Source organism: Xenopus laevis, chromosome 8S (genome assembly GCF_017654675.1).
Source record: "Xenopus laevis strain J_2021 chromosome 8S, Xenopus_laevis_v10.1, whole genome shotgun sequence".
Lineage (NCBI taxonomy): Eukaryota > Metazoa > Chordata > Amphibia > Anura > Pipidae > Xenopus > Xenopus laevis.
This window is the reverse complement of record NC_054386.1, coordinates 29371561-29433298: the sequence shown is the minus strand read 5'-3', so window position 1 is coordinate 29433298 and position 61738 is coordinate 29371561. Positions and strand designations below refer to the sequence as shown.

At 43.5% G+C, this 61738-nt stretch overlaps 2 protein-coding genes across 5 annotated transcripts; one reads left to right on the top strand and one right to left on the bottom strand.

Annotated features, from left to right (window-relative positions):
- Nucleotides 1-1123: 1123 nt before the first annotated feature.
- agpat2.S (1-acylglycerol-3-phosphate O-acyltransferase 2 S homeolog) lies at nt 1124-11314 on the top strand. The gene is made up of 6 exons (XM_018232583.2): nt 1124-2389; nt 5435-5568; nt 6017-6192; nt 7971-8066; nt 8675-8747; nt 9858-11314. Exons 1-6 carry the CDS (start codon nt 2202-2204, stop codon nt 10019-10021), a joined length of 831 nt encoding a protein of 276 aa, XP_018088072.1. The 5' UTR covers nt 1124-2201; the 3' UTR covers nt 10022-11314.
- Nucleotides 11315-14499: 3185 nt separating this feature from the next.
- Nucleotides 14500-32291, bottom strand: egfl7.S (EGF like domain multiple 7 S homeolog). 4 transcript variants are annotated; one of them, XM_041574089.1, is made up of 11 exons: nt 32088-32291; nt 28660-28726; nt 26524-26677; nt 24834-25020; nt 22078-22200; nt 21331-21443; nt 20670-20765; nt 19633-19809; nt 18684-18748; nt 17789-17948; nt 14500-15870 (listed from the first exon to the last, which is right to left on the bottom strand). In XM_041574089.1, exons 4-11 carry the CDS (start codon nt 24917-24919, stop codon nt 15848-15850), a joined length of 843 nt encoding a protein of 280 aa, XP_041430023.1. In that variant the 5' UTR covers nt 24920-25020; nt 26524-26677; nt 28660-28726; nt 32088-32291; the 3' UTR covers nt 14500-15847.
- Between the last annotated feature and the right edge of the window lie 29447 nt (nt 32292-61738).

The following is a 61738-nucleotide window of genomic DNA, read 5'->3' as shown; positions in this document are numbered from 1 at the left end:
TTTTCACCCAAGGACAGCGGGATGTAGATAAAGATTAGGCAAATAGTATGACAGCTTCAAATACACATGGAATGAATGGTTTGTGGTTGTGTGCCCCCACCATGCCCTCTGCCGCTGCCCCTCCTCCTGCCCTGCTGTGCTGCACTCACTCTTGCTTGGCCGGCTGGCTAGAGGGGGATTTGGCAGGTTATCCCAGTACAAGGTTAATATTTCCGCCTGTCGCACCAGCTGCTCATCTCTCCCTCCTTATCTGCCCAGTGGGGTTGGAATGATGAGAGGCGCTGCTCTTGTGCAAATGTTTGTGAGCTGGGAACCCAATGTCCAATCACAGTTCCATCCAGTGTGCAAATCTTGGTGCCCCTCACCTTCCCCTCTGTCTGAGCAGGGTCCATCTGTGGTTCCTTATTCTGTCAGAATTTGAAATTAATTTCTTTCTCCCAGTTAAGTGCTTCTGTATCAGGCAAAGCGGGCGGCTCAAATGTCCCACTGTTACTATAGGCACCATCTCTCCCTACTATCCCACTCCCTTCCCAGAGACTATTATCCCACTGTTACTATAGGCACCATCTCTCCCTACTATACCTGCTATCCCACAGTCACACTCCCTTCCCAGAAACTATTATCCCACTGTTACTATAGGCACCATCACTCCCTACTATACCTGCTATCCTACAGCCACACTCCCTTCCCAGAGACTATTATCCCACTGTTACTATAGGCACCATCTCTCCCTACTATACCTGCTATCCCACAGCCACACTCCCTTCTCTTCCTAGAGACTATTATCCACTGTTACTATAGACACCATCTCTCCCTACTATTCCTGCTATCCCACAGTCACACTCCCTTCCCAGAGACTATTATCCACTGTTACTATAGGCACCATCTCTCTCTACTATACCTGCTATCTCACAACCACACTCCCTTCCCAGAGACTATTATCCTACTGTTACTATAGGCCCCGGGGCCCCTGCAGGAGACGAAGAGGAGGAGGACGCGCATAAAGATATTATTGTTATTCCCATTGGTGCAACATGTGCCCCTCCCCGTGCCAGAGATTCCTTATTCTGTGACTGTACGAGAAGTTTCCAAGGTCCCACCCCTTGCCATTGCCCCAACCCTCCCCGTGTTCTTCCGCGATCTGTTGCTGGTGTTTGTCATTTTTGGCCCCTGCACCATAGGACGCTGCCCTGGAGCCCCAGCAGGTGTGAATTCTGCCACTTGGTACTACCACTGCCTCACTGTGCTGCTTGCCCTCTGAATTAACCCCTACTGCGCCCAGTACCTTGCCTCTATGTCCTCTCTATCTTAACCTTACTCTGCCCTGTCACTTGCCTCTCTGTCCCCTCCTGCTTAACCCTTACTCTGCCCTGTCACTTGCCTCTCTGTCGCCTCCAGCTTAACCCTTACTCTGCCCTGTAACTTCCATCTCTGTCCCCTCCAGTTTAACCCTTACTCTGCCCTGTCACTTGCCTCTCTGTCCCCTCCAGTTTAACCCTTAATCTGCCCTGTCACTTGCCTCTCTATCCCCTCCAGCTTAACCCTTACTCTGCCCTGTCACTTCCCTCTCTGTCCCCTCCAGTTTAACCCTTACTCTGCCTTGTCACTTGCCTCTCTGTCTTCTCCAGTTTAACCCTTAATCTGCCCTGTCACTTGCCTCTCTATCCCCTCCATCTTAACCCTTACTCTGCCCTGTCACTTGCCTCTCTATCCCCTCCAGCTTAACCCTTACTCTGCCCTGTCACTTGCCTCTCTGTCCACTCTGGTTTAGCTCTTACAGTGCCCTAAATCCTATTGAAGGAGTTTGATTACAAATAGTGCCGTCTGTTTACCGTTTTTGGTCCCCTCACTGATTAATCTCCTACTGGTGCCTCTTTTTATACCCTGCCTCTAGCCTATAAATTACCCTGCCCTGATGTGCCAGGCACTGGCCCATTTCAGTGCCCTCTCGTTGTGCCCAGGTTACCTTTCCTCTTTCTGCGGCTGTTGCTCATGCACATTGTCCCCACCCTGGTTTCCATGGTAACCCACACCTTTCATTTGTGCAACACCTGTGCACAAGAATCCTTACCCGCCCCTGCCTCCCCTTGTCTGTCTGTACTTTAGCCCCCTTGTCTGTGCCAACTGCCTGGCATCAGCCTTACTCCTCCCTCCCACTAGCTCTTTACCAGCCGCCAACTCCCTGCACCCTTGCACTCACTATGGACCTCGGATGGCTCTTGTGGACTTTCCTCCTGCTCCTGCTTCCTTTCATCATAATGGAGATCAGCAGCACCTTTAAATTCCATTTCAAAATTACCTCCTACTGTGCTCTCTGCCTCTTATTATCTGCCCTGGCAGCTCCCATGTGCCTCCTGAGAAACGGTGGGCGGACTGTGGAGAACATGAGGTGAGTGCCATCAGTGATATATATCAGCCGCCCATGCATTTCCCTGACATGCCTCCTAAATGTACATGAAACTGTCCGTTCTGACCTCAAAAACTGAATATACAGTAAGGCATTTCTGCTCTGTCCTTTTATAGTTCTACTGGGCTTTACTGGGCCCTCAGGTACTGCTAGCCCCAATACTTACTCCATGGTACTACAGTATGGGAGCAATCACCATATAAAGGCACAAGGCTGCAGGCCGAGTAATACAGGAAACTCTTAGTATCACTCATGTATTATAAGGGATAATGTACCCCCAACTGTAAATAAGGATATAAGTCACTGAGGGGTTCTGTGACCATATAAAGGCACAAGGCTGCAGGCTGAGTTATACAGGGAACTCTGAGTATCACTCATGGATTATAAGAGACATTTTGGTTAGTTAATGGCTAATCAATAAATAAATTCTTATTATAAAGGTTATTAACACATATTGTGCTATGTTAGCATTGTTGGACTAGTGTGGAATGCGTTGGGCTGAGCAGACCCTGTAAATACTGTAACCTGAACCAGTTGGGAAAGTGCAAGTCGGTTACAGGTTTGTCAGGTAGAAGTGGGAGAAGCTGATGACGGTAAGGGTAGTGGGTTGCAGTTCTGCTGTAACACTTACATTGCTCAGTTAGTAGGTGAATGTGAGAATCCTCTGCTTGAGGGGGTTCTGATTGGTTGAATTGGATCAGCGCTTTGTTTAGGGATCCAAATAGCGGTGTCAGGCTGTCAGCCCAAAACCACAGCAGGCAGCAGTTACAGGTGGGATACGATGGTGACAGGGGTCTGATCTAGACAACCCCAAGTCAGGGCTTTGCCTTTAATGGAAACCCAGATATCCTGAGTTTAAAGGGCTCCTGACATATATCTTTCAGCTAGCTGGGTAGGTAGCATGTAGAACAGGTTGGCTGACGATTGCCAACTAACCAGCTGGGATGGGCCAGGTGTCCCTCCTTTTTGTAACCCGTATTGGCGGTTCAGGTGGGGGTGGGTCGTCCAAGTGCTACTTTGAAACATAGGAGAAACAGGTTTATTGACTAGAGATAAGCGGCCAAGTGACCTTTCCTCTGTTCCGATTACACATGGGAGTCAGGAGAGCAGGAGCTGGTGGAACAGCAGAATGGGGGAAGCAGATGTCTCTGCACCTTCACTTCCTGATTCATAGTGTGTGGCCAGTGGCGTAACTAGATATTACTGGGCCCCACAGCAAATTATTTTTCAGGCCCCCAAAATGTTTAGAGGTTGACTTGTTTCTCCAATATTTATTGAAATTGTATATGAATTAGGGCCTCATGGGGCCCCTATACCTCCTATACCTCCTGGGGCCCCCTGCAGCCGCAGGGTCTGCTTCCTCTATAGTTACGCCCCTGTGTGTGGCCTGGAATGCTGGGAATTGTAGTCCACAATCGCTTGAAGGCTGGCTTTTTCCCAGATAGAGAGATACACGGGTGCCCACGTCTTGCCCCCGGCCTGTCTCATGACCTGGGCGCTTGCTCGCTATCTAGCAGCAGAGACGTGTAGTGACAGATTTATAAATGGTGCGTTCTGCGGGAATTTAGTAATGGCTTGGAATGATATAATTATATGCTATAGAAAAAATGAACAATGGAATAGTAGCCTCGCAGATAGTGATGGGGGCATTTTTTGCCAGGTTTCACTGCGAAAAAGATGGCCATAGCCTCTAATGGTTCAAAAAAATTGTTGAAGTGTCAAAAAAAATTGTTGCCCATAGGCTTTAACACATTTGGCAATTTTTTTGCCGTTACGAGAATTTTCTCAAAACAGGCCAGATTCGCCCATCACTACTCACAGAGCAATTGTTTTTTTTTGTCTGCTGGGGTCAGTGACCCCCATTTGAAGTCTGAAAAGAGTCAGAAGAGGAAGGTGAAGCATTTAATAACTACAAATAATGAAGACCAATTAAAAAGTTGCTAAAAATAGGCCATTCAATAACATAACTAAAACCTAACCTGAGGGTGAACCACCCCTTTAAGTAGGAAAGAAAATCTATGAACAGGCAAGTACAGGGAGTAATGGGGCAAACGCCCACAAGTGTCTTACTCCACTTAGATCCAATTATGATTTAAGGTAAGGCCAGACGAGTAGATTCGGGGAGATTTTGTCGCCTGGCGACTTATCGCCACGTCTTTTGCGCGACTATCTCCCCGAACTGCCTCAGCGTTTTTTCCCCATAGGCTAGAATGAAAAGTCGCCTGCGCTAATGCACACGCAGCGATGCGTTTTCAATAGTCGCCCAAAGTTGCCTCAGTGACAAAATCAGGCGACAAAATCTCCCCGAATCTCCTCGTCTGGCCTTACCCTTAAGGCCTAGTTTCCTAAACGTGTGCAAAGTGGACAGGGCTTCAAGAGGAGGAGACATCATTCCCATCACTCTCTGATCCAACGGAGCTAACACTCTAAGTCCCTATAAATAGGGAACAAGTCTTTATCTTCTGCTTTTAAGCTCAGAATCGGATCTTCCCACCTGATCCCCTGATCTCTGCCCACGCCGGACAGATGGAGCTTTTCTAACGAACAGCCAATCCCCTGCAAAGCTGTCGTTATACTTAATTACTGCTTAAACTCCCACTCAGTTTCCAAGTACTAATCATTCTGTCACCATATAAAGGCCATGAAACTCTGAGTATCACTCGTGTATTATAAGGCATCATGTACCCCTACTGTAAATTATAAGGATATAAGTCACTGAGCGGTTCTGTGACCATATAAAAGCACAAGGCTGCAGGCTGAGTTATACAGGGAACTCTGAGTATCACTTGTGTATTATAAGGGATAATGTACCCCCTTCTGTAAATGATAAGGATATTAGAAGTTACTGGGGGGTTCTGAGACCATATAAAGGCACACGGCTGCAGGCTGAGTTATAAAGGAACTCTATCACTTGTGTATAATAAGGGATAATGTACCCCCTACTGTAAATGATGCAGTTTTGTTTCCCTTAGGGTATAACTTACTGTGTGCCCAGAGTATTCCTTCTCTACCATTATTCTCCCATAGGATAATTAGCAGAGTTGTTCGCACCCTGAAGTATTTCTTCGGCATACGCTTTGAGGTGAGAGGTTTGGAGAATTTTCAGATTGACGGGCCGTGCGTCATTATATCCAATCATCAGAGTATCCTGGACATGATGGGTAAGAAGTTGGGCTCCTTGGTAAAGAGAACTGTATGAGACATTACTTTGTGAGACTAATACAAAGTACATAGGAGAGAGTTTAGTTTATTTCCAGCCTATTTAGAGATGTGCCTTTCTATCAGATCTTTCTATGGAGTTCTGTTTATAGCTGCCCCACTGAGTTCTGCCGGGAAACACTACAAATCACGGCTAAACAGATAGCTAGAATCCCAGCTGCCATAAAGCAGGGCAGGACTGCTGCTTCCAATGGGGATCTTATAGGATCTGTGCAGACACTGGGACAGAATGCTTTGTTATACAGATAGCTAGAATCTTAGCCATAAAGCAGGACAGGACTGCAGCTTACAGTGGAGATCAGTACATTGAACATTGAGATGCAGCAGCTAAAATGACCATTGCTGAGGACTGTGTAACTTAGTGGTTCCCGTTTCCTCTGTTCTGTCCAGGTCTGATGGAGATCCTGCCGGACCGATGCGTTCAGATAGCCAAGAAGGAACTCATGTATGCCGGCTCCGTCGGTCTGATCACTTATCTCGGGGGTGTCATTTACATTAACAGGAATCGCACCAGTGATGCCAAGAGCATAATGGCAGCCGTTGCTGAGGCGATGATAAGTGATAACGTAAGTCCTGCCAAGTGGAGGGTTTAATGGCACCGCGTGTCACTGGATTAATTTGATGGAACCCCAGACTGAGTGCCTTGGGGCGGAAGTAATGGCTCCGCTGGGAAAAACAAATTTATAGATCCTTTCTTATTTATTGGGCAGAGTGTTTTTGCATTGCAGCGGGAAAAGAGGAAATTTATATTTTAATTTATGGTTATTGCTGTGTGAGCGGGCACTGTGGGAAGCATTAGTCACTAGCAGATTTAGTGTGTGGCACATATTTCTTCTGCACTTTTAGCCGAGTGCATCTGGGGACACTTAGAGGACAATCTGGAAAGGCCTTGGCTAGGGGAGAAAATTGGAGTTTTTGCCCCTCTGGGGTTTGTGGGAGGTGCCACATTTATATACAGTATATAAACGGTATTTTTAGAGATATAAAAGTTTAAGGGAATGGGGCAGCCGTGAGAATTTTAGTATTTGCAGCAGCTATAAAGATTGTTAGATTCCAGGATTGTAGGGATAGTCCAGGGTCAGTGCCAACTACAGAAAGGTCCTGGGTTTATGTTGATATCTGGGAGAGCCTGGACTTGGTACTGATCTACAGGAAGGTCCTCGGTCAATGCCAATGTCTAAGACAGCCCAGACTTGGTCCCGATCTACAGAAAGGTCATGGGTCAGTGCTGATGTGTGGGATAGCCCAAATTTGGCCTGATCTACCGGAAAGGTCCTGGGTCAGTGCTGATTTCTGGAACAGCCCAGGCTTGGTACCAATCTGAAGGAAGGTCTTGGGTAAGTGCCGATATCTGGGATAGCCCAGGCTTGGTACCGATCTACAAGAAGATCCTGGGTCAGCGCCGATATGTGGGACAGGCCAGACTTGGTACGAATCTACAAGAAGATCCTGGGTCAGTGCCGATATGTGGGACAGCCCAGACTTGGTCCCGATCTAGAAGAAGGTTCTGGGTCAGTGCTGATATCTGGGACAGACCAGGCTTGGTACCAATCTACAGGAAGGTCTTGTGTTAGTGCCTATTTCTTGGACAGCCCAGGCTTGGTACTGATCTACAAGAAAATCCTGGGTCAGTGCCGATATGTGGGACAGTGGGACAGGCCAGACTTGGTACCAATCTACAAGAAGATCCTGGGTCAGTGCCGATATGTGGGACAGCCCAGACTTGGTCCTGATCTACAGGAAGGTTCTGGGTCAGTGCTGATATCTGGGACAGCCCAGGCTTGGTACCAATCTACAGGAAGTTCTTGGGTTAGTGCCTATATTTTGGATCTGATCTACAAGAAGATCCTGGGTCAGTGCCGATTTGTGGGACAGCCCAGGTTTGGTACTGATCTACAGGAAAGTCCTGGGTCAGTGCAAATACATTGGACAGCCCAGGTTTGGTACTGATCTACAGGAAAGTTCTGGGTCAGTGCTGATATCTGGGACATTCCAGGTTTGGTACAGATCTACAGGAAAGTCCTGGTCAGTGCTGATATTTGGGGCAGGCAATGTTCAGGACACTTCTGGGTCTGTCTGGGATAGACAAGGTAGAATCCCAACAAGCTACAGAACAGTCAGGGGTGAATGTGAATATCAGGGCTGATCTACAGGACATTCCTGGGTCAATATTGATATCTGGGACCACTGAGGTCCCATGGTGATCTACAGGATAACCCTGGGTCAGTGCTGATATGTGGTACAGCCCAGATTCAGTGCTGATCTACAGAACAGTCCTGGGTCAGTAAAAGCATAGACCCCACCGACGATTGCCAATAACATGCCTTCTCCACTCTCTGTCTAGTTAAAGGTCTGGGTTTATCCCGAAGGTACCAGGAACAACAGTGGTGACCTGCTGCCTTTCAAGAAGGGCGCTTTCCATCTGGCATTGCAGGCTCAGGTAATTAGCCTGTTTTTCTATAATGTACTGCTCATGCTAATTCCACTTTATAAGGACAGAAAACAGGACAAAAGCCAGGACCCATAAGGCATGTGGGTCAGAGAAGGCGTATAGTCTATCAAGTGCTTGTCGCCAGAGCATAATAGGGAATAACGGGGCATCATTAACCTAATGTAGCTGCAGAGACCTCGAAGCAAAATCAATCGTCAGCTTCGCTTTAGTTCCGACGGCTGAGCTTGTACCTTCACAAATCTCTCCTGCAGTCTTTGTTTGAAACGTGAGGGCAGTGGATTTTCCTCCAGCGCTCACTTCCTTCCACTACTTTTTAGCAGAGAAGGCAAATAGGAAGTGCCCAGAGCATGATATGAGCAAAGGAGAACTGCTTCCTGCTGCCCGCACCTAAACCACAACAATCCTTTTTATAATTCGGTATCATGGTTATGTACATGCTAGCAAAGGTTGTTTTAGTTAACAGTAATCTGGGGTTTATTAGGAGTATATTCCTTTATAAAATAATTAGGAAACACTTTTTAGAAATGACAGTGGATGTGTTTTGACCTGTAAATGAATGTAACATGAAGTAACAAGTCCATTTTTTTTGTATCCAGGTGCCCATAATTCCAGTGGTATATTCCTCCTTTACCAGCTTTTATAACCAAAAAAAGAACCTGTTCACAGGAGGTAGGTTAATAAAGGATATTTGTATGAGAGATGCTGTGCCGGTGGCCTGAGAGTCGCTTTAATAAGGAGGTGGCACCACCAATGAGATGCCGCTCTGTATATTGTTTCCTCTATCCTCTAGGGATTTTATAGACCGTGGCGTAACTAGACTGGGCCCCACAGCAAATTCATTTTAGGGCCTCCATATCCAGAGGTTGCCCTTTTAATATATTTGAAGTGCCGACACCTGTAGCCCAGTAAAGCTTTTCCAAGCTCTTCCCCCCATTGGGTCCTTCCAATGAGCCGCCATTGACCCGTTGCTCCTCAGTATAAAGGTTCTGGCAATGTTGTGATCTCTAAATTCATTTTCTACTGCTCTCAGCCTGAATACTATGTGCTGCTCGGGTGGGTAGAAGCTTCTATCTAGATCTTCCAGTTTATACTGAGATAGGGGGATTATCTGATTTAAGCAGCACTGTCCCCAGAAACTCAATAATGTTTTAAGCCTCTCTCAGGAGCGGCCAAGTCCCACACTGGGATAATAATAGGTCGTGCCAAGAGTTCATCTGTTTAAAATACTGCCCTGCGTCGCCTTTCTCTTTTGGGATTTGTTTGTTACTGACACCTGCTGGCCAGATTGGAAATCCTTGCATTCTATTTAATAGGTCACAGTGCATGGCGGCAGATTTAGAAAGGTCAACTTGTACCTTCACAAGCCCATAATAGGACTACACGTATTAATGTGTCACTGTTGCATTGTATCTATAGGGCCCTGCTATGTGCTCAGATAGACACGTGTAACGCTCTGCCGAAAAAATAGGTCAGATCCGCTCTAAAAATAGGTAGGGGTTGAGCGAAATAGACATTCCTTCCTGTGCTGATCCACAGTTGTCTCAGTCCCGTTGGGTGATTGAGTTGAACAAGACTCTTGACTTTTAGTTACCAAGTAGTCAGGTTCTCTTTACATCCAAGTCTCCCTTGTTTAGTAATGAAATAAATAATTTAATGACTCACTGATACCAAATGCAATAATGTTACTTTTTGAAGCAAACCTTGTCTACTGTGTTGGACCAAACTGTGCCTCCACAAGTGGCCATTTAAAACTCTTTGTCTTTCCCTTTAAATCTCCAGGCACCATCAAAGTTGAGATCCTTCCCAAAATTGACACTTCAGACTTGTCAGAAAAAGACATTGCCGATCTGACTGAGAGGTGCCACCAAACCATGAGGCAGGTCTTCTTCAGGCTTTCGAACAAACCCTACGAGGCTAACGAGCAAAGCAACTGTGGGCAGTAGCGGCTCTGTGCTACACACAACGGGACTCAAGGTACCAAAGAACGTTCCAGGGCTAAAGTTCTTATTTCCATTCAAAAGACTCTGAACAAGTGGAACAGGGGACTGTTAAGTGCAGCAGTGAAACATTCAAGATAAGTTCTAGAGCTGGTGATTTGCACAATGTACATAAGGCAGGATTGTCCATTTCTAGACTTCTGTGTAATTTGCACATACTGCTGCTGAAGCACAAGCCACATTACTAAAGGAATCTAAAGTCTCTTAGCTAATATTTTGGTGCAGTAGGTAAGTGTCTTGCACCCCGAGCAAGGGAAATATGGCAACAGAACTACACCTTCCTCTGGGAATTTCCCAAATGCAAGTCCTCGTGCTTCAAAAGCGTCTTGGTTCGCTTGGGTTTAGTGCCATTTGTATGGCAGGTGCTGCACTTGCAATGTAACCTACATTTAGCTGATGGGGAAATATGTAATATGCAGCTAAAACAGAGCAAATGGTCATGGACATGGGCCCAATGAAACTATTCCTCATACAGTTTTGCTCCCCAAGAACTTCAGCAGTAGTTAATGCTCTGGGGTTGGATGCCTCCCAACTCTGGATCACATTGTTATAGATGACCTCTTGGCTGTTTTTTTTCACCACCGCCATGATTGTTAAAATAATTCTACATGAAGTTCATCTTAATTAGATTATGTTGATATCCTCATGGTTTTTACATTGCAACCAGCTGGAGCTGATACAACTCTGATATATTCAACGTGGAGCAATAATGGGGTTCCATACATGATGGAACTAAAAACATTCTAGATTAGAGATGCAGAGCAAAAGTAACAAAATGGTTTGCATGTCACCCTAGGCAGATAGGGCAATTCCAGAAAAGTACTTTTGGCCATGACCCATGTCTGTGTCCTACTCTATCAGGGGCTTCATAAGAGAAGCTGTTGATATGATAGTCCTCATAGAAGTGGAAACCTTGATGGAATTGCACCAGACGTTTAAGAAGACAAAGAAGTTAAAGGAGAGATCCAGCCATGGGGTGGGTTGGAGTTATTAAGAAAGCACTTATCTGTTGAATGGGGAACACTGGCCTCCTTGTTGTTCCATATTGACTTTCTTCTGTTGAAGGACCACTTCACAAATTTTGATGTTGAAGTTTGCCAAATGTTTCCGACTTTACTAGAGTGGATCAAGACCTCTTGTTTAGGGATGCACCAAATCCACTTTTTGGGATTTGGCCGAATCCCTGAATCATTTGTGAAAGATGCGGCCGAATACCGAACCAAATCCTAATTTGCATATGCAAATTAGGGGCTGGAAAGAAAATGATGGGAAAAATGTTTTTACTTCCTTGTTTTGTGACAAAAAGTCACGTGATTTCCCTTCCCACACCTAATTTACATATACAAATTAGGATTCGGCCATGCACAAGGATTCGGCCGAATCCTGCTGAAAAAGGCCGAATCCCGAACCGAATCCTGGATTCGATGCATCCCTAGTCTTGTTCCTTCTTTCCTGAAGGAATCGCCTTCTCACTTTTTTGCACAATGAGCATTTGATTCGGATATATTGAGGGCAGTTAGGCCCAACACTACCAGTGAGACCATGTAGCTCTTTATATTGGTTTTTGTTAGACTTCTCCTTGCCCTTACCGTCTCACTGGTCAGATGGCTTGAGGGAGATGAAATGTTACCACCATCCTGGTGTCCATGTTTAGTGTCTGTGGCCTGCCCCAGGTAGTTCCTGAACATGTTTAATCCCTATGTGGTTTCGATTGGAGTAGACCCTCGCACACCCGTTATGTAGATGTGTAGACTAGCTCGGTGCTCAATGGATGGAGGATACGGTGATCTCCCAGTAACTGGAACAAAAAAACACACCAGCACACGAGACTTGTATCTGCAGGGCAAGCCCTTGCAAAAGTTTTTACTGCGGTGGTGCATCACCGCAGTAAAAACTTTTGCAAGGGCTTTCCCTGCAGATACAAGTCTCGTGTGCTGGTGTGTTTTTTTGTTCTAATCCCTATGTGGTGCATGCATGTGGGGACGCACCTTATAGGTGTGGTTTTTCACTGGTGGAGTACATCCAGGTTGGTACAGCAGCCCAATTCATAATGTTTATCATTAATGGTTACTGTTGGGATGTAGTTTTCTTTTAAAGCATGAAATTATATGTAAAGGTGCCTAATTAGCAATAAAACTAACATTGTAGGGGGGAAGTATGTGTACGTCATTTTATGTAATGCTGTGTGTTGCTCAATCACACGTCCCAGCATCCTCAGCAAGCTAGAATTAGAAGCCTGCCTACGCAAGTCGTTGTGATCATAACTCAAGACAATGAGCCGCAATGTAGCACAGACTTTGTGAGCCAACAGAGGCAGACACATTGCTCATTATTCATCTCCCAGACAGCGGAACACATTCCTCGTGCCCCCAGCTGGGCGCCAACAGCATGTGCTTCCTACACTGATCACCTGGTGATTTGACAAGAGCCCCAGATTTGATTGCGAGCCCCCGGGGCAGCGATCGACTGACTTTGTAGCTTTATCAACAGATGAGATGCTGCATCCAATTAAACCTGCGGATGTTCTGCCCCCCCGGGGCCCCTCTGGATATTTCTATGCAACATTCATTGCCTGTAATATATAGTAAGACTTCATTCCCACCAGTCTCCAAAAATAAGATTTCCACCAACGTCCATGTGATTTGTGTCTAATGTATTTGTAATGAAATGATAAAATGGTTCAGAAATCACAGTGATGTCCGTGTTTATGTTTTATTATCTGCATTTTGGTCATTCTTCTGTTGGACCCGACTGTAAATGATATAGTGGATAAAATGGTCCCATAGAAAAATTATCAGGCTGGGTGCTGGGAAATCAGACCCTATTCCATATTTGTACCAGACATCTTTCTGCAGCATAGAGAGGAAGCTCTTGACTGCCCTAAATACATTTAACGTTAGATTATAATGAATAATGCAACCCCCCCCCCGCCTGCTATAATTAATAAAGATATAAGAAGTCACGTCAGTGTCACATGAGCTGTAGAAAAGCCTGTAGCCTCCTGCTTTTATATGGTCACGTGACAGCTCGGTGACTTCTAATATCTTTATTGATCACAGCAGGGGGTACATTTTTCACCGTAAATATCCTGTAAATCGTATGCTTATAAAAAGTGCTTAGTGATGTAATCCGTTATTGGTTCTTAGTGATATCATCTGTATCACATGACTCATTGAAACGTGTGTATTGTAAGAAATACTTCACCCCTTGTTGTAAGATGAGGATATTTGACGACACATTGGAGTTCCATGTCCTCTATAAAGGCACTCAGGCTTCAGCCTTTCTCCTTTATATGGTACAGAACCCCTCAGTGACTTCTAATATCCTTATCATTTACAGTAGGGAGTACATTATCCCTTATAATACACAAGTGATACTCAGAGTTCCCTGTATAACTCGGCCTGCAGCCTTGTGCCTTTATATGGTCACAGAACCCCCCAATGACTTCTAATATCCTTATAATTTACAGTAGGGGGTACATTATCAATTATAATAAATGAGTGATACTCAGAGTTCCCTGTATAACTCAGCCTGCAGACTTGTGCATTTATATGGTCACAGAACCCCTCAGTGACTTCTAATATCCTTATCATTTACAGTAGGGGGTACATTATCCTCTTCTATATTAATGACTGAAAAGAGCCTTTGTTACAAGATATTGTGTGATGCATCTGTCTTTCTGAGGTGCACCCTCGCTCCTACTGTGCATATAGATCATGCGAAAAGGCATGGAACGGAAAATAAAATTCAGTAGGACCTACCTGTAGCAGACAAAGCTGGCAGTTTCATTCAGTGTCCAGGGGTATTGGTGAGTAGCTTATTCCTGTCTCTGCATATTTATCTCATTAAATATCAGATGTGATATCATTGCCTCAAGGCATTTGTGATGGGTTATCACCTGCTTGTAAATCTGCTATTGTCTTGCTTTGTGTGTGTGTGTGTGTGTGTGTGTGTATATATATATATATATATATTATATATATATATATATATATATATATATACACACACACACACACACACACACACGCTTATGGGATCTGTTATCCGGAAACCAAAAGTTCCAAATTACAGACTGTCTCCATTTTATCCACAAAATCCAAAAAAAAATGTCTGTAATAATAAAACAGTACCTTGTACTTGATCCCAACTAAGATATAATTAAGCCTTATTGGAAGCAAAACCAGACTATTAGGTTTATTTCATGTTTACATGATATTTTTAGTAGACTTAAGGTAAGACAATTAAAATTACAAAAAAATCTGTTATCCAAACAACCCCCAGGTCCCGAGCATTCTGGATAACAGGTCCCATACCTGTGTGTATATATATCTATATATCTATAGATATAGATATATATATATATACGCGAAGAGGGAAGCCATTCCCTAGCGATTCATCTAAAAACAAAGAGCACATTCCAATTTCTTCACGTTATTTTATTGTGAGTTGAAACAAAAATATAAATGAACCTTTATGAATCCGCTAAGAAACACACAATACAGAATCTGTGCAATGAGACAGCTGCTGGTACCATATACAGACTGGTTTGGTGCCCGTCCCTTGCACAGTTGTATAGATATATACAGTATATAGCATTAGTTCAATCAAATCCTACGGATGGCAGCATATACTCTGTCATACATGCAGAATGTCCCAGCATTCTCAGCAGCCCCTGCACCATAAGGGAGCCTTAGTGCTGACCTGTATATGTTTTGCACTGTAGGGGGGTACACGACTCTGTATACCCCTTATGCACCAATAGAGTTTATGTAGCTTATTTCCATTACCAATGGTGGTAAAATGTAAACAACTGAAATTAGGCATCTTGCTGCTTGTGGGCTGAACCCAGCCAATGTTTCAACGGTGACAGCATGACTATGGCTCTGGTATGGGCAGAAGAGACTCAGCAGGGCAGCTTAAGGGTAAGGCCACATTGGTGTTTTTTGGTAGATGTGGTCGCCTGGCGTCTAATTGCCTCGTCTTTGCAGCGACCGATCTCCCCAAACGCCTTCCCTCACTCTGCGCTGGCTAAAATGAAAAAATGCCGGCGCTAGTCACACGCGGCGATTCGTTTTCCAAAGTCGCCCAGTGTGGCCTTATCCACAAAGCAGCCTGTCTGCTACAAAGTAAGGGAAGGGTATATATATATATATATATATATATATATATATATATATATATATATATATATATATATATATATATATACTGTTCTGTAGAAATGGGGATTGTTATGTATATATTCATTAATGACTATTCTAACAGCTTGCAGTAATCCTTATTAATCATGGCCACAATGCTGCACCTACTCTATGACTAATTAAAGCATCTTATCTGCAAACGATACTGTGTACTTTGACCTTTGTCTTTATCAATAACCTCAGTCAAACTCTGCTATTACTGAAGCATTAAATATGACCATTGTGATAATAAGGCTGGGGCATAGGTTGACTCTTAAGGACTGCCATCTTAATTCTCTGTACCTGTGTCGGGGGGGGGGGTTATTTCAGTGATACTGAGCCAAATACAGTTCAGTTCTCGCTGGCAGTGTGGGTGGTTGGTAGAGGGAGAAGCACATTGTAAAAGTCACTGGTGGATTGGTGGCAGTATAACCCGGAATGCTGTTGCCTGTCACATTCTATGACATGGAAGTGTAGCAGTCGGATTATGGATTCTATCCTCGGAATGATAATAGAGAACCAGCCGCGTTCCTTGCATCTCCCAAGCGCAGTACATCAGTGATTGTCTATGGGCAAGTCTGGCTGCCAATCAAAGCTCCGTCTTGCATGAACCTAAAACACAGAAGAAATAAAGTTCAGGGGGCTAAACCCTAAAAATAAATATGGCCAAAAATGGCATATTTTATATACTGAATTTATTGCACCATTCTTAAATCTCTGCTTCTCAATAGCAGCAATGCTATTCAGGACTTCACAATTTTCACAGGTGGTCACCATCTTGGAAAGTGTCTGTGACACTCTGGGCTCTGAGCAGCTGCTGAGAAGCTAAGCTTAGGGGTTGTTGCAAAATATCAAGCAGAAAATGAGGTTGCCTGTAATATAAGCTGATGCTACAGGGCTGATTATTAAATTCTGATGCTAATTGCACTGATTTCTGCGCTGCCATGTAGTAATTATCTGTATTAATTACTAATCAGCCTTATATTGTAACATTTCTATTCTATGTGTACTGTATATTGTGAGACATAGATCTTTACTGCTAAAGGGCTGTGATTGCCTTGGGCTTGTACAGAAACCCAAAACATGATGTACAACATTTCTAACTACTTCTTTAGTTAGGCTTTAGTTCTCATTTAATATGGAAGGCATGTCATAGCAGCAATGACGAGGTGCAATGGCAAAGGTTTCCATAGAAGATGTTATATATTTTAGTAGCCAGGGTCCCTAAGAGTGATGTCATCTTTGTATGAGACAGGAAGTGATGTGTGCAAAAGAAACTGGCTTCCCACTGGCACTTTAACAGCTACATCAGAATATAATGAGAAGATTTTCCTCCTTCCATGCTTGATTGGACTATATCTGGATTAGGGTAAAGAACTGGAGGGGGGGGATAGTTTTTTTTTTCCTAATGAAACCTATCTGCCTTAGCATTGTGGTGGATTAATCGCAGCAGTTTATACATTTCGTGTACAAAAGGTGATTTTTTTTTTCATATTCCAAAACGGCTTCAGAATAAAGAACCACTCGAGTGCTAAGCAACAAAATATTTGCTTTTTTTTTGTTGCAATAGAAAGGAAAATAACCTGAGTGGCGGCAGTACCTTTGTGCTGGAATTCCTCCACACAATGAGGAACGCTATGAATGTTTACTTGCCTCCACTGCACGGAGCTGAGAGTCAGCGGCTCATTAAAAGGGCGAAGGAACTTGAGATTAGTGATGTAAATGAGCTGAAAGCAAAGAAACCAGGGACTAGTTTGGCTCCCTTTTAGGCCATGTTGTTTAACCCCTTGAGCCCCTTGCTATAAACTGGCATACATACAGCCTGACTTAATGGGTTCAGCTGAGAATTGCACTCTCAGGAATAGCCGCTGTGTTTATTGTGTCAATAGATTAAAAAAAGAAGCCATTAAGGCCTGGTGTGAATTCATCTAGAAGCGTTAACAGAGCGTCCTATGGTCGTAACAGCCTGAGGCAATTAGTGTGGCTCTCCGGTGGATTGTGCTCTGACAATGCAGACAAATAGTGTGCGTGAGATTAACGCATAGTGCACCATAAAACTCAGCGAATGCAAGAATGTTACTTCTCAGCTATTTGTAGTTCTTTGTAAAAGAAAGCCAATGCTGGAAAATGAGTAAAATAATCACATTTGTTTGTAAAACTGCTTTTTTGCCCATTTTTTTGTTAGAGCTGACAGGCCAGATGGTATAAATGAACACAGATGCAGACCTAGATATTTCCCTGTTGAGATGGAGCTAGTGATTGATTGCAGGCCGCTGGTGTGGGTTTGAGAGTACTAAGTGTCAGTTTAATGGCACAGGCAGCTGAAGGTGAAACTACAAGTCCTAGGATGTTATTATTTAGATTCTGAACCTGTACTCTAACCAATAGTCAGGAGCAAATATTATAAACTGGATTCCCCCAAGGGCCTGTAAAACGATGCAGAAAAAACACAGACACGTCTAGTTTCCTAATCCCTTTGTAGACCCTTGTGGTTCTGTTCTGTGATAGACAATGAACCAGTTGGACTTACATGTCTCCAGCCTTTCTTCTAGAAAGGAGATTTGCTCGCTCAATGAATCGATCCTATCGAGCTGCTGGAGCGACCGTGTCAGTAAAGCGATGGGGTCGGCAGCATCGTCTGGGGAGAAAGTGGTCAAACCCTGAAACGGAGTCAGCAGCAAGTGAAGCTTCTGCAATAAAAAGAGGCATGGCATTCATTAGTGGCTATGCAGATATATATATATATATATATATATATATATATATATATATATATATATATATATATATATAAACAGGTCTGTGGACAGCACCAGCTTTCCCAATTAGCTACCTTGTAGCTGCCCCTGTGCACGGTGGTATATTATATGTAGATAAATGAACAAAAACCAGCACCAAGGGTCTTCCAGTGATGAAAATATTGTATTGTTACATAGTATGCAAACCGACGTTTCGGTCCCCATCGGGACCTTTATCAAGGTAAATAATACATACAAAAATCTTGTTTAAATAACCTCCACCCACAAGGTAAGGAGGTGCTCGTGACATCATGTGCATAAATTATTTTAACCCTTTGTATGGCTATACAGCAGTAAAATACTCTAAAATGACCGACTTGTGTTAAGATATATAATAATAAATATATTAAATATGCTATATATATATATATATATATATATATATATATATATATAATATAATGCATGAATTTCCAGTCTGTGGCTGTTAAACTACATCTGCAAGATCCAGGCTCTTTATCTGTTGTATAGAGATTCCAGGTCTGGACTGAGAATCAGAATAGGCCCTGGCATTTCAAGTACGCAGAGGCCCAAACAACCCCCCACCAGCCCATATATAGCGACTTACAGAACATTTTACAGAACCCACAAATAGTCATATTTGTTGTAGGTCCCAAAGTGACTCACCTGCTCTAGAACATCTATTTTGCTCCTTAGTTCTGCCATTTCTTCCTTGACAGAATGTGGAATTCCTAGAGTAGAGAACACAACAGTCAGAGATGATGTTTGTGCTGCAGCACCCACAAAACTAAGCGATTCCACAAAATGCCCCCCCGTCCATCCGCACATCCTCGTCGGCATTATTGGCAGCCGCGCATTATTACTCACGGTACGAGTTTGATGTGACACAGCGCGTACCAAAAGTAATAATGCACAGCCACCAACCTTCAGTGCGGCCGTCTTCCGAGGCGAATTAAACACTGCGAACCAAATTAGTTAGGTATAGTATACAAGTTCCTATATAACCCTTGCTTCATAAGAGCTGACAATCTATCACATAGGAAAAGGGAATAAAAGCCACAATAAAAGCCTGTTCTTGCATTTCAGCATATTAGATAAACACAACAATAGATTCCAAATCTGAATAATTTAGCACCCTGTTTTATTTTTAATTAAAGTACTTTAATGTAGCATTAACTTTCTGCTTAGCATATAAATATTTCCTGGGAAAGATGTTTCTAAGCATTTTATAGAAAATCTGTACAGTAAATAAACAGTTGGTGCACCATGGAGAATACTTTCCTTTATAGGGCACTATAGCCAGAGAGGCCTTTGGGGGGTTGACTACATAAAATGGACTGTCCTGTGCATAGTTATCAGGGCTCAACCCCATCCATAATAGACTTGCTGCAGGTTGGGCAACACATACTGTATATAGAGCATTACAGTACGTGGGTACAATGATTGGCCGCTATGGAAACTGTAGCACAAATGAAGCACAACTCCCAGCAGTTACTGGCCATAGGGAGTGCTGAAAGTTATAGTTTAAACACAGCAGAAAGTTCCCAACACAACTTGCTGTATCAAAACTATACACAGGCCTGACTATACCCACTGTATTGAGATTAGACATTACCTGATTCTTGTACTGAGGTGGGTGATGCAGGGGGCACGGTGGGTGCTGGCACTTTGCGACACGTCTTTCCATCTGCCATCAACCGGTAGCCTTCAAGGCATTCGCAGCTGAAGCTTCCAGCAGAGTTGATGCACGCTTGGGAACACTGATGGGTGCCATCACTGCACTCGTCCACATCTATAATGAGAAAATAAAGTGCATCAGTGTTATTTGCTCCACAGGACCCTGGTTTATACCTGAGCTCTGCCATTCTCTCTGCAGGGTACTCGGGGATAGAAGCACACAGGCAGGTAGTAACGCATGCATTCATCTTGCTGCTGCTACATTCAGCTCTAATCAGAATAATCAACCTCCAGTCAGTTGTAATGCAAAGTTTAGAGACATTCCTTATAGTTTTCCTAATTTGTAAGAGTAGTAGATGCTAAGAACCTACACCCCAGTTGATATGGCATAAATTACAGTAAGGCTAGAGATAAATTACAGTAAGGCTAGGGATAAATTACAGTAAAGCTAGGGATAAATTACAGTAAAGCTAGGGGTAAATTACAATAAGGCTAGGGGTAAATTACAATAAGGCTAGGGGTAAATTACAATAAGGCTAGGGCGACATAACGATTGATTATTTCAAACATGAAACTGGGTCATATCAGCTATTTCTGTGACTTCCTTTTCTTGATTTGTCTCTACCTTATGGGCTGGTTGTATGTGATTGGAAAATACTACGCTTTCATCCAGCTATACTAATGCTGGGGGGGGGGACTTCAACCTCTGACCATTATCTTGCTGGTCCCACAGGCACATCTGTCCTTAAAGTGGCTACAGACAGGTCAGACGGCTTGGCTGTTTTCACCAAATAATCTGAGCATATATGACCACTTCAGGAGGCCTGTCTGATAGATTGTCCTAAGTGAAAATGTAATTGCCTATGCTGGATAGCAGATGGGCAGTTCCAATAACCCAAACACCTGGTGTTACACGTTCACTTTGCTTAGAAGTCTGTAACTGTTAATAATAACCATAGAAAATAAAGGAATTACCCATCTGGCAATGAATCCCTCTCCATCCAGCTGGACATTCACACTTATTAGAACTGACGCAAGTCCCTCCGTTCTGACATTGCAATCGGCACAGAGCTAAATAAAAAGAAAGAGAGAAGGGTGGAAGCATTTAACATGAATGCCTATTAGGAGCCAGTGTCATAACTAGATATTACTGGGCCCTATAGCAAATTATTTTTTAGGCCCCCAAAATGTCTAGAGATTGGCCTGTTTTTCCAATATTTATTGAAATTATATATGAATTAGGGCCTCATGGGGCCCTTATACCTCCTGCCCCACCCCTGCAGCCACAGGGTCTGCTTCCTCAGTAGTTACGCCCCTGTAAGGAGCATATGTGGGGCATGCATTTCTAATTATTTAGAACATGGGGTCGTGCCCCCTATTGCTCTTTCTGTCATCAGGGTAATAATCATGGAGAGGGCAATGCCCTCTGAATGGGATGTGTGGCTCTCATGGCTAAAGTTTCTATGTATTATATTGAGCTGAATTCCCATGCATCATTGGGGTACAGCGTGCACAATTTTGGGGGGAGGGGGATCTACCAACTAACCTGATTGCAAAACAAACCCGTATCTAAATGACAGTGCGTATCCCGCATTATTATTATGCTTGATGGTGTGTTTATTGGGATATTAGGTACCTTGGCCGCAGCTGTGAGTTTGCGCCCCGATTCTTCTCCAGCCGGGGCAGCAAGAGTAAAGTGGAAAGGACGTTTTCCTGGAGACTTGCCGGTAGGAAACCTTGTAGGTAGTTCTAGGACAAATAATTACAACAGACATTTGCGGTTATTAAACTGAAGCACTTTTTGTCTATTTGTGCACATGCAGTTCTACTTACCACAGAGGGTGCCAGAGATAAGTAAGAAAAATGTCCATGAATGGTGGAGGGGGCCAAAGGTTAGGAATATGGTTTTTAACGGAGTGCCATTATAGTATTTGTTAATATGATCCCTGTGGATATGCTATTGGTGGCAATTACACAATCTATGGAAGCTGCATGTTTGTGCCTGTGCATAACCCCAGTAATTGCAGCCGGTATAATTATTAACCACTTGCTAACTGAGCAGTAGCAGTATAAATGGGATGTCTATAAATACACTAAAATTACCTACAGTCCCTTCCCCTGGACAATCCCATCTGATATTGAGGTACCCTGGATACTGGCGGGTTCATCTGCCAATAGTATATGTCAGCCAGGGCAGGGTGCATCAGCAGATGAGATGCTGTTCTGTACGTTTTGCTGTCAACCCGAATTAATGGAACAATTGAAAGGTGGTGATACCATGCACAGTAGCCACTGGGCCCATTGGTCAGATACCACAGAGCATAGGCCCCTAGGCCACTACTGCACAGTAACAACCACCCTATTGCTTATTGTAAATTCTTACCTGTACGTACTGCAAATCCTATGTCCCTCGCACAGAGTCATGATAGGACTGTGTACCGGCTGGACAAAGGACTGGGTAACCGACACGGTGCCAGGGTGCCCATCGGCAGAGCAGATCCTGCGCCTTTAAAAGAAAAAAGAAAGGATATAAAACAAGAGCTGAAGTATGGAGTACAATCACTTAACTTCCTTTTTAGAGAAATGATTTGGAACGTGCTGAAAGCCTAAGTACACCTAGGCCCGAATGCTGCCGGGTGCCAACGACAGAGAAAGAAAACACATTAAAAAGTCATAATTCGGGTAGATTTTTGAGCAAACAGATTGTTTCTTTGGCTGTGGATACGGAGTGGCAATTTATCAAAGGGAAACAACAAGGCCCATTATTTAGAGTGCGCCGGCGATAGAGCCACACGGAAGAGCAGCCAAATACAAATTAATGTACTTTGATATGATTGCTACCAGGGGAGGAGTAATGTGCAACCACTTTACAAATGACTCAATTATGGCGGCGAGCGTAGTAACGTTTATTGAGGTGAAATATCGCGGTGTGACAAAGCAGAAATAACCCTAGAACATAGCTGGTTCTGGTCAGTGTCCGACTGGCTCACCGGGATACCAGGAAAACTCCCGGTGGGCCCAGGTGTCAGTGGGCCCTCATGCTGCTAAACATTTGGCCTATTCCATGGTCATTCCCTATTTCTATGAGAACAAAGAGGCTAAATAAAAGGAATAATAGATTATAGTATGTAAAGAAAAGAGACTAGAGAATAGAGGTTGAGTCAAGAGAAGAAGAATAATAGAGGGGGCCCCTGGTCTAAGGTTACTGGGTGGGTCCCTGGTCCAAGGTTTTTGGGTGGGCCCCCTGGTCTAAGGTTTTTGGGTTTGACCCTGGGTCTAAGGTTTTTGGGTGGGGCCCTGGTCTAAGGTTTTTGGGTGGGCCCATGGTCTAAGGTTTTTTTGGTGGGCCCCTGGTCTAAGGTTTTTGGGTGGGCGTGTACTGGTTTCTCCCACAATGGTGAGCGGTACACTGTAGGTAATGTAGTGCTGTGGCATGATCAGGACTAAAACCAGCAAGTTATCACTGGCAGGAGCTTCAGAGTTGTAGTTGGGAGACCCCATCCTTTTTGCAGCAGCACATGTGATGTAAATGTGGGTGGAGGGGCTGCAATTGCCAACCAGGCCACCTTTGCCCAACCTCACTCACTCAATGAACCATTAAACACCTTACTCTAAAGGCTCAATGACATTCAGCTCCTAGCCAAAGTGCATAGATCTCCATCATGTTTCTAATAAAAGTTCCCCTTTAAAAAGAACCCAGCAGACAGGCTAATGGGGACAAAAAGGGACAATGAGATGGTCACTTCCTGCTTTCTAAAGAAAAGTAAAATAAACCCTTGCCCTTAGCTAAATGAACTATACCAGCCTTTTTCTTAAATGTATAATGTGCAGCAGATAAAAGTGAAGCGCGTTTTGGGCAGATGTTGTTCTGTAGATATTAAATGTTTTATTATTGTACTCACTTGATCTAGATTTCTCTGCTTACTCATGCTGTGAGTCCTGGCCTGACAGCGGGAACATGTGGTTGTACTAAGGGGAAAGGCCCTGTGCCAGTTATCACAGTGTGGCCACTTCTAATAAGGGATTGATAGGATTTTATAGGTGTGCATAAGCCTGGGTGTGTATATGCTCTAGGCAGAGTCTCCCATGCCCGTATTAAGCAGCACCATCCTTCGGCACAGGCTGTTTATGAGCTCTGACAGCAAATAGGTAACAAATGTTCCACGGCTCTTGTGAGCAGGAAACAGAGACCAGATGGCAAGAGTACAGGTTGCCTCTATTAACCCCATCTCCGCCGGGCGGCTTACATTATGAGTCTGTTTGTGCCCATGTCTGAACTATTAATTAAATCCATGCAAGAGAAGTAATCACCTCTGCAGTTAAATGATCGCTACTCAATTAACCGCTGATGCAAGTAAATAGGCTGCTAATAACCAGTCAGATAGAAGGAATTAGGGAATGGTTACTGGTAATTGGCTTTATGAGGTGGCTTTCTTACTAAGAAATGTTATCTGCCTTAAATGAAAAAATAAACATATTTACAGCAGAGTTTTAATATAGTACAGTATGAGGGTGTATGGCATATTATGTGCCCAGAGCATTCCTTCTCTGTATATTTGTATTTATACATATGGGAGGAGGTACCATATTGTTCACAGTATGAGGGTATAGCTTATTTGTGTGCCCAGAGCATTCCTTCTCTGTATATTTGTATTCATACATATGGACGGAGGGAGGTGCCATATTGATTCCCTCTTACACAGTACAATATGAGGGTATAGCTTATTGTGTGCCCAGAGCATTCTTCTGTGTATATTTGTATTTATACACATGGGTGGAGGGAGGTGCCATATTGATTCACCTACTGCAGGTCAGACAAGGAGCACAGTGGTGGCTGGTGGGTTGTACCTCATCCGACGGGTTTCTTAAAGCCATTGATCACATCAGCCTGATTTTTTCCAGCATTACAGTGGCAAAATCAGGTCCAGATCCACTCACTTGGTGACCTCACGGCACAAGCAGATCTGCACTTGTATGGCTACCTTATATATTGGGCAGGGCAACTGCAAGTTCTGCGGGTAGTGCTTAGTTCTTCGTAGTGCTTTATATGTTGTCGATGTACAGGGCACCATTTTCCCTCTACTCTCTCTCCCCCTACAGTCCATGAGCCCCCCAGGCTCTCTCTTTGCCGGCACTTACCCTGTCCGGTACAAATGGTCGGCGGCGGCGCTGGTGACTGCGAGGATGAGGAGGTATCCCGTTACCAAGCAGCTGACTTTCCACATGGTCTGGCCGCCCCTGGTGCTCCTGCTGTGCAATATGAATAAATGATCTCCGTGTTCTTTCCCCTCTGCTGCTCCTATAGCCAAGGCTTCAATGGAATTCCCTGGAACACAAAGCATAAGAATTTGTTTCAATTCATATTTAGTCTAGCCCCGTGGGGGTCTCTGAGCTTTATTTCTGCACAATAAAATCCTATAAATTCCATCATTGTCAGTGCATGTGATTTTGCCTAGTAGTGGGGTGTCTGCTATTCAGTCTTAGAGGGGGGTCGTGCTCCTGCCTGGCTGTAAAACAGTTAAACATCATTTTCTATTTTGGGGCCTTGAAATGGATCATAAACTTCAAATTCTAGAAAGGCCAAGTGTGAGCTTTGGAATCTACCCATCTGGAGACCATGCCAGCACTGCTCTGGTGCTTACAGCTCCCAGAATCCCCTGCACGGCAGCCATGCTGGATGCACAGTGCTCATGAGAACACGTGAATTTGCCTGGAAAGGCCTGGCAGGGATTTCCAACAACAAAACCAATACTGAGAGTGGATTATCTTTCTTCTAAACAAGACAAAATAAAGCCAATTGCAACCTGCTCTTTACTGATGACTAAACCCCCTTTCCCCTTTTACCTAAGCAAGATATTTGCTTACCAGATGAACCAGATGATTAGCAGGGGCTAGTTTCCCTTAAAACTGCCATTTGGGGATGAGACGGACAAGCCTGGTGCTCACAATCTTGTTATTGTCTGACTCCTGTATGCGTGAAATTTAAATTCTGACATATGTAAACCCTCTACTCTGCTCTCCCAGGGGCCCCGGGGACACATCCATTGTGCGATGCGGCCTGGAGATATCAGACACGTTTATGGTGCGTGGAGCATTATTTGGGAAATGCAGCAAAGTAGCAGTAATTGCTGGCGCTCCCATAGGGACGTTTATACAAATGCAAAGGAATGAATTCTTGAACAGGAGGGGGCTTGTTGCATAAAGGAAGGACTGGCAGCTTTAACCCTTCCCTCCCTGGATGGAGAATGTGTTCATTAATACCCCCCAAAGCTCATATGAAAGCATGGGCCGGCAGGAACTCTGGCACCCCTTTAAAAACTCTAAAAAATGAAGACCAATTGAAAAGTTGCTAAGAACTGCCAATACTAAAAGTTAACTTAAAGGCAAACAATCCCTTTAAAAATGCGCAAGCCAAGCCACGCCCAGGAAAAAAGCCGCAGCCCAGAATGCATAGTTTGACAGATGAGATACCTGACAGCACTTAATAGGGTGCAGTACTCAAAGTATGGGTGCAGCTCTGCTCTCACAGAGACTCACCACTAGGGGGGGCAGACCAATCAGAGAACTTCTAAAAAAACTTCTCTCCACTACAGATTAGCACTCACTCAGCACTTTTTCCCTGATACCGGTGACAGCAGCAAAGGATCAAGGTTCCAAAGGTAGGGTTTAACCTCTTTAATCCCTTCCTTCAGGCAGCCAGAAAGACTAATCCCATACAAGAGAGGCACTTTGATTGCAGACAGAGAAAAGAGAAAGAAACTTGGCAGAGAATGCTGGGAATTGTAGTTATCCAGGGCTGATTCCTACATGCAATTTCCATCTCACTCACCGATACTCCAAAGGGAAGGCTCCAGTTAAGGCAGACACAAAGAGGTTAATCTTTCTTGCTGTGGATCCCTTTAAATCCCACGTGTGCCTCTGTAAGGGCACAGACAGCCTCGGTGCATTTGGGAAATGGCCTCTTTGCACTTTGCTTGTGCAATCTGAAATATACATTGATCTGAAAGTGACAGGCAGTTCCCGGGGATCCCATCCCCCACATGCAAGGAGGAAAGCCCCCCTTCCCTCTTCCAATTGGATGCAGGACCGGGCTTTCCCTGACATCATATGGAATTTATCCCACCTGACCCGCACTGCTGTCCCCCCTTTTCACCGATCAGCTGAGAGGGGCAGAATGGAAGGGTCAAACTGGGATTCTGGGCTAAGAACCCCCCCAATATCTGAGCTGAGCAAGATAATACTGAGAGGACAGGAGCATCTTTAAAGGGAAAGCAAAGCCCTAGATCTGGCCACAAGGAGGTACCAGTCTCTCTCTGATTAAATTCAACTGGTTTCCAGTAAAAAAAGAAAAGAATGAGGAAATTTATGAACCCTGCTAACCTGAAGCCTAGGGCAACTATCCACAAAACTTATAGCCTGAGTAAAGTCTCCACCATATAGAGTTTCCCCAAGAGTGCTGCAGCAGCTGAGAAGCTCATGGAACCTAAGCACTCCCATAATAATAAACTCTGTTAAGATAAGTATTTTGTGATTCGTCTTTACTTCCCCTTCCATTGCTTTCCATTGCTTTATTTATATTTAATGATTTTAACGTTCGGTGTAAATGTAACTACGACGGCATGAGACAGTGTAGCAGAAGTTATGCACGAAGAAGCATTGTTGCAGGAGTCAGAACCATCAGCACATAACCTTAAACCCGGTGAGAATGAGGCATGAATGGATACTGGGATTTGCTTACAATGAGATCATCGTTCATTAGGCAAAAGTTAATTTATGGATAATGGATGTGCCAAACGCCAATGTGTAGCTTCACATACTTTAAATTTTCCCATCTGTCAGTGTCCGCAGCTTTTCTAATGTAGGCATCAAGGGCCCGATTCCCAGCTGGGGTTATGGGTGCCTAGTGTTTCCTTACATATTAATGAAATCACTTACCTAATTAAGCAGCTTCCTATGACCTAGGAACCCCCCTTAGTGAGCAGAGTGCTAAATGGGTCAGACTCCGGACTGGACTGGATTTCAAATATTTAAAAAAAGAGAGAGTCTTATCCAAATGGATGTGAGCCTCCCATCTGCCTGAAAGGTGTTAGAGATCTGTGCCTTATGCCTGCTTCCCAATTCATCCCAACGGCCATAAAGCAATTTATTCTGGGAACAAAAGGGATTAACAGGTGGCAGTTTCTTCTCAATTCTGCCCATAAGTGACCCTTGCACATTATTTTGGGTGAGCCAGTTATTTGTAACAGGGGTAATAAGAGGGGACTGCCTGCTGGCCAACTGGAATTCCAGTTTACCCTTTAATTATGAGCCTCCAACCCCAGTTCAGTTCCCTGGTCCGGCAGGAGGAGAGTGGACATGGTGATGGTTAATGAGCTATAAACACAGAAGCTAGAGAGGTGTTGCAGCAGCTGATGACCCTACAATTACTACCACCTTCTCGCCACGTTTGTTCTTGTGGTGCGCAAAACTGAGCAAAGTAATCATCATGCATGGTGTAGATGGGAGGGCATTTAATGGGGTTGCTATAAATTACCTTTTAGTATGATATAGAGAGGGATATTCTAAGGCAATTTGCAGTTGGTCTTAATTTTTTATTACTTGTGGTTTGTGAGTTATTTTATTCAGCAGTTTTCCAGTTTGCTGTTTCAGCCATGTGGTTGCTAGGGTCCACATGCCCCTAGCAACCATGCACCGATAATTAATTCCAAAAACTATAAAAGAGGGAAAAAATAAAGAGCAACTGAAAAGGTGAAGCACCCCTTTAAACCAGTTGTATACCCCCACCAAGAAACAAACCAGCTGAGATTTCTGGGAGTTGTAGTGCATACGGGGATAAAAACTGAAGGTACCGCTGCTTATAAAGAGGCAGAGTTTTCCTTTAATGAGGCTCAGAGGGGAGAGAGAAATACCACATATTCACCCTAATTACAAACTCATGTCTGTTAGTGAGATACAAAAAACTTACCTTTTCCATTTGCTCATTTTCCCAGGAATCGGCAGGACGGCGCCATGACCCGATGGCTCTCATGTGCCTGAAAAAAGGAGAAAAAGACAGAAATGGTGGTTAATCTGTATATTTCGGGTCCATTTTCTCAGACACATATTAGATGACAAGGAAAGGGGGAGCAAGTATTGGGCCTGGGCAGGGAATGATCCAATGCTACCTATAGGTAAATCAGGTAACGGTGCAGAATTAGGTGTGCGGTTTGCGTCCTCAGACCCTGGACAAAAACGCCGCTCCCATAAATCCCCTTTTTTTAATAACTTTCATTGAGTGCAGAGTTCCATGTTCTTCCCAGTGAGTGAGCTGCTCTGTGTATTCCCAGGGCCCAAATTTGGCCAGGCTGAAATACTTGGCACCTGCCCAGTGCCCACTAACCAGCTCAGGTCAAGCCGGGGATGTACATTTATTACTTAATATATTTTAGGCTTTTTGCCTTCAGCAGTGAAATGTAGTTAAGTTTAAACATGTCACTGAATAATTATAGGGAAAGTGATTTGTGAGCAGTAACATTACGTTACAGCTCAGTGTGTACATGGTACATTTCTTCCCAGTATATCATATATACATTTATTCTTGGGTAAGGAGCTGCTGTCTTGTTATATTGAGGGTATATATGGCAACTCCTTCCCATATACATATACAGAGAATGAATGTTCTAGGCACACAATAAGATATACCCTCGAACAGTACTGTCTAAGGGAATCAATATGGCATCTCCTACCAATATGTATAAATACAAATATACAGAGAAGGAATGTTCTAGGCACACAATAAGCTATACCCTCGTACAGTACTGTCTAAGGGAATCAATATGGCATCTCCTACCCATATGTATAAATACAAATATACAGAGAAGGAATGTTCTAGGCACACAATAAGCTATACCCTCATACTGTACTGTCTAAGAAAACAAATTAAAAACAGTTAAACAGAAAAAAAGAAAAAAGATTGGCACCTCCTCCCATATGTTTAAATACAAATATACAGAGAAGGAATGTTCTGGGCACACAATAAGCCATAACCTCATATTGTACGGTATGACAGCTCCTACATGCAGGTATATACAAATGAATTACTGCATATAAAATAATAAAAGCATACGACAAAACCAGTGATTAAGGTGGAGATAGCGACAAACTCGGTGGGTTTCACACTTGCCCACCAAGCCTCTGCAAACAATACCCGTGCATGTCCCGCACACTTCTCTCTATATGGATTCAATTAGGCAGAGCGCTCGAGTTCAGCCTGAGGAAAGCCCATTACTGACAAACCAGATCTCTTGGGGGGGGGCATGAGAAAACTGCAAGGGCCAAAAACATAAAGTAAAGAAATAATGTGGTAATCGTACCTAATAAAAAATGTGTGTGTGGGGGGGGGGTTGATTGAATCCAATCTATTTCCCCAAAATTCAAGCACTGGCTGGAGTGGCGATTCTTTTGTACAAGACTTCAGGTTCATACCAACAGTGATTTTCTTTAGGGCTCTTACTGACGAGCGGTTGAACCTGCGCTCCCCAGTCTTCCGTTTTTCTGCGTTCAGCCGCAGGGGAGCGCAGGAATAGACACATTTAGCTTTTTTCAATGGGGCTGTACTCACACAGGCGCGCGTAGGCGCCGAACGCAGATTGAGACGCAACGTGCTGCATTTTTCCTGTGTTTGGCGCCTACACGTGCCTGTGTGAGTACAGCCCCATTGAAAAAAGCTAAATGCGTCTATTCCTGCGCTCCTGCACTCCCCTGCGGCTGAACGCAGAAAAACGGAACGCAACGGAGCGCAGCTTCAACCGCTCGTCATTAAGAGCCCTTAGTGTCAGACTTTAATGTGACTAAAACAATGCAGCATAAGCCGGCGGATTCACATACCCGGAGGAGAACTGACTTCTGCTACATTGTTTCAAGATTTGGACACAGAGGAGAGGATGAACAAATAGCGGACTATCATCTAATGAATAGAATATTGGGAAGTTGCTTAGAATTAGATCTTTGGGTGGAATTTTAATTTATTTTCTCTGCCGCCATGCAGCTGGATCTACACTAATAATTAGCCAATTCCGAGCAGTGAGTTGAGGCAACCTTATTAGTAGGAGATAATTGATTTAGCGACAGGGGAATAGTCAATTAGCTCTCAGTAAACAGGGTTAGGAACAGCGTGGGGATTATTACTGTACATAACAGCATCATGCTCCAGTTAGGAGTCAAATGGTGCTTCAGTTTGTACCAAGAGGCCAGGTTTGTGCAGAATGTCATTGCTGCTTCCTTTCAAAGAGCGAGACTGTTACACTATAAGAAAAAAATAAATTATATATATATTTGATAATATTCCTGCTTCTTAAACCCTGGTGCTTCCCAGCCGCAGATAAAATGTAACCGCAAGAGTTAAAAGGGATTTTTACAGTTTCTGGAAATTGTTTTGGAACACCTATAATTTGCAACGTGAAATATGTAATTAACTCTGCAGATTCCTTCACTGCCCAGACTGGAGGATAGAAGTATTTTTAAGGGGAAATACGGAAATACACTCAAAAACTGGGGGGGGGATTGCCTAATGAAAGAAAAATGAATTCTAAGCAGTTTCCTAATATCCAGTCATTCTTCATTCTTGCTGGGTTTAGAGTTGCTAACTATATATTAATTATATATAAAGGTATAATATATAGAATTATGTATAAATCCTATATAATCGCTGTAGAAAGTTGTATGTGGTCATTGCTATTCTCTGGTTCCGACCTATGAAACCATGTAGCTGAACTCAGTTCTCCTTCAGGTCTGAGAATAAACTGGCTTCTGCTACATTGTTTCCGGAGAATATAAACAGCCAGACAGACAGTGGCAGACAATAGCAATGGCAGTTACAGGCAGCAGTGCAGAGAAGAGAAAGGAACAGACACAAGGACAGTTACACAGAACTATAAACCCAGTGAGAATGAGTAATGAATGGATATTGGGGAGTTGTATCAGGAATCAGAGACAGCAGTGCAGAGAAAGGGACAGACACAATGACAGTTACACAGAACTATAAGCCCAGCGAGAATGAGGAATGAATGGATATTGGGAAGTTATATCAGGAGTCAGAGACAGCAGTGCAGAGAAGAGAAAGGGACAGACACAAGGACAGTTACACAGAACTATAAGCCCAGCGAGAATGAAGAATTAATGGATATTGGGAAGTTGCTCAGAATTACACATTCTTTCGTTAGGCAAAAAGCAGTTTTTGGGTGAAAAAGGTGTTTCCCTTTAACACTATACACCAGCTGGCAGTAAGGGTAGAATCCAAGTCTGAAAGTTGACAAAAAAATGTAAAATTGAATAAAAATAAAGGAATCATGGAAGCAGAGTTGGGTACCAAGCATAGAAAAGAGAGGAGGTGGGAATCAGTAATGAAATATTTACCTGCTGGGTGTAAGACTGGGTGCAGGCTCTGCCTCCAGACTGGGAGTTGCCATGATGATTGCAGGCAGTTAGCCGGGCTCCAAGGCGCCTTAGCCTGTGATGCTAGCCTTGTCATTGTCTTAAGGAGCAGAATCCTCTTCTTAGCACCCTGAGCTCCTCCTGGTCGTGTCCCTGTAATACAGCCACCCGAGTGTTAGGTTAAATGAGCGAAGAGATGCTTTTTATGCCGCTCTTCCTGTATAAATCAGGATTGGGTTGGACAATCCAGGAGAGGAAATCCTGTGTGTGTTTGGGGCTGATAAAGACTTCTGCTAGAACAAACACTTAAGTCTGCACACATGGGGTCTGGGCCTACACCAAAGGCACCCACTGCCCAAGCCTTAAGCACGGGCACGCCACTACTGGGGGGGACAGGGATCATCTTTCCAAACTCAAAGCACTTTCATGTTTGTTTAACTGCTAACAAGGCACAGAGGAAACTTCTGGGGGCAACATGTCCCATCAGCAAAAGCAATAAGCCATTTCCTAATGAGCCAGGAAGCCCCCCAGCATAATCTCGTGCCACTTCCTCTGGTCGGGAACACAAATTTCCTATAAAATACTAATAATAAAGATTGCACATTCTTACTCCCCAGGCCCACAAACCTGATACAAAGAAGGGTACGAATTAACTTGGGCATTTCTATGCACATATACAGAGCTGTAGAGTAGCGACCACATATCTGTAGTGACAACACAATACAGTCGCTCCATAAAGGGTTAATGAAAGGCTTTTCCTGACCGTACAAAAGGCAGTTAGGGTGGGAATCAAGAAAAGAGATCAATGATAATGGTGATGCACTATATCAGCTCCATTCAACTTTATCTGTATATTAACACCCCCACACTAAACCATGGGCCTTCAGGCAACAGTGATACAACATTCCATCTAATACCCATTGTAAACAGCAGTCCTGTCCTGCTTTATTGCAGCTGATATTCTAGCTATCTGTATAACAGAGCATTCTGTCCAATCGGCTGCACAGATCCTATCAGATCTCTATTGGAAGCAGCAGTCCTGCCCTGCTTTATTGCAGCTGAGATTCTAGCTAACTGTATAACAGAGCATTTGGACACAGTGGCTGCACAGATAATATCTGATTCCCAGTGGAAGCAGCAGTCCTGCCCTGCTTTATGGCAGCTGAAATTCAAGCTATCTGTAAAACAGAACATTCTGTCCCAGTGGCTGCACAGATCCTATCTGATCCCCACTGGAAGCAGCAGTCCTGCCCTGCTTTATGCCTGTGCTTTATGGCTGAAGTCTCTTTAGTAGATCAATGTCACTGTGGTACAAATCCCTATATAAAAATGCTACAATCTCAGCCATTAAGCACATTGGCTTTATAAAGTATAGATCTTAGCACAGTGAAATTAACCAGGGCCACTTTTAGTGCAATAGGTAAGGAGGAGGAAAGAGGTGAGCTGAAACGTGTGTTTAGCTTGGACTTGGCACCCCAAACTCTTTACATGCTTCTGAAATAAGATTTTCGGATACAATTTACTTTCCCCTCTCATCTCAAGACTAACAGAGGCATGGATGAGCAGCAGAGGAATGGATGTGACTGCAGTGGTTACAGTACTCGCTTCTGATTTATGGGAGTTATTTGTTGGAATGTGTTTGTTATTCCCTTATAGTGCTAAGCCAACCCCAGTGATGGTGTCCTAACACCGGCCAACAAGTACTATCTATTAAATCTTTGATTACCCAAGAGCAGGGTGATCGGCCGGAGAAAATAAATTATATATATGTATATATGAGCAGTTCTATGGACATAATAAGCTATACCCTCATACTGCATTTAAAGCCTATTTAAAGGAAATAAAGAATGAACCCTAGGGTGTATTTTCTCTTTAAGAAAGAACTTTCCGTTTCCCACAAACTAGATTTCGAGACTACAATATTACGCCCCTGCTTTACTACAATCAATTTCCCTTCCTTGTGCGCTAATTGTTCCCCACCCTCCAGTTAAGTGTCTTTCAAGTCGCCTCTTGATCCTGATTACAGTGGAACAATGGAATTCCAATAAAAGGAGGATGAGTTGTTTCATTAGTGGAACAGAGCCATGCCATTCAGCACAGGAGCTGTCTGTATAATTCCCATTTTATTTGCTGCTTAAACACACGCTCACGTACATAGAGAAGTGCAAATATCAGTGTTATTTCAATTAGCCGTGCTGTTTCCCACATAAGTCAGTGGAGGAATATGGAATATTACTCGAGTCTGGATTTCCATGTCAGCCCCGTAACATCAGCACAGAGCAACTCATCGAGCATAGAAATTAATTTCTCCCTCTTCAGCCCACAGAATAGCAAAGCCAGGAGATTAGTACAGGGCCTAAATATATTAGGCTGGCGGCACCGGCTGCTAATGCTTGTGTGGTATGGAGTAGATTTAACCATCTCATATTTTGTTGGTGCTATTTGGTCATCTCTATGTGGCGACTGCTGGCTAGCAGTCAAGAGTGCCCACAAATTCCTGCAGCTGGCCAGGGTACCCATGGGGTAACCAAAAGAAACAGCTAACCTGCAGGTTGTGGTGGATCAGGTTGTGGATAAGGCAGCTTCAGGTCAGGTCAGGTAGTGGGCCTGGGTTTCAAAAAAATAGTTCCGCACAGGCCTCTACTAAATAAAAAAAACATACGTTAGCACCAAGTGAGAGTCACCAAGTGTGTGCTCTTTAAGTACCTAAAGCAGCCCAAAGCCACTGAGCATGTTAAGTGCCACTAGGGGCATAACGTCTTGCAGCACAGACCTTGCTTGCAAAAACCATCTTCAGGCCCCCAACTCTTTGCATGTTTCTGGCACTGTGCAGCCATGATGCAGGGTCAGTGCCGTCCATAGATAAGCCTCTTAGTGTAACTCACAAAAGCAATCCACCATCAAGCATGCGTTCTGCCGCTGACACCAGCAACATGGAGTGACTAGTAAGTATCTGTTGAAGCCCAGAGCCACTGAGCATGTGCAATACCAGTGGCACTAAAATGGAGTACTGGCTAGTTAGCACCTACAGCTGACCAGAGGCACTGAACATGTGCAGTATTACAGACACAATGGAGAGGGGGTGCCTATTGAGTTCATAGAGCAGCCCAGGCAGAGCCATAGTAAGTACCTATAGCAGCCCAAAGCGACCGACCATGTGCAATGCCACCAGGAAAATGGCATGGTCAGTAAGTGCTTAGAGCACCTTAGTGTGAAGCCTCGCCAACGTAATATAAGGTACGGAGCTACAGGGCACAATTTCCTAAGGGGAGACCTTCACCTCAGTGAAAGTCAATAATATAAGGATCTCTAGGGGACATTCCCAGTATTATTTGCTCAGGAATCCTGTGCATTCCAGCCAGGCAGTGGTGGGTACAATGATCCACTTGTTTAGTAGTGCGGGCAGGTGTAGCAGGAAGGGCTGGGGTATTTGACCTTGGGCAGAGTAACAGCACATGCTATACTGAACCCACAGGTTAATACTACATTTGCCATGATGCTGGGGATATTGAGACTTGGTGCAAATCATTGGATGTATGCTACAATCTTCCAGTGAAAATGGAAGAAATTCCAATACAAAAGGGGCCCAAGCCCAAGTAATGATCTAAATCCCCTGCAAAATACTTAACCCCCCCCCCTCCATGTGCATCCCATTCCATTTGTAGTGGCTGACTGGCTCTACATCAATGAAATGGATCAGATGGAGACGTAGGTTTCAGGCTTATCTCTCTTTCTAATGCCCCCTCTCATCACTCAGATGCTCTGCTCAGGCTCAAAACTGATTTGGGAGTCACCCTCAGCAGCAATGGAAATGCCTACAGAGCGGGTTTATTTCGCTATCAGGCTCTCGCATGTTTTCAGAATCCATAACTATAATCCCACCTGGGGCTGTCACATGAATCACAGCCTATCACTAGGTAGCGCGGTGCAGCCCAAATAAGATTGCAAACCTCTCAGTCAGCTTCGAGGTATATTAATCAGGGGGGATCCTTTCATCCTACAGGGGTGTATATATAAATATATCATCTTTTATAAACACAGATAGGGGTAGAGTGAAGTTCTGGAAAGACAGGGCTGCCCTAGAGAAACAGGAGGCTGTATATGCACAACGTCCACTGATACAGCCCTTGCTTTTGCCATCAAAGCAGCAGAATGTTTCCTATTTACAGGTTGAGTTCAGTGCATTATGTAGCTGCATTCTGTATTTATCTGAGGCTCTCATACTGGTTGGGCTTCTAAAGGAAATGAAAGGGGCCCAACTAAGCACCCCTGGCCAAGGCTTATACAGGTCCCAGAACCAGTCAAATCCGTAAGGAGACCTAAACACTGATTTCCTATGAAAACACAGCAGCCTGTAATATTTTTGGAATTCACCTCTCCTTGCACAAATTGGCTCCTTCATGTCCAACGTTTCAGGAAAAGGAAATTAAGAGACAATTTTCCGTAGGCCCAAATGCATTACAGTTCTTTGGTTATTTCTGAGTTGATAAACTCAGCCCGATTTCCCATTGAGTAAACTTCACAAATAGTTCCAAAGCCTAAAGAACCCCCGTGCTGCCCAACTGGAATATCCCCCCCCACCCATTTCACAACAGAATAAAATGGCAGCACAGAGCATGGTGTCAGTTTGAGGGTATTTTATTGCTTTGTTAAATGAATGGGGTTCACAAGCTCCCAAATCTGCACTTCCTGTCAGGCAGGAAACAGGAAGTGAGTGCACAAGCAAGATTTGGCCTACTGGTCCCAGAACAATACAAATCTCATTTGGGATAGGAAAGGGACGTGCGTCAAACGGAAATTCCCAGTTCTTTTTTTCTTCTTTTGGAAGGACAAGAGAGTGACCTTTTCGTTTGAATTCCTCGCAGAATAACCCCCCTCGTGTCATGGCTCTGCTATGTGCTGGCCCCTCACTTACAGCCAATTATTATCATTATTGTCGCTACAAAACATTATTAAGGTGCTTTAAAGGGGAGGTTCACCTTTAAGTTAACTTGTAGTATGTTACAGAAAGGCTAACTCTAAGCAACTTTTCTATTGGTCTTCATTTTTTTCTTTTTTATAGATTTTTATTTGCCTTCTTCTTTCCAGCTTTCAAGAGGGGATCACTGACCCCATCCAAAAAAAAAAATAAGGCTAGAAATGTATAGTTATATTCCTTATCTTTCCATTCAGGCCTCTCCTATTCATATTCCAGTCTCTTATTCATATCAATGCATGGTTGCTAGGGGAATTTAGACCCTAGCAACCAGATTGCTGAAATTGCAAACGGAGAGAGCTTCTGAATAAAAAGCTAAATAGCTCAAAAACCGCAAATGATAAAAAATGAAAACCAATTGCAAATTGTCTCAGAATATCCATCTGTACACCATAAAAGTTAAATAATTTAAAGGTGAACACCCCTTTAAGGAATACTTGGTCCCATAGTTTAGATGGGCGCTAAAACGGGGCTCAGAAAGCTATTACATGATAGAGGGATGCAGCAATCATGGTGCTGAGCAGTATCTGCAAGGATTTCCGGGCTGATCCAGCAGAATCAAGTTGCTCGCTCAGCTGTGGCTTTCCTGAATGTGTTCTTGACCCCTGACCCTATGACCAAAATACTCATGACTTCCAAATAAAGGTACCCACTACACATGGGAACCGGGCCGTAAAATCCCAAGTAGCAGATCGCTGCATGAGGCACAGACACACCAGGGAGAACAGAAGAATAAATAGCCGTTCCCTGAATTCAGATGAGTCAGCTAAGCAATAAAAGGCAAACACAGCAACTATTACACTGCACTACTGTGCCCAGTTAAACCCCATGCTGCTGAGAGTGGTATTTCTCAGTCTCTTTCTTTACTGCAAGTTCTGACTCTTGGAACAATGTAGCAGAAGTCAACCTTAGCTTCAGAAGTTAGAACCACCAGGTCGGACAACAGAAAGGGACAGACAGACACTGCTCAAAACAAATAACTTTAAAACCATATTCATTCCCTCAACAGAACAGTCTGATCACAATGTCCAATCAATAAGGGCTGCTTCGTTTGTATACATGCTTACATTTCTTCTGGGATTAAACTGGCTAATATGGAATATCTGCAACGAGTGGAGCGGTAATAGGCCTTTCCTTCTCACATTCCTGAGAGCTGTTGCTAGTTTTAGACTAGGGGTCCCCTCTGCCCTCCTCGTGCCTAAAGCCTTTGTTCAGCAGAGAACAGGAAGAATGGGATTTTGAGATAACAGCATGAATGATGGAAAAGCTCTACTCGCTTGTTCTGATTTTAATTACTTTCATGTCATACTGGGTTAAATAAATCCCATGCCAGCATCTCTGGATTACATAAAATATACACCTCTCCACTAGTATCTATATCTATATGAGTGTGTAGAAACGCTGTGGGACTGTGACTGTCTGAGGTATGGTATGAAGAGGTGGGGTCTATAGTAAAAGTGGGATAATAGTCTCTGTGAAGGGAGTGTGACTGTGGGATAGCAGGTATAGTAGGGAGAGATGGTGCCTATAGTAACAGTGGGATAATAGTCTCTGGGAAGGGACTGTGGCTGTGGGATAGCAGGTATAGTAGTGAGAGATGGTGCCTATAGTAACAGTGGGATAATAGTCTCTTGGAAGGGAGTGTGGCTGTGGTATATATAGTAGGGAGAGATGGTGCCTATAGTAACAGTGGCATAATAGTCTCTGGGAAGGGAGTGTGACTGTGGGATAGCAGGTATAGTAGGGCGAGATGGTGCCTATAGTAACAGTGGGATAATAGTCTCTGGGAAGGGACTGTGACTGTGGGATAGCAGGTATAGTCGGGAGAGATGGTGCCTATAGTAACAGTGGGATAATAGTCTCTGGGAAGGGAGAGTGACTGTGGGATAGCAGGTATAGTACGGAGAGATGGTGCCTATAGTAACAATGGGATAATAGTCTCTGGGAAGGGAGTGTGACTGTGGGATAGCAGGTATAGTAGGGAGAGATGGTGCCTATAGTAACAGTGGGATAATAGTCTCTGGGAAGGGAGTGTGACTGTGGGATAGCAGGTATAGTAGGGACAGATGGTGCCTATAGTAACAGTGGGATAATAGTCTCTGGGAAGGGAGTGTGACTGTGGGATAGCAGGTATAGTAGGGAGAGATGGTGCCTATAGTAACAGTGGGATAATAGTCTCTGGGAAGGGAGTGTGACTGTGGGATAGCAGGTATAGTAGGGAGAGATGGTGCCTATAGTAACAGTGGGATAATAGTCTCTGGGAAGGGAGTGTGACTGTAGGATAGCAGGTATAGTAGGGAGAGATGGTGCCTATAGTAACAGTGGGATAATAGTCTCTGGGAAGGGAGTGTGACTGTGGGATAGCAGGTATAGTAGGGACAGATGGTGCCTATAGTAACAGTGGGATAATAGTCTCTGGGAAGGGAGTGTGACTGTGGGATAGCAGGTGTAGGGAAGTGTTATTTGCCATTTCCCTAACTGCATAACCCTGTGACTTTAAATCTGGATCCACCAAAAGCATGGCTGCTGCTTGCACTGCAGTGAGACAGTTTTCAGCCACAGCCTAGCCAATCAGCAAGAAGGATTTGCTTCTGACCTTGTGACCTCTCTGAAAGAAGTTTGGAGCCAAAATGAAAGTGAGGCTTAGGTTAACCAGGAAGAAGAGAAGAGGAAAGCATGGACTAATACACTGAGAGCAGCCTGCAATCTCTCCTTCTCTCTTGTGAGTGTTCCTGCTGATTTAACTGAGTAGGAAGCTAGGGATTTCACCTATAGAATATTTACCCATATAGGGAATCCCATAGCCAGAGCACAGGGAGTTAGTTAACCCTTTCCAGTCAGCCATCATAGTGACTGGAACTAGTGCAGCTGCCTGAGCTATTGCTAGGGAAGTAATCCCTGTAGGATAGATAGGACTTCAGCCCTGTAGTGAGTTGCCAGCGTGTACACTGGATCTGGACTGTGGATTTCCCATCAGCCTCCGTGACACGTGCAGTGGATCCTCAGGAATTTAGGAAGCCTTTCCCTACACCAGCATTCCAAGCACAGTGTGGATTAAAGCTGCCAGACTGCTTCCCTGTATCTGCTCTGCCTCACAGGATCTTTATTCTTTCATTATCACTGGGAGTTGGTGAGACCTTCACTTTACACACCCCGGGGTGCATCAATCTAGTGTTGAAACACATACCTCTTCTATTACTACTTTGGTATATACCCTCAGACCTCTAGTGTGCACACTCACCATTCTTAAAGTGACAGTGGACATTTTCATACCAAGGGTGATACTTATTATATTGTCTTATATTCATCGTATTATTGTTATTTCACTGTTCTTATTGCATTTGCATATATTGCATTTCTAATATTACATATTACTGCATATCTGCCTATTGTGTGGTTTATTGTCTGCTACAATTGGTACCAAAATCACTGCTATTGCAGTTCCCAGGGAGTTGTATGCCACCAATATCGGGTTTTAGCCCTGGGTGGAGGCACTTAACTTATCCAAACCCCGCAAATCTCCCACTTAGCGGAGGCTTGGGATCTATACTGTTAGCGCCACAGTGTGGCCCTGGATATTCCTGCCAAGAAAGGGTTACATTTTGGAGGCACTGCTGAGATTACGATTTGTAGAATTTCAGTCACAATGTCTGCTATTACCCCAGAAGGAGTTAAAATGTGGGCTCTGCAGGAAGGACTTAATTTGCCCTGTGCCTTTGCACTTGATCATATTCCCCTACAGTTACCAAATAATATGCTGGAACAGACACTGTCATCTTACCCAGGCCTGGCTGGTTCTGCTATAGTCACATCATCACTTTCACCTTTACAAGGATTGAAACAAGTGCTGTGTGTAGCTCAGTCTGAGCTTAACAGAGACAGTATACCTGCAATTATCTATCCAAATGGTATTTCTCCAAGGGGATGGCCTGTTATATATCCTCCTACTGTTCCTGCTATGCACCCACAATGCTCTTCCAGTCCCATGTCTGTGCAGCCAGACTCCTGCAGCATACTTATTGAAAATGACACTTCATACATATCACCTCAATATCCTAATTTTGAGTGGCGACCTCCTCCAGCACCTCACCCATTCACTAGCCTAGACACAATTGCACCTATATTTGCTGAAAGCATACAGAAAGTGACTGAAGCTAGTCTACGGTTATGGCAAGAGACTGTCTGGAGTGTAAAGAAGTATTTTCTGGTACTGGTACCCAAAGGGGAAGAAGTGTTTACTGACTGGATAGAGTACATCCGCCCATTGTTAGAGGAATGGGAGGGAACTGATAAAATGAAGCAACGCAGACTAATGGAGCTAGTAAGACCCCCTGCTTTGATTTTCTTACAAGCCCATAACACTAAACACCCTGATTGTACTGTTAAAGATTTATTACAAGCTTTGATAACTCGCTATGAGAAATATGAGGATCTTCAACAACGTCTTGCTAAGTTTCAAGCTATGCGACAACTTAAAGGTGAGAGAGCATCTGTCTTCATTAGCAGAGTGTCTAACGAACTGAATTACCTCATATTCAAAAAGATAATTCCTGCAACTCAGGAAGTGTCTCAACTTCACAGGCAAGTAAAGTGGGGATCAGACCCCCATCACCCTGTCAATCTTGCTGTGCAAGCTTACATGAGATACAACCCAGATGCTGTAACAGGGGATCTCTTAAGAACTGCAGAGGAGGAAGAAGCCAGAATAGACTTCTATTATGCATCTTCTACCCAAGCTTCAGATTTAAATCAGAAAGAGAACCCTTCAAAAGCTCCATCCCAGACTGTTCCACAGCCTGCAAAGAGCCAGCCAGCTGGAGCACCATTATTTCCTAAATCCCAGAAATTTTTCTGCGAGTATTGTCGAAAACAAGGCCATGACATCACTAAATGCCCTCGTAAGGTACAAGCTACTCCTGTGCAAAGCCAAGCTGGAGAATGTAACTCAATCAGACATAAGAAACGGAAGCCTAACCACCCAAAACCACTTGTTGGGGTAGGGCGGAAGTGCATCTTCCATCTGACTGTGAATGATGTTCCGACTACTGCATTATTTGACACTGGATCACAGATAACCATCATTGGTCGTCCTTTCTACCAGAAACATTTATCCCACCTACCCTTGACTCCAGCTGATGACATAGAGGTAGTAGGTGTGGGTGCCAAATCTGCTTGTATGGATGGAAAAGTGGAAGTTGATCTCCGAATTCCTGGGATAACTTCTGAAGATGAACCACCTCTCAAAGTGGTTGCTTATATTTGTCCTCCTGCTGCTCATAGGACATCTGCACCACTCATCGTGGGATCTAATGTGAAAGCAGTTGAAGATGCTTTTCTAAAGTTTCTGCAATTACAAGGCACCACTGATGTTTCTTCCTTCCCTGTGTCCGCAGCAGTAAAGAGACTGTGTCAAGCCTTTGTACCCGAATTTTGTCAGGGCCCTGTGTACAGACTAAACGGGCCTGCTATGGAAATTCCAGCTGGGCAAGCACGACTGATAAAGGTTACCAGATCTCTGCCTATGGAATGTGACACCCAAAGCTATTTTCTTCTGGAAACTCCACCTGAACAAGTGGCAAAGCATGGTTGGGAACTAATTCCAGAAAGAAAAGATTGGCGAGAGGGGATGCCCGAGTTTGATTGGGTTGTTCTGCAAAATCACAACCCTTGGCCTATTACAGTAAACGAATTTGATGAAGTTGGAGTGTGTTAATCGGTTCAGGAAGTTACATCTGAATCAGAAGTATGTTCTGCACATATTGAACCAAAAGATGCACCTCTTAATTTTGATTTTGGGGACTCTCCCATGCCGAAAGAAGCCAAAGAACTGCTAATTAAGGAGCTGAACTTCAGAAAAGATGTGTTCTCCACTGATGACATGGATGTTGGATGTGCCAAGAGTGCCTGTCATACCATTCGCTTAGCAGATTCTAAACCTTTCAGGGAGAGATCTAGGAAGCTGCCACCCCGAGACATTGAAGATGTGCGTACATGTCTGAAGAAGATGAAAGATCAGAATATAATCACAGATTCCAGAAGTCCTTATGCTTCCCCTATTGTGGTGGTTCGGAAAAAGGATGGATCTGTTCGTCTGTGTGTGGACTACCGTACATTAAATCGGAGAACCATACCTGACCAATACACTTTGCCCAGGATTGAAGATTCCTTGGAAGCTTTAAGTGGCAGTAAGTGGTTTACAGTGATGGATCTTAGATCTGGATACTATCAAGTACCCATGTCCCCTGAGGATCAAGAGAAAACTGCCTTCATTTGTCCTCTGGGATTTTACCAATTTACCCGAATGCCTCAAGGTATTTGCGGGGCCCCCGCCACATTCCAGAGACTTATGGAAAAAGTATTGGGAGATCTATGCCCCCGAGAGTGTCTTGTATACCTTGATGACATCATTGTGTTCGGAAGTACTCTAGAAGAGCACCATGAAAGACTCATTCGTGTGATTGACAGACTTCAAGAAGAAGGTCTAAAGTTGTCTATTGACAAATGCAAATTTGGCCGTACCTCAGTACACTATGTGGGACATATTGTGTCTGCTGAAGGCGTATCCACTGATCCTGCTAAAATAGAAGCAGTGGTGAATTGGCCACAACCAAACAACCTCACAGAGCTTAGGTCATTCCTAGGGTTTTGTGGCTATTACAGAAGATTTGTGGAGGGATATTCTAAGTTGGCAAAACCCTTACATGCCTTACTGACCCTCACCTCATCTGATGAAAAGGCTGCCAAAAGTTCCAAATTACCCTTTGGGGATAAGTGGACTGATGCCTGTACTGAAGCCTTTGCTGCTTTGAAGAAATGTCTCACAGAAGCTCCTGTGTTGGCTTATGCAGATCCTACAAAGCCCTATATCCTCCATGTGGATGCCAGCTATGACGGCTTGGGAGGAGTTCTTCATCAAGAGTACCCCGGAGGATTGCGTCCAGTGGCATATATCAGCCGAAGTTTGACTCCAAGTGAGAAAAACTATCCAGTGCACAAGTTAGAGTTTCTGGCACTTAAGTGGGCCATTGTTGACAAACTTCATGGATACCTGTATGGAGTACCATTTGAAGTAAGAACTGATAACAACCCTCTAACATATGTTCACACCACAGCCAAACTAGATGCCACAGGCCACAGATGGTTAGCAGCCTTATCCAACTATCAGTTCACACTTAAGTATAAACCAGGTCCCAAGAATGTAGGAGCCGATGCCCTATCTAGAAGACCTGGCCTACCTGCTACTTCTGAGAATGAAGAGTGGAAAGAAATTACACCCTCAGGAGTAAATGCCTTTTGCCTAGCTTCTGCTGTAAACAGAAGGAAACTTAACTTCTCAGACTTAAGATTAGTGGATTCACTGGGTGCCAGACCCAATTGTGTTCCGGATGCTTTCAGCTGCCCTGCAATGCTAGGGATTGATCAGTTGCACCCTTTGAAGAAAAAGGATTTGATCACAGCCCAGCAAGCTGACCCTATCATTGGACCCCTGAGGAAAGCTGTCCTGCAAAAAGACCAGGAGTACCTTAAGAAGTCTCTGCCTTCTGATAGCACTATCCTTTTGAGAGAATGGGAGAAGTTTCAGATAGACAATGGACTCCTGTATAGGGTACTACTATACCATGATCATCCTGATCGACGTCAATTAGTTCTTCCCAAGAGGTATAGGCAGTTTGTGCTCAGAAACCTGCATGACAAACATGGCCATTTAGGTATCGAGAAAACCTATGGCTTGATTCAAGATAGGTTCTACTGGCCTAAAATGAGAGAAACTGTTACTGATTATTGCAGAAGATGTCTGAGATGTTTGCAAAGAAAGACATTGCCCATAAAAGCTGCACCTCTGGAGCACCTGAAAAGTTCAGGGCCCTTAGACCTTGTCTGCATGGACTTTCTCTGCATTGATCCTGATACTAAAGGTGTTGGAAACATTCTGGTAGTCACTGATCATTATACCCGCTATGCTCAAGCATTTCCTACCAAGGATCAGAAAGCTGCCACTGTTGCTAAAGTCCTTTGGGAAAAGTTCTTTATCCACTATGGATTTCCTGTCCGTCTGCACTCAGATCAAGGACGTGATTTTGAGAGTAAATTGATCAAAGAGCTTCTGCAGCTACTCAATATTAGCAAAAGCAGAACTACACCATATCATCCTCAAGGAGATGCACAACCAGAAAGATTCAACCGCACCTTGCTAAATATGCTTGGTACACTTCCTGTTAAAGAGAAAAGATTCTGGAGTCGCCATGTTAGTACCATGGTTCATGCTTACAACTGCACTCGTCATGAGACTACTGGATATTCTCCCTACTTCCTCATGTTTGGCAGAGAAGCACGACTACCAATAGATCTTTACTTTGGAGTGTCAGTAGATGGTATGGACAATATCAATCACTCTCAGTATGTTGCTAAATTAAAGGAAGACTTGACTAGAGCCTATCGCCTTGCTGAGGATAATGCTTCCAAAACTAATCAAGGCAACAAGAGAAGATATGATGCCAAAGTACGCCACAATGAACTTGTTCCTGGAGATAGAGTGTTACTGAGAAACCTAGGAAACCAGGCTCAGCATAAACTAGCTGATCGTTGGCGTACAGACTTTTATGTTATAGTTGATAAACTGCCTGGTATCCCTGTCTACCGCATCAAAGGTCCAAGGGGGTATCTAAAAGCCTGGCACAGAAATCATCTCTTACCCATACCTCAGGTATCTGACTCAGAGACTGAAAATCAAACAGACTCTACTGTTAGTGATGATCCCTCTGATGCTGAGAATTCACAAAATGACTTTGATGTTTCAGTAGATTCACCTGCAGCAATTCATGCCGATGATGATGAACAGCGAACAGTTGCACCTACTAACTCACATGATGACCAACCTCCATCTGCAAGGACTTTGAGCCCAGACACCCCAGACTTTGTTCCTGCTACCCATTCTGGACTGAATCAAACTCAAAATTCAGTAAACCCAGCCTCAGGACTGCCTGCTAGGGATGTGCGGAGGGGAGGAAGGATAAGGAGGCCTCCTAGTGCCCTCACCTATGATTCTCTAGGAGTACCTAGCTATACTTCTCAACCTTTTGTTGGATATGCTGTACCTTATCAAAATGGTTTGAATGTGCCTTGTGTTACTGATGTTCAATCTTTGCTAAGAGAAATGCACCAAATGATGAGTAGATTATCTTCTATGATGTCTGTTGCATACTACTAATTTAATTTCTCTTACAGCAACCATTGTGACTTGATAGATCTCAGGAGAGACTATTAGAAGTGGATGTTATTACTGTTTATAATACATTGAATATTGCTTGTTTACAATGTTTGTACCCTTGCTGGGCCAGAAGGGATTTTCCGGGGGGAGAATGTAGGGAAGTGTTATTTGCCCTTTCCCTAACTGCATAACCCTGTGACTTTAAATCTGGATCCACCAAAAGCATGGCTGCTGCTTGCACTGCAGTGAGACAGTTTTCAGCCACAGCCTAGCCAATCAGCAAGAAGGATTTGCTTCTGACCTTGTGACCTCTCTGAAAGAAGTTTGGAGCCAAAATGAAAGTGAGGCTTAGGTTAACCAGGAAGAAGAGAAGAGGAAAGCATGGACTAATACACTGAGAGCAGCCTGCAATCTCTCCTTCTCTCTTGTGAGTGTTCCTGCTGATTTAACTGAGTAGGAAGCTAGGGATTTCACCTATAGAATATTTACCCATATAGGGAATCCCATAGCCAGAGCACAGGGAGTTAGTTAACCCTTTCCAGTCAGCCATCATAGTGACTGGAACTAGTGCAGCTGCCTGCGCTATTGCTAGGGAAGTAATCCCTGTAGGATAGATAGGACTTCAGCCCTGTAGTGAGTTGCCAGCGTGTACACTGGATCTGGACTGTGGATTTCCCATCAGCCTCCGTGACACGTGCAGTGGATCCTCAGGAATTTAGGAAGCCTTTCCCTACACCAGCATTCCAAGCACAGTGTGGATTAAAGCTGCCAGACTGCTTCCCTGTATCTGCTCTGCCTCACAGGATCTTTATTCTTTCATTATCACTGGGAGTTGGTGAGACCTTCACTTTACACACCCCGGGGTGCATCAATCTAGTGTTGAAACACATACCTCTTCTATTACTACTTTGGTATATACCCTCAGACCTCTAGTGTGCACACTCACCATTCTTAAAGTGACAGTGGACATTTTCATACCAAGGGTGATACTTATTATATTGTCTTATATTCATCGTATTATTGTTATTTCACTGTTCTTATTGCATTTGCATATATTGCATTTCTAATATTACATATTACTGCATATCTGCCTATTGTGTGGTTTATTGTCTGCTACAATTGGTACCAAAATCACTGCTATTGCAGTTCCCAGGGAGTTGTATGCCACCAATATCGGGTTTTAGCCCTGGGTGGAGGCACTTAACTTATCCAAACCCCGCAAATCTCCCACTTAGCGGAGGCTTGGGATCTATACTGTTAGCGCCACAGTGTGGCCCTGGATATTCCTGCCAAGAAAGGGTTACACAGGTATAGTAGGGAGAGATGGTGCCTATAGTAACAGTGGGATAATAGTCTCTGGGAAGGGAGTGTGACTGTAGGATAGCAGGTATAGTCGGGAGAGATGGTGCCTAGAGTAACAGTGGGATAATAGTCTCTGGGAAGGGAGTTTGGCTATAGGATAGCAGTTCTACCTTTATTTGTGCTTTGTAGTTTACAATAGAGGGTACATTGTTTGCTATATAAAGTACAAACACGTAGAAGTCACTGAGAATCTCCTCACACTTTTATTACATCTTTTTAATACAAATGTTAATAATTCACCTGATATCACTGTTTATAACTATTAGGATATTGCTTACAGGTCATTGATGGCTTTTGGGTGATACAATGGGATTATAATAATAAAAAAAAAATTCTATTTTGAACATATGAGCCCAGACACAGGCTTGTGATGCTTTTGATACCTGATGCTGTTTACTCACTGGGAAGCCACTTAGGATATCCCTAAAGTGCCTGATCCTGGAGTGGCCGCCCAGTGACAGATAGAAGAATGGAATACAGGAGAGGGCTGACAGTTACCATGATGTATAGGAAATCTTTGCTTGGAGGAGATATCTCAGCACTTATCCTTTCCTGTTGAACAGCAGCTCTGTAGATAATTTAAAAAAAAAAATAAATAAAATATATATATATATATATATATATATATATATATATATATATATATATATTTATTTTTTTGACTGTCAGTATGTTCCTTGAAGGAAAGACTTCAATCTTACAGGCAGGGCCTGTAAGCCATGCAAATCTCTTCATCTTAGCCAAACTACAAGAAATGGCCAGCGTTTATACCCAACCCTGGAACTGCCCTTGTACCACACTAACCCCATTTTTTGCTTTTAATGTCCAGGGGAAGGGATCAGGGCAACACACAGATACATAAAGCAGCAGCCCCCAACTGCAGCCCACAGCAGGAACAGAGCCAGCAGAGATGAGTGTTTCCGGTCTCTGCACAGTGAGAAATAGGTGTAGTCATCGTGATTTGCAGAGTGCACGTCAAAGATAACTCCAGATATCCCCGGCATCACTTCCACCTTTTGTCCCACTATATACGGGGGCTTTTCCTGAGCAAATAGGCTGCTAATATAAGGGAATTAGCTGTTGTTCGGCGCATGATAAAAAGGATTAACCCCTGCATGAACAGCTAAACCTCATTTATAAACTCCCCAAATAAACATTGGTGTAACTAAATGTTACTGGGCCCCACAGCAAATTAAATTTAGGGTCTGTTTCCTCTGTAGTTACACCCCTGCAAATAAAACTATACCTCGCGGGAGACAGAAAAAGCTTGAAATGATTTCCATGGCCATGATTTCTCCTGCAATACCAATTTCCAAATCCTGATTTTTTTTTGTTAAAAGACAACTCCCAAGCCTAGACTTGTGTGAATGAAACAGAAAATAGGAATACAATAACTTGGGGATCATTTAGTGCATTGGCAATCAGCAATTTGGCTGCTAGGCTCCAAATCCCCCTAGCAAACATGCATTGATTTGAATAAGAGACTGGAATGTGAATAGGAGAGCAGGGTCGGACTGCCCACCGGGGCTGCAAGCGAAGGGCTCTCCTGGTAGTCCCTGGGGCCCTTTTCCGACCTCCAATTCCCAACCTGCTCGAATGTGCGAACACTTAACGCTGCAGAGCAGGTTCATTTCTTCTGGGGAGCAGGTTTTTTCCTGGTGTCCTGCCAGCCCAGTTTGACACTGTAAGAGAGGCCTGAATAGAAAGATAAGGAATAAAAAGTAGCAATAAGAATACATTTATAATCTTAGAGAGCATTTGTTTATTTTAGATTGGGTCAGTGACCCTTATTGAAAGAAAAAGAGTAAGAAAAAGAAAGCAAATAATTCAAAAACTGTAAAAAAGAAAAAATGAAGGCCAATTAAAAAGTTGCTTAGAATTAGCCATTCTGTATCATACTAAATGTTAAAACCACGTCTTTAAAGCCAGATCTTTTACTCTAGGCAAAGAAGTAGTTACTGCTGAGCCGTGGAACAACTACTTCTATACTAAAACCGATCCAGTCGACATCCATCATGCAGCAAAGCGCAAGGCTCATCCCTGCTGGGAATGGGACAGGATATCCAGCACTGCTGAGCCCCGACCATCTGAAACGCTATAAGGGAAACGGTGCAGAAAGGCATGCAATCTCTCTGAGCAGAGGTTTCCTCCTGGCACTCCCCACTGACAGATTGACTTTTTTTACTTGTCTGCTAATAATAAATCACCGACTCTTGCGGCTGCACATAGTCAAGGAGAAGGGAGAGAGGGCTGGAGGGGGATTACAAAAATAGGGTGTTAGTGAGGTACAGAAGATCTGCCATCCATCAGTAACCCATTCAAAGATTTATTTGCACAATCCACTGGAAACTATAAACTTCCCTTCTTTTAGCATAAAATCTGCAGGTAATTCATTAACGAAAATTACAGAGAATATAAGATTTCGAATGCACTGGGGAGCAGTGGAGTAACTAGAAACTTCCGTTGTCCCACAGCAAAATCATTTTACAACCCCCCAAAAAACGTAGATGTTTTTTCATAAACCTTACTCTATACATCTTGGGCCCCAGGAAGTCTCTTTTTTTAAAACTTACACCCCTAGAAAAATTGCATCTGGTGGGTCTGGGTTTGGCCCAACTGAATGAACCCATGCAGGCCTCTATATTGAAGGCTTCTTGTACCCTAAGCTGGGGCACTGTGCCAATGAGGCTCCTGGTAACTTTAAGAGCTGAATTTCCAGTTTTCAACCACCGAAATTCATCTCTTCTAATGCTGGGAGCTCAAATGCACTTCTCTGTGCTAGCAGTCTGGCCTCCGTACTCCCAAAAAGGTGAGAGTGGCTGCAGCAAGCCAGCTTAGACAGCAAAGGGGCCAGGATCACCCCTGATGTTTTAAAATCCTATTATTACTGAATATTGGATGGTACTAGATATTATTATATTAGCCGGGCAGTTGAAATCGCCCTGTGAGGCCCAAGCTCCATGGCAGCACAAAGCAAGTGATATGCTCTGCAGGCTCTACATTTTGGCAGCAGCACAGTATAAATTATGAGCTGTGCAGCCAGCGCCTCTCCAAACACAAGGTGATGTATAGGCAGTTTCCCAGCTGTCTGTAACAGGAGGCAAAGGGATCCCCGGATGCCGTGACACAGGGATTAATGCCTCCATGCACAGCAATGCGTAGGACTATTGTATGAAAGGCCCCTTAATACCACAAAAGGATTATACTTGCATTTTCTGATTTTCTCCATTCAGTGAAATGTTAGGGGGGAGAAGGAAGGAGGAGAGCAATTTATTTCTACCAGTGGAAACACTGAGTCTCCTTTTAATCTTCTTATCTGTACCTGGGATACACAGAGATCTGCCAGCCTTGTCACAAGGCATTTAATGCGAGAGGAAAAGCAGACAAGGCGGCATCTGTCTGAAGCGCAGTCAAAGGCTTGTCCCATAAAGCTGGCCATAGACGCAAAGATCCGATCGTACAAATCAACGTACAATCGGACTTCCCCATCTACCAACCTGCCACTAACCATTCCGATCAAATAAAGTACAAAAGAACAGATCAGCCGATGTTCTGCCCCTGACAGCAATCGTGTGAAAGTTATGTCTGACCAAAGCTAGTGCAGCTATGTTATCGGCAGCCGACAGAAATCTTTTGACCTGTCCGATCAACCAAACGACCGATCTCCGCCATACGAAAAATGTCTGGACTCTCCACACACGGTCTGAAAAACTGGTTCTTTGCGTCTATGGCCAGCTTAACACGAGCTTCTGAAGGCACCTGAGAGATACTCACCGGTCACAATACAAATGACAAGGTGCAAATAAGAGTTACCTGTACCAATTTCATTCCCTGTATAAATATAGCAGAGAAAATACAGTTTTAGGTACAGATAGCCGAACCTCTAGGCAATAAGACTATAATAAAAATCACTGAGCTAGACCAACCTATAGTCAATCAGTGCATTAGAATAGTGCAATAACTAGAGGTTACTGGGCCCCACAGCAAATTCAACTTGGAGCCCCAAAACATTAATAAGTTGACCTATTGTACCAAGATATATGAAAGTTGCTCGATGATTTCAGCCTTTCTGGGCCCCTTATACTTCTGGGAACTCCTGCACCCTCAGGGTCGGCTTTCTCCATAGTTATGCCCCTGCATTAGAATGATCACAGACCAACCTATATCCAATCAGAGCAAAGGAATTATCACAGGGCTAAACCAACATATATCCAATCAGAGAATTTGAATGATCACAAGCCTAGACCAACCTATATTCAATCAGGATACAATTATAGATAAGCGCCACAGGCTATGGAAAAAAAAACAAATAACAGAACCTAATGGAATATTATTTATATTCAGTACAGTCACCAAAGTGTTACAGCACTATTCTTTATGTGTCTTGAACCATACAAAAGTCTATACACAGATTTTTCTTGTGTGTTCTAAAGTGCTATAGTGATTTCTACAAAAAGCTATCTTCAAAATCAAATTATAATTCAGTTAAACAAGATGATTGTAGTGCTTGCTTCAAAAGGTAAAATAAATTAAATTAAAATAAGAGGCCTAGATCTACCTATATCCAATCAGAGCATTGGCATGATCACAGGCCTAGACCAACCTCTATCCAATCAGGACATTAGAATGATCACAGAGCTAGACCAACCTATATCCAACCAGAGCATTGGAATTATCACAGGGCTAGACCAACCTATATCCTATCAGGACATAGGAATTATCACAAGGCTAGAACAACCTATATCCAATCAGAGCATTGGAATTATCACAGGGCTAGACCAACCTATTTCCAATCAGGACATTGGAATGATCACAGGCCTAGACCAACCTTTATCCAATCAGAGCATTGGAATGATTATAGAGCTAGACCGATCTGTGGTCAATCTGTGCATTATAAATTGGCAGTCCCAATCAAAGCATTAGAACTTACCTAAACTAACCTGTAACCAATCATTACAATGTAATACAGCAAAGGGGAAATCAAAACCAATGGAGGAAAATGAAACATGGCTGCTTAAAGCATGAACTATAATGTGAGAAATCCATTATTTACCTCCCTGCTACCATGCTCATCTACAGCAGCTGTGAGGTTTAAAGCACATGTGAATTAGTATAGACCAGACAGAATGCTAGCCCCTTACTGGAAGCTGCTATAACAATATTTCATGGTTAGATGATGCATAGACAAGCCCTGGATAAAGCTGTTGGGCAGCTCTATTGTTTGTTACATGGTTTGTGCTATAAAAAGCTTCAGTGTTGCCTGTGATCTCTTTGTTCTGGTGATACAAATAGCAGCAAAAAAAGTAATTTGTTAATGGGACAAGAATTCCATGGTTGGCGCCCACAATGCACCTGGCCCACAACACCCGAACTAAAGGAAATGGAACCATTTCCTGCTTATTGTAAGCAGGAAAGGAAACAGGCACAAGGGATGCCAAATGCATGTGTTATGGCGTGTACACAACATAAAGCATCCCCTAACACGGTTCCCACTCATTAAGCCTGTTCCCTTCTGATCTGCACCAGCTGTTGCCATATCTGGGGTGCCCCACGTGTGGATTGGCGAATATGTGACGCGCATCGCCCTGCTGAATGCACATAATCCATGCCGTCATGCTTCTATAGGACAGCAGATTAGATAGGCTTCAGTTGCAATAAATAGACAGAAATCTGGAATTTGTTCTGGCTCAATGTCTGCGCATCAAAAAACTGTTTTTTTTATTCTTGTTTCCTGTAAAAATAGCTGAGAAACCTGATAAACATATTATGTCATTTTATTCCTATTTAACATCCATTGAACGAAAACCCTACCTAGCGATTGTTTCCTCCACGGTTCCCCTGCAATTCTGTCTGTATGTAATTACTCTGCATGGGAACAGAGTGGGCACTGAAAGCACAGCTGGGTCTATTAGAGATGTTTGACTGGAAACCATGAGATCATTCCATACCAGCTGGATAGGATAGGGAAAGTGTTCCCTGCACCGGCAGATACCAAGGTCACTGATAAGCACAGGGTGAAGGGTACATAATGTATTAGTGAACAACAGATGGATCCTGCCCAGACAGAGGGGAAGTTGGGAGGTACATACATAACGAGGAACCACAGATGGACACTGCCCAGACAGAGGGGAAGTTGAGAGGTACATACATAACGAGGAACCACAGATGGAACCTGCCCAGACAGAGGGGAAGGTGAGGGGTACATACATAACGAGGAACCACAGATGGACACTGCCCAGACAGAGGGGAAGTTGAGAGGTACATACATAACAAGGAACACCAGATGGACACTGCCCAGACAGAGGGAAGGTGAGGGGTACACAGATGGACCACAGATGGATCCTGCCTAGACAGAGGGGAAGGTGAGGGGTACATACAGAATGAGGAACCACAGATGGACCCTGCTCAGACAGAGGGGAAGGTGAGGGGTACATACAGAATGAGGAACCACAGATGGACCCTCGGTGAGGAGGCTTTCTGTACTGCTAATCTGAGCATATGGGATTGGAAAAGGGAGGGGATATAAAATTGAAAAAAAGTAAAAGTGTAAATCTGCTGGAAAAAAAGTTTTTTTGAAGTTAAATTCCCCTTATTGCATTTAAATCAGAGCGCCAGTTCTAGGGAGAAGGACCCCCCTGATTAACGACTCCATGGGAGACTTTTGGTTTGTACAAGTATAAAGACTATTTTATCCAGTTCCGCAAGAAAGACATGCCAGATCTTGAGCACAAGAGAAATTCAAAATCTTCCTGCACAACCCAGAGCACTAAATAAAGACTTTTATGTCTCATCTTATAGATTTGCTTGCATTTACACGGTGCAGACAGTATCGGCGGCCCCCTGAGACTTACTGTTAATCAATGCTCAGAGAGTGACACTTCACTGTACTGCTGCAATCACCTCGACCCACTCCTGTTCTGCTCCATAAACCCCAAGTCTTACACCCTCTGCTGCTGTTACTGGAGCAGTTACTGAGACAGGAAGAGGTATGAAGGGGCTGTATATTCTACCTCCTACTGTAAATGATAAGGATATTAGAAGTCACTGAGGGGTTCTGTGACCATATAAAGGCACAAGGCTGCAGGCTGAGTTATACAGGGAACTCTGAGTATCACTCATGTATTATAAGGGATTTTGAACTCAATGAGCCCCCAGCAAACATCAAGGAGACTGGTTATAAAGACAGATTTATACTGCCATGATTTGTTAATGGCCTACCTCGTTAGATCTGGTTCAGTCCATCTACAGATGCCGCAGTTATAACAGCAGGACAGCAGGGAAACGATTGGTACCAGGAATAACAACTACAGACACCTATGGGAATTATGTCAGCACAGGGGTCAAAGGGAGCAGGAGAGAAAGAGAAACAATGTTTCTGGTTAAAGGGTCTTTATTAGTGAATGGAGACGATTGATTAATGGCATTTAGATCAATAATTCCCAAGAGCTGCTACCAGCGAGGGCTATCTAGGCAACTGGCTTATCTGCAACAAGCCCAGGAAACAAGACATTAACATTAATAGATACAAAGGATTCTTTTACCTTCTCTCTCTTTTTGTGTTCCTTTCATCACTCTGGATGATGTATTAGAGCCGAAGCCAAGAGGGGTCCGTTTACTAAAGTGCGGTAAATTTGACTTTAAGTTTCGACATGTTATCGCTGCAAATATTTTTCCGCAAGAATATTTGCAACGACTAAGAAGTCATTGCTATCACTTGCAGCAGTAATTTTAGTGAGTTTAGTGATTCATGGCCAGATAGATCTTCAAAAGTGCTAAACTTTATAGATATTATCAACAACACAGTAAACAGATTTCACCCAATGAAACATGTAGGCATCATATAAATCCACATTTCAGATTTACCCCCTGACAATAGAATCATATAAATAAAATTCATAAACAAGTTTTACCAATAAATCTGTGTGCATCATATAAATCTAGTTTAATCTAGGCTGACGAAGCCTTTGGTCCCTCCTAGCCATAATAAATCGTCTTTCTGCTGTAAAAACTGCTGTAGCAGCAGACAAAAGAATAATCCAAAACATCTTTGATTATCCTGTCACTTCTCTCTTCTCCTGTCAGGAATGGCAACAGGAACAGAATGATGGGTAAAACAAGGTGTTATGGAATATTTCCTGTCCCCTTGAGAATTTTCTGGCGAAAAAATAGATCTGTATCTGTAGGACAGCTACATTGTATCCAGATAACCACACACACACAGTTACTGTAAATCCAAATATTCTGCAGAGAATTATACACAAACCCCAAAAAGTTTGGGGACCAAAGTCTATTGGGGAAGGATAATGAATAAAATGTTTAATTATATAAGGGCTGAAGAAAGGAATAACACACAGAGGAACCCACTGTATATCTTCTTGCCTTGCACTAACCATTTGTACATTTATTCCTGAACAAAACATTTGCTTCTCATTATAAATTAGACTTTTTGGGTAGATATAGTATCCCCTTTGAACTATAGATCATGCAGGTTGAACACATTGCTTAGTGATGGCTGGAAAAGTTCCTTTTGATCAATGTGTTGATGTAAGAATTGAGGGTTTCACCAGATATTTGGGAATGGGGGGGCGGTCATTTGTCACAATAAAGATGAGAAACAAAAATCTGAAAGATCATTAAAATAACTTGACCTACAACTGGAGAGAAATTCCTATTAATGGGCACCAGGTCTGTCGGCCTTCGTCGTTCAGATAACTATGCGGACACTGGTGGACAACCTCCTTTATGGTGCTTGGATATCTGAATTCCTGAGGAAGAAGAGGAGCCACAAGAAAGACAAAAATAATTATCTTTATAGTGTTGATCAGTGATATACTGTAGTACAGACAGTCACACTTATCCTTGTTTTGGTGGAGAATGCGGCCTGAAGATTGGTTTGGTGGAGAATGTGCCAAAACAAATTCAACAGCCTGCAGAATGTATAAGAATTGGATTCTGATTACACCACAGGCCAAATCCATCATTTTGGGATGCAAAACATGCAAGGACCACCCTATGGTTCCATCAGAAAGTCATACATAGTATATAAAAAAAAAGATCTGTGGACGAGAGGCTTAAGAAGGTTTTCAAGTGTGCAGTTAAGTGACTGATAGTAATTCAAGGAGTGTAAGGAGGAACACGGAATTAGTCACGGGAGCTCACATTTTCTACAGGGAACACAGTTGAAAGGTTATCATGAGAGCAGATGTCCTAATACATGATTATCACATTAGTATCTCTTTGCTCCGCATGGTTCCTTGTAATTCCTACAAAGGGCTGGAGGCACCCGTGTAGAGGGATTTAACAGTTGCTCAACCCCCTGTTCATCCATTTTTGATGGTGGGGCTCTGGGGACAGTGATTAATGCAAGTATGGAGAGATTATGTTTTGGCTGGGTGGCCCCCATTACATGAAGCGATTAGGAGACCCACTTACAGTGTAGGAATTTAACCCCTGTGTGTTGATTTCAAACCCCCGACAACTTGAATTGTATTTATTTATTACCCAGTTTTCTAGATGTGGCTTTTGCTCTCGATTAAAGCCTTGTTCCCATTACAGAGGTTAATTGGGTTTAGCTTTTAGGTAGGGAAGTTAACAGTATCCGTTACATACAAATACCACCACTTATTAGCTTCCATTTGATCAGTCCTGCCTGACATAGTTGCGCTGAACAGGGAATGAATCACACAGAGTTGCTCCCTAGGGAGTATCCCTTTCACATAAGGAATGGTACAGTCCAGTGTTCAGTTGCCCAAACTGGTGGCTTATTTAGAACAGAAGGCCACAGAGTTATAACTCCTAGTACATACACACATGCAGACAGAAAGGTAGAGCTTTCCATGCCCAGAAAATTCCTTCTCTGTATATTTGTATTTATACAAATGGGAGGAGGGAGGTGCCATATTGTTTCCCTTAGACAGCACAGTATGAGGGTACAGCTTATTGTGTGCCCAGAACATTCCTTTTCTGTATATTTGTATTTATACATATGGGAGAAGGTGCCATATTGATTCCCTTAGACAGTACAGCATGAGGGTACAGCTTATTGTGTGCCCAGAACATTCCTTCTCTGCATATTTGTATTTATACATTTGGGAGGAGGGGGTACCATATTGTTTCCCTTAGACAGTACAGTATGAGGGTATAGCTTAGTGTGTGCCCAGAATAAGGGCAAAAAGTCATGTCTTGTGGGTCACCACTTTGGACACAGTGCCTTAGTGGCTTGATTGCACCTGGACAAATAACAGACATAATGGCAGAACCTTCATTCCAGTGTAAGGAAAGGTCAGAAATCTCTGTGTAACACAACAAGCCCATGGACCAAAAAGCACCCACTTTGCAAAAATTGCAAAGAGAAGTGACAGATATGTGGGGATTCCAAGCAGAGGAAACAGATGTATAAATGTGAGAGGCTGAGCATGTGTGTCTATCCCCCCCCAAGCCTTTCAAGCACCACTAAGTAAGGTAAATGTGACAGTAAAGTTGGCCATAGATGTTGAGATTTTTAAAAGATCTGATCGTCATCGTGAGACCACGATTATCTTGGAACGGTCCTACGAATTGTCCATCAACTGAAAAGACCAATTTGCCAGGAAAACAAAGGGGAGCTGCCTGCTTAGCCCTGCAAACATAGATAGATTGCACTGGGACCGACAAAGATTTTTTTTAACCTGGCCGATCAATTTCCTGACAGATGTCGGCCGAAAAATCGTAAGATGTTCAATCGTTTGAATCCCACTAACTACGCATAATTTCGAAGGATTGGTCGGACTTTGCTAAAATCGGTCATTCAGCAAGAGAAGGGACCTTAACACTCAGACAGAGCAATCTCATCAACACTTTTACTGGTGTATATTCATTTACCCGATGAGGTTGAGCTGCCATACTGCTTCAGTTAAACATTATCCATAGACCGCGGGAAACAATGCCCTCTGGTGGCCATGGATACTTGCAGAAGGCTTGCTTAGTTTCACCAGACAGTTAGTACAACCTGCCTAAAGGCTGCCATCCAGTAACATGGACTGCATAGAACACAGTGCCCACTATAGACAATGATACCCTCTGTGCCCATGAACCCCTCTATCTGCACTAGGCTAAATATATCCAAATACCGATACTTACACAGGCTTATTAGCTCAGCAGTGCCAACCTATGCCATTGGTATAATTACTGGCGCACAGCTTGTTTCCGGGGGGGGGGGGGTCTTCTTTCAGATGGAGAAGGTCAGCAAATATACTCCTGCAATGGAAAAGCTGTCTTTGTGGGGTGGAAGGGCAAATGCCACTGAGGGAGGCACAATCCGTATTGTAGAGCAAGATGGGGACAGTAGGGGGCAAGATGGGGACAGGACGTGTGGGTACCAGTTAGTCTGTTAGGAAAAGCAACACAATAAATAGAAAGGTTGTGAAAGAAATGTCCCTGTCCCACGCTTCCCCACTGTATCTGAGCAAATCTTTTCCCCAGGGATAAGACTGCACAGCAGCGCCCCCTACAGGATTCATGTAGATGTAGGGCATTGATGTTCTCATTAGAAAGCCAGAGGTCACCTGTGAAACCTGGGTAAGAGGGTGACCTTCTTTGCTTCCTTCTGACTGCTGAGCTATTAACCTTGTGGCAGCTTCTCTAACCCACCATCAGATAAGGGGAGGTCAGGAAGGAGTGAGGGGTTAAATGAGTGGGAAAGGCTGATTTAACCTGTGTTATGCAAAGGGCCCACTTACTGTAAATCACTGCCAGACCCGACTCCCTACATATTTATCAGCTGCAGAGGGTTTCAGTGGCAGAAAATAAACAACCAAGGGCAAGTGGCTGCTCATTCTGCATAATGACAGAAAATGTCACGCTAAGCAACTTCCCAATATACATTCATTACACATTCTCACTATGGAATCAACGCTGCAGAAGAAAGCCGACTCGGAGGAGAATTGACTTCTGCTACATTTTTCAAATAGTCGGACCCAGACAACTAAAAAGGGATAGACACAGCTTAAAATAGCATTTATATTTATAAATAACTTAAACTCCAATGAAAACAATGAATGAATGTATATTGGGAAATTGCACAGAGCTACATTTTAGGTTAAAAAACTGTTTTGGGGGTAGAAATCCCCATTAAGATGTAGACTTTCTGGTTTAAAGGGCAAGTTCTGCTCATATTGGGCAGAAGAAAAGGCTGTGCCCTGTCTAAACTGTGGGAATACTACACTATGGGAATTCTTCTTTCAGTGTGAGCAGTGGCAGGAAATGGGAAGCATTATTTCTTATAGAGCAAGCTACACAAGAACTTTGCCTTTTGTGTATTTATAGCTGGTTACTATTCTGCTTGGCTGGTGGGTTTGCTTGAATTAGAATATGGTAAAATATCATGAGGGGCAAAGCTATTTTTGGGGCCCCAGGAGCTTGGCTGCCTGTACTTAAACCTGCATATCTGCCACAGAAGCATATAATGAGCGTTCTATATGGATGTTTTGTTAAATCACGCTGACATACTGTACAAATAGGCTTAAAGTCATAATGGGCTTTTGGTTGGACAGGGACATCCGAGAGATTGATATAGTCGGGAATGGAGACTCTTCTCTGAACTGAAGCTAATGATTAGGAAAATTTTGATGGAGGGGAGCCAGATTGTGCCTCTGTCCCCTCCTTTTACATGCATTCCTTCTGACTGGCGCACAGCAAAACCTTCCCGACAGGTGGGAGATTTCCATTCACAGACCATTCATCATAATCCGGCTGCTATCAATGGTCAGAAGGGACGATCCCTGTCTTCTCCTGCATCAGCACTTACTGGGGAGATGCTTTTCTTGGCTTCTGAAACTTCCAAGGTGTTTATAATGAGCATAACATTCATTTCAGCCACAAGGTGGGCTGCATATATGTGCCAGATGCATGGGTCGTTATACATCATTCTGTTCATACTTCTGCTTTTATAATGAATATATTCATCGCAGAATGTATAATTCATTAATTTCTCATTATATATTCCTTCAGCTTCAATGAAGATGTTGCAGTTTCAGTTTTGCCTAAGCTTCCAATTTAGCAGGAACAGACCCCTAAGTTTGCTCATAGCCTGTACAGAGAGATCCCATTAAACTATGGCAGCATAGGTATTCCCCTGTACTAAGCACAATTCAGCAGGAACAGACCCTAAGTTTACTCATAGCCTGTACAGAGACATACCATAATAAAACTATGACAGTATAGGTATTCCTCTGTACTAAGCATAATTCAGCAGGGACAGTCCCCCAGAGTTTACTCATAGCCTGTACAAAGAGATCCCATAAAACGATAGCAGTGTAGGTATGGCTCGTGCTCCCCCCACCTCTGGATGCACACGTGACACCCCTCTTCCATTCTGCACAGCTCCAGTGGGCCCCAAGGGAGTGTGATTGCACCCCTAGTGGTTACGCCACCGTGTGGCAGAAAGAAACATATTTCTATGGCACATTTCCATATGAAGCAAAGATAACACTGCAGGCATTGTCACTAGAGAAATTGTATGTTCCATGCCATTATAATGAATATGGCATCATCCCAACATTGGTCCTCTTTAAACAGAAGTGCTCAGAGCACACGGCTTGATGAAAATTAGCCTGACTGCGAACGTTCGGGAAGATTATTCCGAGCCTGAAGTCAAGAACCAATTACACAGCTGGGGTGCCCGATCCACATTCTGCCAATAAAGTATCTTTTATAATCTTTTCCCCTTTCCTGATTTTATATTTTTTGTAGATACAATATATATAATAAGAATGGATTATTTGCTGTTTATTGTCCCTTTGCGAAGCCTAATCGCTAAAATGTCTTTTTGGTGTGTTCTAGCTCCACCCACTTCTTCTTTTAGCCCCTCCCATGTAAGCTGCCATTAGTGAGCTCTTGTCTGCCCCCCTGTAAAATGTAATATGGTATAGTCCAGCCAAGTGCTTTACTAATCCCACCCATTGCCCCTCTGAGCTATTAGAATGTTCAGTTACAGGCATCCTACCTCACCCCCTTTAAGACAGCATCTAAGCATGTTAGTCCCACCCACCACTTGAATCACAGACTTCCTATCCCTTCCCCTGAAAGCTCCCATCAGAGTGTACTAGTCCC

What these genes read in the sequence shown, in the direction of transcription:
- agpat2.S (XM_018232583.2), top strand. Translation starts at nt 2,202, where the DNA reads ATGGACCTCGGATGGCTCTTGTGGACTTTCCTCCTGCTCCTGCTTCCT. An exon ending in CGGACTGTGGAGAACATGAG is followed by an intron (nt 2,390 to 5,434) that starts GTGAGTGCCATC and finishes ATTCTCCCATAG; the next exon opens with GATAATTAGCAGAGTTGTTC. An exon ending in GAGTATCCTGGACATGATGG is followed by an intron (nt 5,569 to 6,016) that starts GTAAGAAGTTGG and finishes TGTTCTGTCCAG; the next exon opens with GTCTGATGGAGATCCTGCCG.
- egfl7.S (XM_041574088.1), bottom strand. Translation starts at nt 25,036, where the DNA reads ATGCTTTGTGTTCCAGGGAATTCCATTGAAGCCTTGGCTATAGGAGCA. An exon ending in AGGGATTCATTGCCAGATGG is followed by an intron (nt 19,810 to 20,669) that starts GTAATTCCTTTA and finishes TTCTCATTATAG; the next exon opens with ATGTGGACGAGTGCAGTGAT. An exon ending in CACCTCAGTACAAGAATCAG is followed by an intron (nt 18,749 to 19,632) that starts GTAATGTCTAAT and finishes TCTCTACTCTAG; the next exon opens with GAATTCCACATTCTGTCAAG.